A 72089-nucleotide genomic window follows, 5' to 3' on the forward strand; every position below is an offset into this window, starting at 1 on the left:
TGCAACGCCGTCGCGTCAAATTGTGTCGCACCTTTTTCATCTCAGGCATCCTGAGCCTGAGGTGTCCTGACACCAATCAAATCTGAATCTCGGTCAGATATGATAGTTGGAACATATTTCAAGAGTTATAACATTGGTCTTTATATGACCCGGTAAGGTGATGTCATGCCTAGCACACCTGGCTCGAGGCCCTATTGTTATAGAATCCTTTTCAGCAAGGCTATCCATTCTTCCATGAGGAAATTGTAAGACTTTCCTATAAGTTGTTTCCGATGGATCCTTTGTGTTTCCAAAGTTTGATCTTCACCTGATGACCATGTCAATGCTATCTCGAAGCATGTCTATGGTACTCCGATTTTCAACAAGAACATTTGAAGCCCAATGCTAAATGTTTCTTGCTCAATTATCCAAACACCGTTGCATGGGTAATGTCATAAAATTTCTCTCCCCTTACCTAAAGGGTTTTCTACATTATATCATCTCATGGATATCATGCTCTACTTGTCCTTGGGAAGGATATACCCCTGAAATATGTGTTTAAACACATTTTCCTTTCCATTAATTTGTTTAACCTTCCTTGTGATCCATATGATCTAAGAAGTAACGTTCTTCTGCTTTTGTAAACACCTTGGTGTACAACCATGTCAGTAAGACCCTGTTGCATTTGTCGATAGCATTCCGGTAACCACCGATGGATGAGAACTTTGCCTATTGGTCCGCCTCGTTCAACGAGCAGGAAAATAGTTCTCTTCGTCCCTCGCCCTTGGTACCAACGATGCAGTCAACATAACTGACCGGCTACCCTCTAACATGCCTTGCTATCATGACCGTGCAAGATGTCACCACCCTTCCTACTTTCAACCCACGTGGTGTGCCCATAACCCACAAGTGCCACATGATCGAAACCTGACTCTTCTTTACAACCCGGATTCTAATGTATCCTTTGCACCTGGCTTCGTATGTGATTCACGAGCTAAATGCCATACCAGTAATCATCCTGGAATGAAACACCATGTTATTCTTGTTGTTCAAACCCACATTCTAGCTTCTGTCTAGTCATCGAATGATTTCCTAACCGTTTGAAACTTTGGTACCATCGTATATTGCACTCAACGAATTCGTTGGAATACAACTCGTGGGGTACCTTGTGTGTTTCCCATTGAGTTCACCGTCAGATGCCTAGCTTTGTGGAGATGCGTTCTTCTAGAGTTTTTACCCTTGGTCGCGTTCATAGGACGATGGAGACCTCGAAGAAAGGATGACGAGTTGATCATGGTGACTTGAAGCAGAGAAATGAATACATCAATGTATTGGATCGGCCTCATCGAGAAGAGCAAGCCAGAATGAGAAGAACCGCTAGATTCGTTACCAAACCTCCCCCCTTACTCCACCGCTTAAATCTCGGGACGAGATTTCTTGTAGTGGAGGAGAATTGTGACACCCGGATAATTAAGCTATAGTAACTCTCTACTAATGATGCCACGTCACCATGATCACTATTGATAAGCTCGCGTTGATTCAAACCCCATTCAAATTCAAATTCAAATCAAGCAAACAATAAAACTTTTCAAATATTAAAACTAAAATGTTCGGAGTGAACCAAATAATTCATAGGAAATTATGGTGGAGAAACCACCCTTTTATAAAATGTTTAAATACTCAAATGTGACTAAAACAGCAGCATAACCAATTTAATAAATGACTTTTATTATCTATAAAATGTTAAACTATTTTATTTAGTTACCCAAATTAATGTGGCAGTAATAAATATAGTAATACTAATTTAGAAACCATTTGTGTATTTTATAGAACTGTAACCATTAAAGAAATAAAAGAAAAGAGGAAAGGATAAATAAATAAAAGGGAAAAGAAAATAAAAAGCCCCCCCCCCTCGCTGGGCCTCGGCCCAGCTGGTCAATGGACTAGCCAGGCCGGCCCAGCCGGCGCCCCACAGCCTCCTCCATATCCCCCCACTCGGGGGAAAACCCTAACCGACACCCCCACTCGCCTCCCACGATCCCCTTCTCCTCCCCCATCGATCTGGATCGGGATCGGCCCCGATCCCATCTCCCCCGACGCCCTGCGGCTGCCCGTCGCCGTCCATCGTCACCCGAGGTCTCCGCCGGTGTCACCTCCTCGCCTACTCCTCAGCGCCCACCTCGCCGGAGCTCCCTCGCCGGCCTGCTTCCTCCTCTCCACCGGCCTGCCTCCTCTTCGCCGCCGGCCTCCTCGAGCTCCTCCTCGACCCCCGCTGCCTAACCCCTACGGCCACTGTGAGCTTCCTTCCTTCCCTTCTCTATTGCCGGCGCCGGCCAACCCGCTCGTCGCACCGTTGCCGCGCTCCAGCACCACCGCTCGTTGCCGTAGCCGCCGGTGCCCCACTGGCGCCTTGTTTGCCTCGCCCCATCGTGCGCCTGGGTCTAGTCACCCAGCTCTCGTCCCAGCCCGCTTCCGGCCGACTGCGGCCTCCCCGCCGTGGGCATCGGCGCACGAAGCGCCCAATCGGGTGCGCCCCCGTGACCAGCGCTCGTTCGGGCTTCACCCGCCCGACGCTCCTCCCGAACCCCCCTCGCTGGCTATTGCTCCGGCGCGCCCTACCAGTGGCTTTGGCCGCCGGCGCCGGTATGCATCGTGCGTATCCAGCGCCCTCTCGGGCTCGTGCCCGTTCTGGTGCCCACACCACTGCCCGCTAGCGTCCGCCCCGCTAGGCCCCGATGGGCCACTGCCAGGGGGCCCCACGCCCCTTTTGATTAAAATGAAAATGAAAAACAAAATAATAAATAATAATAATAAAATTAGTGAATTAATTAACCTAATTAAAACTGTGATGTTAACACTAATAGTCTGTTGGTTAAACAGAGTAAATGACGAACGGGCCCCATATGTCAGGGTTGACCATGTCAACTTGTGGACCTGCTGACATCATGCTGATGTCACGCTGGCACAATAATTGTATTTTCTAATTTAATTAATTCTATTAAATCTAAAAATGAAGTAAAACTTTTAAAATTAATATAAAATAATCTGTAGCTCGGATGAAAATACTTTGTACATGAAAGTTGCTCAGAACAACGAGACGAATCCGGATACATAGCCCGTTCGTCCGCCACACATCCCTAACCTATCGAACTCGCAACTTTCCCCCTCCGGTTCATCTGTCCGAAAACGCGAAACACCGGGGATACTTTCTCGTATGTTTCCCCCCTTCACCGGTATCACCTACTAGCGCATTAGGGCACACCGAACACCGCGTATTGCCTTGTTACGCTTTGTGATACTTTGATTGCACTATTATTTATTGTGTTCCCTCTCTGTTACTTCTTTCTGATAGACCCCGAGACTGCCGGCGACCCCCAGTTCGACTACGGAGTTGACGACCTCTCCTTCTTGCCAAAGCAACCAGGCAAGCCCCCCCCCCTTGATCACCAGATATCGCCTATTCTCCTCTATACTGCTTGCATTAGTGTAGTGTAGCATGTTACTGCTTTCCGTTAATCCTATTCTGATGCATAGCCTAACATTGTTTCTACATCTGTTGATACCTTACCTGCAATCCTAAATACTTAGTATAGGATGCTAGTTTATCATTTGTGGCCCTACATTCTTGTCAGTCTGCCTTGCTATACTATCGGGCCAGGATCACTCGGGAGGTGATCACGGGTATATACTATACATACATACTATACATATGGTGACTAAAGTCGGGTCATCTCGTTGAGTACCCGCAAGTGATTCGGATAAGGGGGCTGAAAGGACAGGTGGCTCCATCCCGGTAGAGGTGGGCCTGGGTTCCCGACGGCCCCCGACTGTTACTATGTGGCGGAGCGACAGGGCAGGTTGAGACCACCTAGGCGAGAGGTGGGCTTGGCCTTGGTCGGCGTTCGCGGTTGCTTCATAATAACACGCTTAACGAGATCTTGGTATTTGATCTGAGTCTGGCCACTGGCCTATACGCACTAACCAACTACGCGGGAAAGATATGGCCATTCGACGTCGTGGTATCAGCCGAAGCCTTCTAGACATCAGCGACTGAGCGGCGCGCGCCTGATTGGACCGCGTAACGTGACTTCCTTTGTAATGGAGGTTGCTAGGTCTGCTTCCGGCCGCCCTCGCAACATGCAGGTGTGCAATGGGCGATGGGCCCAGACCCCTGCGCCATAGGAGTTAGACCGGCGTGCTGACCACTCTGTTAGGCCTAGGTGGGGCTGCGACGTGTTGATCTTCCGAGGCCGGGCATGACCCAAGAAAGTGTGTCCGGCCAAATTGGATCGAGCGTGTTGGGTTATGTGGTGCACCCCTGCAGGGAAGTTAATCTATTCGAATAGCCGTGATCTTCGGTAACAGGACGACTTGGAGTTGTACCTTGACCTTATGACAACTAGAACCGGATACTTAATAAAACACACCCAGACAAGTTCCACAAACAACCCGGTGATCGCTTTTCCACGGGGCGACGAGGGGAGGATCGCCGGGTAGGATTATGCTATGCGATGCTACTTGGAGGACTTCAGTCTACTCTCTTCTACATGCTGCAAGACGGAGGCTGCCAGAAGTGTAGTCTTCGACAGGATTAGTTATCCCCCTCTTATTCTGGCATTCTGCAGTTCGGTCCACTAATATGGCCCTTTACACATATACCCATCCATATGTAGTGTAGCTCCTTGCTTGCGAGTACTTTGGATGAGTACTCACGGTTGCTTTTCTCCCCCTTTTCCCCCTTTCCCTTCTACCTGGTTGCCGCAACCAGTCGATGGAGCCCAGGAGCCAGACGCCACCTTCGACGACGACTCCTACTACGCTGGAGGTGCCTATTACTACGTGCAGCCCGCTGACGACGACCAGGAGTAGTTTAGGAGGATCCCAGGCAGGAGGCATGCGCCTCTTTCGATCTGTATCCCAGTTTGTGCTAGCCATCTTATGGCAACTTGTTTAACTTATGTCTGTACTCAGATATTGTTGCTTCCGCTGACTCGTCTATGATCGAGCACTTGTATTCGAGCCCTCGAGGCCTCTGGTTTGTATTATGATGCTTGTATGACTTATTTTATTTTTAGAGTTGTGTTGTGATATCTTCCCGTGAGTCCCTGATCTTGATCGTACACGTTTGCGTGTATGATTAGTGTACGATTGAATCGGGGGCGTCACACCGATCATCTTCATCATCTCCACCATAGTCCGTCCATGCACGCGAGCGCAGCTTCTCCGGATGGCTCACCGAGATTCGCTCCCACATCCAAATGGAGAGGCCCCATACACATCCACACATACAGGACGTGACTTCCGCTCTCTGGGTCGCGTCGTCAAGCTACAAACCAAGTATAGATGATAAGATGTCAAAATCTAAAGCAGCACACGTCCATGATATTTGAAAGAAAGTGATATTCACTTACCGAACGGTATAGGTAGGCGAGTCCGGCGGCCCCCCAGCTGTACCCCGCATCCCAGTCCTTTAGGAAGTCGAGATACATCCATAGGGCAGTGTTCCCGGAGCAGTCCGGAAACACTACCTCCGTGGGAAGATACCACAGGTAGGCCCTTGCGTACTGCTCCACCACCCGGGGCTCGGCATCTTTCGGGCACTTGCTCCGGTCCTCGAGGAGCCATGGCAGCAGTATGCTAGAAGCCTGGTTGCTCTTAATGGGGGGGCAGTCACCGATGAGGGTGACAACCCTATCGTGCCAGTTCGCCCTCTCCACTCTTCCTGTGAGAGCACGACCCTCGAGCGGTAGGGCCGTAATCATCGCCCAATCCTCGAGGGTCACGGTCATCTCCCCACATGGAAGATGGAAGTTGTGCATCTCTGGCCGCCATCGGCCGATCAAAGCCGTGAGAGTTGAGTGGACGAGCGTCGGTGGCTTACGTTTGAACTACAGGATGAAACCCAATAGTCGGGCTCTCCTGAAGAACGGTGCGTACTGCTCGTCGTACTCCATCTTAACCGTCGTCTTGTGAGCCCTCATTCGCAGTGGTGGCAGCATCTGTGAAAATCAATAACCAAAGCATAATTAGCATGGACATAATAGTTAGCAACTTGTTTTCATCAATTTGAAAGATTTGGTTTAAAATGGTAATTACCACTCCATTCTCAATGAAACGGGCACGGTGACGCTTGTCGAACCTAGTGTCAAGCATGGTGTACTTCATGCCGATGTCGTCCGCAAGAGGTGGCCTCCTAAAAGAATTGCATAAGCATATCAAAAGATTTTTCAACATGAACTAGGGTTCATCATTAACTAGGAAACATATCGATGCATAACAAAGGTTCATCACATCCAAAAAAACCTATGAGTTCAATCTTTGAATAATCATATATCAATATGATCATGAACATGAACTAAATACAATACATATATCAAGAACTAAATAAAATACATATATGAAGATGCAATCACCATGGTTCAAATGCATTATATCATATCATATTTCTCCAACAACATCCAACATGCATGCATCATATCATATTGTTTTCAAAAACAAAAACACTAAAGTAGGGTTCATCTTGAGGGATTAACCATGTTTACTCCAACAAAATCCACTACTTGCATCATATAAAGATCCACATGCATCCTATATCAAAACAAATATCTCCAATATTCATAAATTTTTTTAACACAAAAAATTATGAACTAGGTTCATCTTGAGGGTTCAACATTTGTTCTCCAACTATATCCACTACTTGCATCATAGCATATCAACATGCATCATCATATCACAATAAATTCCTCCAACATGTATCATATCAAAAACAATCATCCAAAAATAATATGAACTAGGGTTCATCTTCACATAACCATACCAAATAGTGACTAGAGTTCATATCTAACACAATATAACATCTATAATCAACCTAAATCAATCCTAGGGTTCAAAATATTTAAATCTAGTTCAAGAAGGGGGGTGATTTGAATCAAATAATGCGACGAATCGGGAGCTATTTGACTAAAAATAATTGGAGGGATCGAAGGAGCTTACTTTTCTTTCTCCGGGGCCATCTCGATCCGCAAAAACGGTGAAGAAACGACGAAGATCAGAGGGGGGAGTGGAGGAGAAGAGAGAGGGGTGAGAGGAAGAACTCCTCTGTTCTTGGGGCGGGTGGTTGGGGGAGAAGGGGAGGGGTGGGGCGTCCCGCGGCTTATAACTGCCCGCACCCTACCGCCAGGGACCCTGGCGGTAGGATCGGACAAGCTACCGCCAAGACCGGCTGCGGTAGGGTGGGACGGAGGAGGGGGGGCGGAGGCCGTTAACACTGCTGACGTGGATAAGTTTTCTACCGCCGCAGCTTCTGGTAGTAGCCTAGATAATCCTACCGCCATACCTCGTGGCGGTAGGAAAAGGATCAAATGTCAAGAAAAAATTCAAACATAGGTCAAATCCCGATTTTGTACCACAAAAGGGTCAAAACACGAAATATTTCCTCCCCTCGCACTCGCAGCGAAGCGGAGGAGACAGGAAGACGTGCTCCGGGCGGCCTGCGTACGTGTGTGCGCAACGTGTGTCAATGTGGGGACTAGGGAGGAATAGTCGCGCTCGAGTTTTTAACTTAACCGAAGCTGCGGGCTTCTAGACTACCTTGGGGAGTCCGACTCGACCCGACTGGACGACCAGGCGCGGCCAAATTCGTTGTTCTGACTTTTTTGCAAAAGTTGAGCAAGATCTAGACCCGATTTTAAAAAATATCACGATCTAAGCTTTTCTTTTATCACCGTAGTCTTTGACGGTGAGGTTACACAATTTACCGCCAAGGTCAATGGCGATAGCATTTAACCGCGCCGTCACATACATTTAATGTTAAAAATATACTACCGTCAGGCCCTTCGGCGGTAGGCTATGTAAACCTACCGCCATGGTCCTGGCTGGTAGGTTCTTGAAGACTGGCCGGCTACGCATACATGCATGGCTAGTACTCCCTACGTCCGTGAATAAGTGTACATCTAACTTTTGTCCTAAATCAAAATTTATAACTTTGACTAACTATATAGGAACCGTAGTAGCATTTATGTCACTAAATTAGTATCGCTAGATTCTTTTGAAATGTAGTTTTATAATATACCAATTTGATGGCATATACTACTCTTTACTGTAAAATTGGTTAAAATTTTAAAATTTTAACTTAGAATAAAAAGTAGAAGTACACTTATTCAAAAACGGAGGAAGTAAACTCACGGCTGCTGCATGCCTACTTGGGAGTGAGTTTTTTTTTCGAGTGAGTTAATTAACTGTAGCTATACACTCCTTGCCCGCTGTCGCGTCTTGTCCCAGCTGCGCCAGCCTATCTACTACTAGGTCACACATCCATGGCCTAGCTTGTCCTCTTGTGCTTTTCTAGGCCACACACACGCATGGCTAGCTTTTAACTCTAGCTCATAAACACATGGTACTGCAGTGCAGTGTATAGCTGACTGCTGCTCTGCAGTACTCTCTGTCCAAAAATATTTGTCATTAAAATGAACAAACAAAGATGTATCAAGAATTAAAATACATCTAAATACATCTCTTTTATTTATTTTGATGACAAATATTTTCGGACGAATGGAATACTAAACTGTGAGCACGGTTAAGACCCTACCGTGAAATTTCATGACGGTAAGATATACTCCTTCATTTCAAAATATATTGCGTCTGCGTTTTTCGAGATTCAACTTTGATTATAAATTTAATAAACGAGACCGACTACAGTGGAAGAAAAAATATATAATTGAAAACTTCTTTTGAATACGAATTCATTGATATAACTTTTGCTCCCGCCGCAATCGGTCTTGTTGATCAAATTTATGGTCAAGTTGAAGTACGGGAATAGAGGAAGCACTATATTTGGGAACGGAGGGAGTAACAAACTATCATCAAAAGCACTGGCGGCAGGATATTTTTTATGTAAAACAGGCATGATTGTGCACTTAAGTCCTGCCGTCATTAACCTCGTCAAGGACTACGACTGTAGAAAAAGAGTCGGATAATGATATTTATCAAAGCAGGTCAGATCTTGCTCAACTTTCAAAAGGATCAAAACAGTGAATTTGGCCACCAGGCTCGGCCCATTTGACACAGCTAGCTCTGCGCTGCATATGCAGGACAAGGCAACTGCTGCATCCGCTGGTGCTGCATGCTCTCCGGCCATCACTGGTTTAAGACTGCGCGTACTACGCATGATTGATCAGGCGGTGCTTGATTATGCTGCCAGATGCCAAATACATAGTCGTTGGATGGATGATCATTGGTGTGGTCTCTCATGATGAAACCAAAAAGTATGAATTTTGATATATGATTTTTCAAAAAAAATCAGCCTCCATGGAGGCTGGTTTTTGAAAAATTCAAAATTCAACAAAAATCATAATTTTACATTTCAAAAATTCTAAAAAAAATAGACATGCATGGAGGCATAACACACATGTGTGTAAATTTTCAGGACGAAATAAGTTGAAACGAGGGCTGTGCAAAAAAGACAAATATGTGGCTTTCCAACACATGATACTATTCATCCCAAAAGTCCATGAATTTGTTATTTCTGCACAGATCACATCTCAAGGTATTTCATTCCGCTTCGGCCCCGCTCGCTCGTCGGAAGTTACCCTTTCTCTTTATACTTGAATTTGCTGCATAATATAACAGAGCTCTTTGAATTCACTCATCAAAAAAGCCTTCATCCATCTCCGTCGACTCCTCAAGCAAAGTTTCCTCCACAAGCTGTCAGATTATTAGCAACAAAGAATTGAGTAAGCATCCCATTAAGAAAACAGAGCAAAACTCTCATCTCCTTTTTTTCAACTCCCCCCCTCTCCAACACTTAAATCAAACCACATCCTCATTTATCAAAACCGGATAAATCACATCCCAGGAACTACCTCCACCAAGCAGGGTTTCTGAGGTGGCTTTGGAAATAAACTCCATGCCATCCAAAACTACTTTGGAATAGCCTCCAGTTTTGATAGTTGTGGGTCCAATTTGTCTGGTTTTACAGTTGAGGGGTAAACTATAACTCTGGCAGAAAAGCATGCCTAATTTTGAGACGAAACATCATGCCTAACTGTTCAGCATCACCCTAAAACTTTTGTATTGGTGCTAAAAGGGCGGGAAAACATAATGCTACCTGGGATTCCTGCATTTTTGTTACGACAGTCAGAATCCTCTGATCTTGGTCCCGGGCTTCGGGGTACCGAACCATGGACTTCACTCTGGCAAGAGCTCTCTGCAGTCTTTCTTCAGCTTGCTTCCGTCCGTCTTGCAAGAAGTTATAATCATCCTCTGCAGGTTTAACTGGGATTACATCGACACTGCTGCTACTAGTGCTGCTGTCTGTTGCACCTTCTGTAGACCGAAACCCGCGTAACCCAGCTCCTTGCTGCCTCCATCGCAATATAACATTCTCCATTATCCCGATAGACCAAATTATTTTGCGATAATGCTTGCTCACTTGGTGACCTCGCACATGAGCCTAGCCAGTACACAATATAGCACGGTTGAGAAGATTTGTTCATTATAATAATAGCATCAGAAGAAGAGATACTTGACAAAGCTTTATACTACTGTTAAAACATCATGGTATGATATCCTGTCCTAGATACTAGATTAGTCGAAAAAAAATATATAGCTCATGTTTCACTCTGTACCTTTACATAAATTTGTGAACGATATGGTGATAGTTGATTTTAGTATTGCAAAATTTAGTAGAAAAAATATTAAGTGTGTTCGTGTACTCATTCAGTATTAATCTGGAGCGTTCAGAATTGAAACAAAACCATTTGATTAATTGTCATATACTTGATATACATACCTGGATCTTGACAATTCGCTGTCTAATAAGCAGAAATTCTTTTCTTCCCTTCCATCCACGGAATTTATTTTGTATTCGTGCTGCAGCAGCATGCATGGGATCGAATTGTCCTGGTTTAGATGGTTTATAAGACAAGAGTGACATGGCACGTTCATATGATATCACACCATTGTCATCCTCATACTGAACTGCTTGCTTTCTCTGGAAGGACTGCACTCTGAAAACTTGAAATATCCGAGCAGCAGCTTGGGCAGCATTCCGCACAGCACCTAGTGAATCTCCCATCAATCCAGCCTGAAGACCTTGACCTGCCGATGGTGAGGCAATTCTTCCGGTAACATCTCCAATACCAGGTAGACCAGATATCTCTGATGCATTGCTCCCCATGGCTTCCTTCAGGTTGAGGGTTTGAAGATGGCTTGTTAAAGAAAACTCTGCCAGGAAACCAGAAATTCCCTTGTGCCCATTGAACGACGCAAGATCAGCTGGCGTGCGTCCTGAAGGGAAATCAGGCCTTGGATCAGTCAAAGCTCCAGGAGCCGCACCTAATGCTATAAGAGCAACAACTGTCCGCTCTCTGCAGAACAGGGCAAACAAGTTTAGTACTACATATATATGTATGTATGTATGTACAAACAAAAACTATCACCCACAGAAGAACTTACCTGCCACAAAATGCTGCCCAGTGAAGTGCAGTCCATCCATGAACATCTCTGAAATTTATGCTTACACCAGCAGTTATTGTCGGCCTTATCACCCAATCATATCCTAGAGCAGCTGCCAGATGAAGAACGCCCTGCCCTTCCTCATCTAACACACTGGGATCTTTGCCACCACCTCCTGCTTTATGGAGAAGCCAGATATGCAGCTTTTCTTTTATACTGCTTTCAACAAACTGATCCTGCCTATCATCAGGGGCTAGCTGATTATCATCAGCGAACTTTAGCAATTCAGACCACGGATCATTGTCTGTCATCAATGAGGTTATCTTCTTGTTCAAATCAATCAACTCCTTTTTGGGGCCAGATAGAGCTGCCTGGAACTTGTCTTGCTCATCTTGTCCCAAAGACAATAATTCATCAAGACGCGCCTGGAGATATATTTTGTTTGTAGCACCATGTGGACTTGGAGCATCCATGTATTGAGAATCACTTGGTCGATATTCAAACTCTCGTACTTCACTGCAGGCTAACTTGTTGGAGCAAGTCACATAAAAAGGGACCCTGCCAGGTTTGTGCGGGGGAGAATAACACCTGAGAGTCCCGCCTGCTAAAATATCTGCTGGAACTTCGACTTCTCCAAACATGCACGACCACTTGAGCTTTATAACTTTGTCAGAAGTTAGGAAACTACCAGTAACAAGAACCTGCAGGACACAAGAAATTTTGTAAGCAGTTAAAGAACACTAATTCACTCAGACACCAGGACAGTTCTATTTCGTATGGCACTCCTAAGACTTTCAAGCTTTAGAAGCATAAAGGATAAGTGTAAGAAGACATACCCTAGTCTTTGAACCTGCATATGTCCAGCTTGGAAAAAATTCAGTTATACTAAACAGCTGATCTTGTGCAACCATTGGGTCCAGAGTAAACCAATCCAACTGATCATGCCTCGATGCTCCAATGATATTGTCAGCATCTTCACTGTTCCGGTACAATCCAGAACTGGACTTAACTTGGGAATCATCTACTTCAGCAAGTTCTTTGCTCATCCATCTAGCAAAACTATCACTTCTCTTAAAGCTGTCCTTCAGCATATCAGAAAGATTAGATGATTGAGTTTTCAGGACGGGGAAATTAATGGCTTCCCCCAAAAGTTTATTGTTTTGTTCAAAACTGTCCACTGTAGCAAATGTACTATCAGTAGCACTTGGAAGCTGAAATTCAGTAGTTGTGCCATCAATAGCACTTGGAAGCTGAAGACATTCAGTACTCGTACCATCATTACCACTTGGAAGCTGAAATTCAGTAGTTTCACAAGTGAGTACTGTAACCAAATTGAAGTTGGACAATAATAGTATATATTTTAGGATGAAGACAATAATAGTATTAATATCAGTAGCATGGAAGTCAAGCAGATGCAATTAATCACAGTGTGCAAAATAACATACAAAATAAGTCTGCTGGGATGGCAAGAACCAACAATGTAATAGGAAACACTATTACTACGACTAATCAAAGAAAATAAATACACGCCATCCTGAAAAAATAACTATAAAAGTTGCAAATATTAATCTGTGCAAAGTGGATATATAATACTCCCTCCCACCCATAACAAGTGTCGCAGAACTGCGACACTTGTTATGGATCGGAGGGAGTACCACAGATTCATACTTTAACAACACTAGGTAACCAAAAGGCTGGAAAAACAAACATGTTAAGATTGGCTATGCTCTTTGAACTCTGACAATGTCATTGCAGAATTATGGGGTAGCATTTCCCCCCTAAAATTCCAATTTCCTATTATTTTTCCCTGCTAGAATTTGTATGCCCCTTGTAGCATGTTATCATGCCCCCTAGTACGAGAACTTGATTTGCCAGTGTTATGACCGGTTTAACATATAACCGGAGGAGGCCCACTAGGCAGTAGTTAGGGGCTTGGCCCACAAGTTATCTTAGGCTATTCGTTTTTTTTTTTGAGGTTATAAATATTAGTTGTAAGACACCTTTTCGAGATTAAGCAATAAAGATATTTCTATCCCTATTGCCCGGCCCCAGAGGAGCCGGAACCCTAGCCGCCTCCTGCCCTAATCGCCGCCGCCCTCCTCCTCCCTCGCGACGGCGCCGACACGCCGGAGCGCGCATCCTCGCCCCCGACCTCTGCTGTTCTGCCCTTATAACCTAAGGAGTAGAGCCGGTAGGAACCCTAGTCCTACCAATTTGGTATCAGGTACCCGGGTTTCGACCATGTCCTCGCCGCCACCAAACCCGTCGCCACCACCACCACCGCCGCTGCCCGCCAACTCCCCCACCGCCGCTGCCACCAACTCCACCACCGCCGCCGCTTCCTCGCCGGGCGCCACAGCCTCGCTGTCGGCGCCGATCTCCCCCGCACCCGGCACAACGCCAGGCCAGGGCCAGCCGCAACCCCCCGTCCAGAACTCGCCGCCGTCGCCACCCCCCGTGCCGCAGCAGTTTACGCCGGAGGCCATGGCCGGCGTGCTCAACGACCTGGTCGTCGCGGTCCAGGGCATCCGCCTCTACTTGGCTAGCCCATACGGGCCGCCCCCGCCGATCCATCCGGCCGTGCCCGCGCAGCCTGCACTGCCGTGGTACTCCGTTCCCGCGGCCATCACCGGGGGCTATCCGGCGCTCCCCTCACTGGCGGCTTCGACGCCGCCTTGGCCATAGTGGCCGACGCCGGCACTCGCGGCGCCACCCGCGCCGCCAGCCGCCGCCCAGGGCCCGCAATGGCCGTCCCCCGCCGCGCCGTCCCTTCCGGCTGCAACCGTGCAGGTGCCACCACCGCCCCCACCCAGCCCTAGCCTTACTCAGGCGGAGCAGCTTGAACGCCGGCGCTTGGGCCTGTGCTTCAACTGCGACGCGCCCTATGCACCGGGCCATGTCTGCCCGCGCCTCTTCTACTTGGAGACGACGGACGAGACCGAGGATGACACCCCGGAGGATGGTCTCGGCGCCCCAGCCCTCGTGGAGCCCGCACCGGCACCTGCGCCCGCCCCGGCCACCGCCATCGCTGTTTCGCTTCACGCGCTGGCCGGCATCCGTGATGAACGGACGATGCTCTTACCGGTCATGATCCATGGCGAGCGCCTGGTGGCCCTCCTGGACACAGGTTCCACGCATAATTTCCTGCCGGAGACCACCATGCGGCGCCTTGCATTACAGCCGACCGGCGGGGAGCGGTTGCGGGTCACTGTCGCTAATGGCGACCGTCTACGCTGCCACGGGCTCGCCCGCGACGTGCCCAACACTATCGGCGACGAGCACTTCACCATCACCTGCGCCAGCATCGACTTGGGCTGCTTCGACTTCATCCTCGGGTCGACTTCTTGCGCACTCTTGGTCCCATTCTCTGGGACTTCGACGCGCTGACGATGACCTTCTGGCGGTTGGGCCGCCGCATTCGGTGGGATGACATTGGGGGTGCCGCACCCGCACCACCACTTCAGCTGGCCGCGACCACCGCCGAGGCCGAGCACCCACTCTTGGAGAGCCTTCTACAGCAGCACGACGACCTCTTCACCGAGCCACAGGGGCTTCCGCCCGCCCGGGCATATGATCACCGTATACACCTTCTGCCGGGCTCGGCGCCGGTGGCGGTCCGTCCTTACTGCTATCCGCAGTTGCAGAAGGATGGGTTGGAGCGGCGGTGTGCGCTCATGCTTGCGACGGGCATCATCAGGCTCTCCACCTCGCCGTTTACCGCGCCAGTGCTTCTCATCCCCAAGTCGGACGGCACATGGCGTTTCTGCATCGACTACCGTGCCCTTAATGCTGTCACACTTAAGGACAAATTCCCTATTCCGGTGGTCGATGAGCTCCTCGATGAGCTACACGGGGCGCGCTTCTTCACCAAGCTCGACCTCCCGTCGGGGTACGACCAGGTGCGCATGCACCCGGATGACATCGCCAAGACGGCGTTTCCGACTCACCACGGCCACTTCGAGTTCTTGGTGATGCCCTTTGGCCTCACCAACGCCCCGGCGACCTTCCAGGCTCTGATGAACGACGTCCTCCGGCCCTACTTGCATCAGTTTGTGCTCGTTTTCTTTGATGATATTCTGATGTACAGTGCGTCTTGGGCAGAGCACCTCCAGCACGTCGCCATCGTCTTCAACGAGCTTCGGGTGCATCATCTTCATCTTAAGAGCTCGAAGTGCTCGTTCTGGACGCCTTCGATTGCCTACCTGGGCCACGTCATCTCGGCCGACTGGGTTGCTATGGACGCCGACAAGGTGGCCGCCGTCGCCGCCTGGCCGACGCCGCAGTCTCTGCTGGCTCTTCGCGGGTTTCTCGGCCTCGCCGGATACTACCGGAAGTTCATCCGGGAGTTCGGCCTCATCGCTTCGCCACTCACGCGATTGTTGCGCCGCGACGCCTTCGCTTGGGACGAGGAGGCGACGACAGCATTTGAGGCCCTCAAGGGGGCCCTCACGACGGGGCCCGTTCTTCAGATGCCAGACTTCGACCGCCCGTTCGTGGTGGACTGTGACGCCTCGGGTGCAGGGTTCGGCGCCGTGCTTCATCAGGGCGATGGCCCTCTCGCCTTCTTCAGCCGGCCCTTCGCCCCGCGCCATCTCAAGCTTGCGGCGTACGAGCGGGAGCTCATTGGCTTGGTGCAGGCGGTGCGCCATTGGCGGCCCTATCTGTGGGGCCGGTCTTTCCAAATTCGCACGGACCACTACAGCCTCAAGTTCTTGCTGGACCAGAGGCTCTCGACCGTGCCGCAGCACCAGTGGATTAGCAAGCTCTTCGGCTTCGACTTCTCCATCGAGTATCGCCCGGATCGTCTTAACACCGTGGCCGATGCCTTGTCCCGCCGCGACGCCGACCTCGACTCCGTCACCGGCGACTCCGAGGGGACGGCGTTGTGCATCCGCTTAGGGCCGACTTTCGGCCTCTTCGACGACATTCGCCGGGCCACGGCGACCGCTGCCGACGCGGTCCTCCTGCAGCAGCAGCTGGCTGCCGGCGACCTGGAGGAGCCTTGGCGCTTTGCCGATGGCCTGCTCGTCCATGGGCGCCGTGTCTTCATTTCGGCGCATGATGATCTCCGTCACCAAGTCTTGCTGCTAGCCCACTCGGCTGGCCATGAGGGTGTGCAGAAAACCCTCCATCGTCTCTGCGCCGACTTCTACATTCCTGGTAATCGCGCCCTGGTCCATGATTGGGTGCGTTCTTGCACGACGTGCCAGCACAACAAGACGGAGACGTTACGGCCGGCTGGTCTTCTTCAACCCTTGGACGTGCCATCTCAGGTCTGGGCGGATATCTCCATGGACTTCATCGAGGGCCTTCCCAAGGTGGGCGGCAAATCGGTCATTCTCACGGTGGTCGACCGCTTTTCTAAGTATGCTCACTTCATCGCGCTGGGGCATCCCTACACCGCCGCGTCCGTGGCCCGTGCCTTCTTCGACGGTATCGTCCGTCTGCACGGTTTCCCTTCTTCGATCGACGGTTATCGCGACACGGTGTTCACGGTCCATGTCTGGCGCGACCTCTTCAGGATGGCGGGAGTCAAGCTCCGCTTCAGCACGGCCTTTCACCCCCAGACGGACGGCCAATCTGAGGTGGTTAACAAGGTGATTGCCATGTATTTACGCTGTGTTACAGGTGATCGGCCTCGTGCTTGGGTGGATTGGCTCACATGGGCGGAGTACCGCTACAACACCTCCCATCACTCCGCCCTGCGCGCGACACCATTTGAGGTGGTCTTCGGTCGGCCGCCTCCGCCTATCTTGCCGGTGGACCCGGCTACGGGGAGGCCGCGGGCGACCTTATTCGCGCCCGTGACGAGATGCTTGCTGAGGTCCGTCAGCGTCTCCTTCAGGCCCAGCAGCTGGCGAAGCATTACTACGACGACCACCATCGCGAGGCGGAGTTCACGGTGAGTGATTGGGTGTGGCTGCGTCTTCTCCACCGCTCTACGCAGTCACTCGACCCGCGCGCGAAGCGCAAGCTCGGTCCTCGCTACGCTGGGCCCTTCACCGTCTTGGAGCGCATCGGGCAGATGGCCTATCGCCTGCAGCTACCGGCCGGCGCTCGCATCCACGACGTGTTTCATGTGGGGCTGCTCAAGCCTTTTCGTGGAGAGCCACCGGCGGCTCCACCCGCGCTTCCTCCGACCGCCAACGGACGTCTTCTTCTGGAGCCAGAGAAGGTGTTGAAAGCGCAACTCCGTCGTGGGGTGTGGTTCGTCTTGATCCAGTGGGCGGGCCTTCCGGTGGAGGAGGCTACTTGGGAGCCACGTGATGACTTCCGCCACCACTATCCAGACTTTCAGCTCGAGGATGAGCTGTTTGTGCAGGCGGGGAGAGATGTTATGACCGGTTTAACATATAACCGGAGGAGGCCCACTGGACAGTAGTTAGGGGCTTGGCCCACAAGTTATCTTAGGCTATTCGTTTTGAGGTTATAAATATTAGTTGTAAGACACCTTTTCGAGATTAAGCAATAAAGATATTTCTATCCCTATTGCCCGGCTCCAGAGGAGCCAGAACCCTAGCCGCCTCCTGCCCTAATCGCCGCCGCCCTCCTCCTCCCTCGCGACGGCGCCGACACGCCGGAGCGCGCGTCCTCGCCCCTGACCTCCGCTGTTCTGCCCTTATAACCTAAGGAGTAGAGCCGGTAGGAACCCTAGTCCTACCAGCCAGCCTGATGTTCATATCCACATACAAAGAAAATGGAACTTTAAGCGGCTTATTGCAGGAAAGCTTTTGTTCACAGCGAATGAGGCAACAACGACTAAAACTCAGACTTTAAACCCAGGATAGTAAAAGTAAGTAGGCAAAGTAAAAATTGTAAGCAAAGAAACAAGACAAATTTACTTCTAAGACCAACGTAAACAGAGAGTTTCCAAAATAGGCGACAAATCAGTTTAACATGTTCAGATTAGCCAGTTTATCATGAGATAGTTTTCACACAATGTGCTACTGGGACATATGCAAGTATAAACGCACAATATTCTAACAAACATGGAGTCCAATTTCTTAACCCTTTTAGTTAATTTCACTCGAAGTTCTGCACTTATTTTACATTTTTATCCTGTTATCAACAGCATTATTAACAATTTCTGACAAGGCTACCTAATCAAGGATCGATCACTTAACATATCACAGCACTGAAACAGTTTCTTATGTACAATTGCCTAATTCCTGGTTTTTCATAAGAATCAAACTCATCAACCACCAGGGCTAGTAACAATCAAATCAGTGCTCCTTATAGGCGGTATAGCAACTATGATCCCAAACTAAAACTACAAGTGTGATTACTAATTTAGTATCACAAAAGGAACAGTATATGAAGACCAATCATGCCATCGAAGCAATATAATTTACATGTAGCACCTAAAGTGTTGTCCAGACATAAGGATAAGGTAAACAAGTAGCTAACAACGTTGCAACCATAGAAGGATTAGGTGTAACCTTGACTTCGAGATAATGTACAAGGACAATGTGCATATAGTCCCTGCAAAAGCAAAGGTAGGATAGCTTAAATACAAATGTAGTGTGGTATTTCTAAGTTCACGTGCATTCATGTAGGCCCCATACAAACATATACGATAGACATGCCATGAGCTATTCAGCAACTGCGAACTTTGCAATATTACAAAAGCAGAATGGATCACCAAAAGTATTTCACTTACTCCTCCAGCATCCAATAGCTCCTCCTCTGGAAGTTTATATTATCTTCCCCATGAGCATAGTAGCAATGAAGCACATCGATGCTTCCAGACTAGATTTATAAGGAAATATCAGTTAATTTGACTCTGTAGACAAGCGATGCAGTATGACTAGGAACCCTCAGAAAAATACTGCAAGATGTCACAGAAATAAGTACGAGTAACATTCAACTTTACTTACTGTTAATCTTTCATGGGCTTCTTTGACAGTCGTTCCATTCTTTTTCTTCCTCCAATTATGACCATCCTTCCTAAACAATCTCAATACCTTCCGATCAAACAAGAAAAGTGAACCACCTACAATCAGAGATACAAATATTAGTGAGATACAATTAGACCTTAACATGACTGGGAGACACTTTGTCAGCTCATGTGCATGTTTACTTTAATAATATATAGGCTCCAAATAGTATGTGTCATTACAAGCATGGAGATATTAGTAAAATAGAATCTTCAAATCAATGGCATGGCTGGTCCAAAGGCAAAATGGCATCAATCTAAAGGCACTAATAAGGTATAACCAAAATCATAAAGAATACCATTGCGCAAGGGGACAAGACATGGCCCTTGGCATAAGAAGGTGCCTGATCACATAGCAACCGTTCAATCCTGATACCAGGAGAAAGATCATGGTGGATCCAGACGCTTAACCATGTGGTTCAAACTAGTTACAGTAAGGATTGCATCATAATTTTGTATTGCTATATGGCATTAAAAAGTATGCAGGGCTACAAGGATGTGCTAAGTTTACACCTGACATCAATATTTGACTAGATTAAAACTGAAAAACATCATAAAACCTTATTTTCTGTTCTCACAGTTTCAATGGAACTTATATTCTCAGTGTTGTGCAAGCTATCAAATCAATGCCAGTTCCCAAGTTACACAATATTGCTTTGGTATATATTCGCCCAAAACATAAGTTAATTTTGAAAACTAAAAACAAATAATCAAATAACAAGAGTTTTGAACAGCAAATAGGGGTCATACTTGCAGGCATATTTGGTGGCTCTGGAGCTATATGAAAATTCCTGTAATTCTTAAGTATTTCGCAAATCTCAGTAGGGCGTAACCATCGGGTTTGAGCCTCCTTCAGTATCTGCTCCATGTCTGTTTAGAAGTCAATGAAATATAGAGTTAGACAATTGAACAAAGTTGAGAATTAGTCATATAAAAGTGGAATTTAAAAACATTCAAAAGAAAATGTTATCATTGTTGCTTGCCAATCTACACAGAATAAAGCATGTGTCATCATCAAAATTCACTTGCAAAATTCAATTTCATGTTTCAGGTTCATGTGGAGACATCTCTAGAGCCCTGATTTCCCCCAGAAAACCTCGTAACTATTAGTGGTTCCAAACACCTAAGTGACTAGCACTCCAACTTTTAAAATTCAGATACTGATTTTGGTCCACACCCAAACACAGAAGGATCATGTATGGGGTATGTTCACACAGATAAAGGAAGCGCAGCTCAAAGAACCACAGGGTGACCGAGATTCATCTGCAGAACACTGAAACCCAAAGCAAGTTGCCGGTTACTTCAGCTCCGGCCACCGGGTGGTTCCACTCCCAGGACACTCACGCGCCCAGCCACCAAACTGAGGTCTCCACCTTTTCCGCAGCCCCCCAAACGACCAAAATCTCCGCCGTGGAAACACAGAATTATGGTGGCGAATCACTTCGCGCGAAACAAATCCATGACCTCCAAATTCCGCGACAGCCGAACGCCATCTTCGACGCCCACTAAACCCATCCCCGCACGCAAGGAAGGTGTTGGGCGGAAACAAATCGAAACAAAGACCAAGAGGCATTGACCAACGCCAAGTACCGGGCGGATCAAACCTAACCAACCAAAAAAAACGAAAAATCCGAAGGCGGCAACCTAACTGTGGCACGATCCAGTAGCGCCGGCCCTCGGCCATCTGCGGAGCCCCGCATCAGCCAGTCACTACCGCAAGTCCGCCAAGCTGCAAGCAGGCCTCCTAGGGCTCCGTTCTCCCGGCGATCCAGGCGAATTTCACGGTAGGGTTTTGGGGGATTCAATCCAGGGGAGAGACGGCAGGTGGTGGCGATGGGTATTTTAGCCGACAAATGAGGCGAGGTGGGGAAAGGGAAACAACTGGACAGACTCGCGATGGCTACAAAGGAAGGAAGGGAGGAAAGGGGGGCCATGGAGGGGGAAATGCCCGTTCTGCCCCTCGCGTTGGAGGGAGCTGCACTCCTGCACTCTCCATCTTCCAAGCAAGAGCAACAAGTCTTTGTTCAGAAACCTAATGAGAAAAATGAAGTTTGAGGATATCCCATAGCTCTAGGTTTCACCCAACACATTAACAAGACTCACCGGTCATGTGTACTTGTACATGACATTTAGCTATTTCGTAGCAATGGAAGAAAACCTTGACTAAAACTTGGCTCAGCCCCATATTGTCCTCCTAGGTGGCACGGGAGGTGAACCCCGCCACCCCCACTTGATCTCCACCCTCCACCCCTCCCATCGCCGCTGCCGGTCGGCAAAGCCCAGAGCAGCAGTAGGCTTCCCTTCTTCCTCTCCCTCTCCCCAGATCACTGGCAGTGGTTCCTCTCATTTGAGCGGAAGGGGGTGTTTGGTGCGGTGCCCTAGACGTCATGGGGAAGCTCCTCGCGGATCCGTCCTAGAAGAGAGCCTCGGCTTGGAGAACACGGCAATGAGGTTGCTTCTACGGGATGAGGCTGAGGTGCTCGCCCTCCTCCCCCTTGGTGATCTGAAGGCTAGGCCTGGTAAATCCGCCCCGGCGAGGAGTCGCCTACTCGATGATGGAAGGTGTCCAAATGCAAGCGTAGTGGTGCCGCTCCCAACGTTGTTGGTCGTGGTTAGGCTCCCGGTTGCAAGGCGGTGACCCCGACCGCTTCATGGTGGCATGGGGTAGTTTGAGCACCCGTGTGGTGTGGCATGGTGGACTGCGCAGTCATCTCTCCGGCGAGCGCCGCGGCGATGGTATTGGGTGCTCTCCTTGGCAGTTTGGGGAGCAGCGGCAGGGCAGCAAAACTGTCATCCTCGGCGACGGCCAAGCCTTGATCCTAATATAGAGTCCTCGGTTCATCGTGGTGGGTCCGCTAGCTGAGTACCTCGACGAGGTGTGCGGGAAGGGCCACACGTTAGCTTAGTGCCTCGGCAGCGGCGGCGATGTCTGCGAGTGTCGTGTCCCTCTAAAGGGAGCCGCCTTGTCTACCCCCACCCCCCACCCGGGGGGACGCACGGGGTAAAATCCCATGGACACTCCGCTGGACATGGTGGCAGCAACGCTTTGCGTTGTGACCCTCTTGGGGCGTCACTCATGAGTGTAGGTATCTTTCGGTCACGGTGGCGCGTTTGAGATGGTTTGGACCTCCAATTGGCACCACGCCTGTTCTGGCGTCTAGTGTCCTCGTTTGCACCTATCTTTTTCACGTGATGGCGTCTTCCCTTTGTCCTATCTCCTTGCCGGCAGGGTCTGCGCTCCTCGATCCGGAGCGAGAGGGCAGAGGGTCCTCTCCGATGGCCGTTTGGTAGGGATGGTACGATGAACCCCGATGGTTTAGGTGGCACGTGTTTGCTTGTCATCGACGGCCTTGGTGGCGTCTTGCGGTGGTTCGGCCTCTCATGCGCTTCTCCTCGGTGGCTTGCTGGAGGTGTCTGGTAGTGCACTCATGGTGCTTGTTACCATACTCGGCTTGTTTTGCCGTGTCTTTCTGCCGATGATAAGTCAATTTATCTACGGCCTGGCCCTCATCGCCACTCCGATGCCCCCCACCCCATTCCAAGGTCCAAGGACAGCACACCGACCTAAGGAGAAGTGCCATCGCCTATGGAGGAGACTTTCCGTCACATTACACCAGCAAGGAAAACACTCCAAGAAACATAGGAATGAATGATACATGTTATAAACAAGCACCAAGTCTGACTCCCATCCTTGTACGCACTCATGCACCGACATGGAGTTTTCCATAACCGAAGCTACATAAGAGGCATAGGGGCACCATAGAGGGGGATCCGCTCTTTCCGGTTAGTTTAGTCTACACCATGTAGACGATTTTCGGCGCTTCCCATCTAAATCAACTCAATCATCATTAGAATTCAGCAAGTAAGCTATATAAGGGGCACCAGCGGCACTGTAGAAGGGGGTCCGCTCCTTCCGCCTAGCTTAACCTACAACACGTAGACAATTTCCAGCACTTCCTGTCGAAATCACCTCCATCATCATTAGAACTCGCCGAGTTTCCTTGACTTGGCGAGTACCCTTCAATATTGCAATCCTCTATTTTTCCACATATATAAGAAGCAAGTCAAGAAGTAGTGGTTGTATCCATCTTGGAGGCCTGAAATTGGGTATATCGTGCACCTTTATGTTATGTGTCCAAGACCCATTGGACTCCTCACATGACGTCCCCTCGACTACAAATTGCACGTACTCCTAGTGGGCTGTTAAGATCAAGGTTAATCCCTCGACAGATGGCGCCGACCGTGGGGACATTAACAGATCAGGGTGAATCTATGGATCCGGAAAGTTCATTAGCTGGTGAAACGGGATATCTCATAGGTGGATCGGGGTCATATGGTTCGCCGACAAGCCAAGGGAAGGAAGCCCACGTATACGGTCCACGTGTGAGCCACCTATGGGGAGGATTCATGAGTTACAATTATTCCATGAGAGAAGCAAAAATTATTGCAAGGAATATGACAGCACAGGAGCGGTGCTGTAAGTGCATCTAGTGCCACCCCTAGTTGGTTTTGGAGTATTGACGACAAAGTTGGTTGAGGGACTAATGCGTTTGTGAGAATTGCAGGATAACGCAGGTAGTGTCCCTCATTGATTCGGTTTACCTACCGGAGATGACCCCTAAAAATGTATGAAGACATTGAAGACAATGGTGGTATGAGAAGATATTCATACTGAAGACTATGACATGAGAAGACATTACGTGAAGACAATGGAGCGCGAAGACTGTGTGGTTTCGTCGTTTCCTTTCCTTCTTTGTTGAGTCATAGGAACCACCGTACTGTTAAGTGGGGTTCAAGTGAACTAAGTCAGAGTGACTGAAGTGATGCTCAACCCAAATCCTGTCTTCGAGCGAAGACAATGAGAGCAAATCTTATCCAGAGCTGGATGAGTCAGCTTTGCTTGTAGCCCAAGTAAAGTTGCCGTGTGTGTTTGAAATCTGACCGTTGGAACACGTGTCAGTTCCTTAGTGACCCAGGGTCATTTTGGACAAATCAGGTCGGGTTGCCTAGTGGCTATAAATAGCCCACCCCCTACACCATATATTGGTGGCTGCTCAGAGTTAGTGCACGGCTTTTGTCGTTTGAGAGCAACCCACCTCGAAGCATTTGAGAGAGAGAAATCCTTGCGAGGATAAAGCCCAAAGACCCAGAGCCAAAGAGTGTTAGGCATCACTGAAGTCTTTCTGTCTGTGTGACCTGAAGACTTATTACACTTGAGGACTGTGAATCCTCCAGCCGGTTAGGCGTCGCGTTCTGAGCATCCAAGAGTCATTGTGGATTGCCGGTGAACGAAGTCTGTGAAGGTTTGGAAGTCTCCCTTGAAGACTTACCAGAGTGATTGGGCGAGGACTGGGTGTCCTTAGCTCAAGGGGAATAAGGTGAAGACGCGGTCTTCTGAGTTAAATCTCAGCCTCCCTAACCAGACGTACAGTTGTCACAGCAACTGGAACTGGTCCAACAAATCATGTGTCTTCAACAAGCAACTGGTTCTATCCCTTCCCAACCTTACTTTAGTTTGTCTTCGTGAAGTCATTGCCTATCTGTTTATCTGTTTGACTTCATTGCTTGACTACTATTGTTGATTGGCTTCATACCATCTTCCATATTGATCCTTACTACCTAACTGCTATTAGTCCTGTACTTTCATATCATTACATACTTGACTATGGCTTGTTTAGGCTAGTTTATCTTCCGCTGCATATCAACTAGGTTGTTTCTGTTGTTTGTCTTTGAAACTTCCAAGTTTTGAAGACTTTCACAAAAATCGCCTATTCACCCCCCCCCCTCTAGTCGATACTAGCACTTTCAATTGGTATCAGAGCAAGGTACTCCCTTGTTCTGTGTGATTCGGTTTAACCACCTGGAGTTTCAGCTATGTCGACTGCAGGGATAATCAAGGTTTCCGCTGCTTGCCCCGTGTTCGATGGAACTGAATATCCCTACTGGAAGAATAAGATGCGCATGCATCTTGAAGCCATTGATGTCGACCTCTGGTATGTCGTCAAGAATGGCGTTCCCAAAACTGGTGAAGGTGTCACCCCCACTGATGTCAAGAAGTTCATTCAACTGGACTCTACTGCAAAGAACATCATCTGTGGTCATCTGACCAAAGGACAGTATGGCCGTGTGAGTGCTCTGGAAACGTCGAAGCTAGTCTGGGACTGGCTATCCAAGGTCAACGAAGGCGTCTCAACCCAGAGAGATCAAAGAATCAGTGTTCTTCGCAACCTCTTCAACCGCTTCAAGAGAAACGACAATGAGAATGTCCAGCTCACGTTTGATCGCCTCACTGATATCACAAATGAACTTCAAGCTCTTGGCGCAACTGAGATCACCAAGCATGAAATCGTCAAGACACTGCTGAGATCACTTGACAGCTCCTTTGACACCCTTGCTCTCATGATACAAGAACGTCCTGACTTCAAGACACTCGATCCATCTGATATACTTGAGAGGCTTAACACACATGAGTTCCAGCTATCTGAGAAAAGAGATATCTATGGTCCAAGCTATGGCCGAACTCGTGCTTTGAAGGCAAAAGTTGTTTCCTCATCTGAAGAAGAATCTGAATGCAGTTCTGAAGATCCTGAAGATATTGGAAGGGAACTTGCTATGCTTGTGAAGAAGTTCCAGAAATTCACAAAGAAGAAGGGCTTCAGAAAGTCTTCACGATCTAGCTCAAGGAATGATGAAGCTTCCACACATGATCACAAGAAGAGAACCTGCCACAAGTGCAAGAAACCTGGTCACTACATATCTGAGTGTCCACAGTGGGACAATGAGAAGAAGAAGAAGAAAAGCAAGGAATATGATTCCGATGACAAGAAGAAGAAGAAATCCTCAAAGTCTTCTAAGTCTTCTTCCAAGTCTTCATCATACAAGAAGAGCTCATCTGGCAAGGCTCGTGCTTTTGTTGGCAAGGAAATGGATTCAGAGGAGGAGTCTGCTTCAGAGGAAGCGGAGGTGGAGTCTGGAGAGGAGTCTGACCCTGGCGTTGCAAGTCTGGCTCTAGCCACAGCCTATGTTGCCAAGTCCATCTTCAACACTGAAGACAATGACTTCCACACCAACGCTGAAGCTAATGACGAAGACGATCCTACTCCCACCTACTGCTTCATGGCACGTGGTGCCAAGGTAAAATCACGCGATGCTTACTTTCAAACTTCAAGTGAAGATGACTCTGATTGTGAATCCAAACCCAGCTACAAAACACTTGCTAAAATTGCAACTGAACAACAAAAGGCTATGGAACATACTCAAAAACTGTTAGACAAAAGCGATGACATGTTGGACGCTGAAATGACACGTTCACAGTCCTTAGTTGATGACATAAAAAATCTTCATGCTAAGTACCAAGAACTTGAAGGTCGTCATGAATCACTCTCAACTACTTATGAAAGGCTCTCCTATGATTATCTTCAAAGGAAACAAGAGCTTGAGAAATTGAGAGCGGCTCATGAAGATCTTCAAAAGGTGAATGAATCACTTCGCGCCCAACAGATCAGTTCCGCTCAGGAAGGATTCGAACCACCATGTCTAAAATGCATTGAGCGTGATAATGCTACATCTGTTGCTGAATGTTCCACTGCTGCTACTGTTTCATTGTCTTCACCTACTGATGTGGTTACTAACCCCTCTGCGGAGGATACCACTGCTGTTGCTGATGAAAATGCTATGTTGAAGACATTGCTTGAAACAGGGATGTACAAAAGTTTGAAGGGACATCAGACTCTCTGCGATGTCCTCAAAAAGCAGATTCTGAACCGAAACCCTAGGAAGGAGGGTGTTGGGTTCGAAAGGAAAATGAATGTTGATGGCTCGTACTGGAAGCCTGAGCAGTACCCCAAAACCACATGGGTTGCTGCAAAGGAACCTTCAGTAGATCCATCTACCTTATCTGGCTTTACCTGTGCTAATCCTATTATCATTGATGAATCCTTTGATGCAAACTATAAGCTGTTCAAAAATCAGAATGGTGAAGTGTTTGCCAGGTACATTGGTACTAACTGCAGGAATGGACCACCTATGAAGAAGATCTGGGTACCTAAGCGGTACATTGAGAATCTTCCTGTGAATGTCGTCATGACACCACCAAGGAAGAAGACAAACCCCAGACCAATAGCTTCATGTGGCCCAAAGGCTTCATACAGATACAGGACTCACATGAGTCACCCTAACGCCAATGTTTTGCAGGGAAATCATACTCAGACTTATGAATATGAGCGTGTATCTTCGAACCGCTATGTTCATAGGACTAAGAACTTTTCTGCTTATTCATATGAGTATCATTCATCTCCTGCAAGGCTATTTGCTAGGGCTCCAAAGCCAAAATTCTCAGATGCTGCACTTAGACTCATTGCTTCTAAGCCCCCACTGAAGATGTGGGTGGCAAAGAAGAACTAACTCTCTTTTGCAGAAAACGGTCTCCAGCCAGCAATCAATGGCGTCCGATACTATTGCTGGGGACCTAAAACTCACTGAGGACGCACGTTAAAATATCACTCTATATGCTTCACATCTGAATTTCTTATCAGTCAAACTATGTCCTAACCTTGTTATAAGCTGTGACTGTCCCTATATGTATCAAATGCATATGCTTCACAACACTTGTGTGAAGCCTATCCTCCTAACTGCACTGTAGGGTACATCACCAAAAGCTTCAGAATGGATTATGGACAGTGGATGCACAAATCATATGACTGGTGATCGAAGTCTTCTCATGGACTCAACCTTACGTCCATCCGACAAGAGTCACATCACATTTGCTGACACTGGTAAAAGCAAAGTATTGGGTCTAGGTAGAGTTGCAATCTCAAAGGATCAACACATGGATAAAGTGATGCTTGTTGAATCCCTTGGTTTCAACTTAATGTCTGTCTCAATGCTTTGTGACTTGAACATGATTGTGATATTTGGCAAATATCGTTGCCTTGTACTAATGGAATCTGACAAATCTCTAGTCTTTGAAGGGTATCGAAAAGATGATCTATACATGGTAGATTTCTCAGCAGGTCCACAGCTTGCCGTATGTCTTCTCACAAAAGCTTCAGAATGCTGGCTCTGGCATCGAAGGCTGGGACATGCTGGCATGAGGAACTTACACTCACTCGTCAAGAAGAAGCATGTCATAGGCATCGAAGATGTCAAGTTCAAGAAGGATCATCTGTGTGGTGCCTGTGAAGCTGGAAAGATGACAAGGGCAAAGCACAACTCAAAGACAATCATGACAACATCTCAACCCTTCGAGCTGTTACACATGGACTTATTCGGACCTACTCACTACTCCACCCTCACAACAACTGCCTGTCTCTATGGCTTCGTCATTGTTGATGACTACTCAAGATACACATGGGTTCATATAATTCTTTACAAGACTGAAGTGCAAGATGTCTTCAGGCGCTTTGCAAATCGAGCAATGAACAATTATGGTGTGAATATCAAGCACATCAGAAGTGACAATGGCACTGAATTCAAGAACACTGGACTTGATCTGTATCTGGATACAATGGGAATCACTCATGAGTTCTCTGCTCCATACACACCTCAGCAAAATGGCATCGTTGAGCGCAAGAACAGAACCCTCATTGAGATGGCTCGAACAATGCTAGATGAGTACAAGACACCAAGAAAGTTCTGGCCTGAAGCTATTGATACAGCATGTCACATCATCAATCGTGTGTACATTCATAAGCTTCTGAACAAAACATCATATGAGCTACTTACTGGCAAGAAGCCAAACGTCAGTTACTTCAGAGTATTTGGAGCAAGATGCTGGATCAAGGATCCCCATCACAAGTCAAAATTTGCACCTAAGGCTCACGAAGGCTTCATGCTTGGCTATGGAAAGGATTCACACTCCTACAGAGTCTTCAACCTTTATCTCTACAAAATCGTTGAAACTGTGGATGTGAAATTTGATGAAACCAATGGTTCACAAAGAGAGATACTGCCAAGCACACTTGATGAAGCTCCTTCAAACGAGGCAATCAAGCTGATGGGAACTGGTGAAATCATGCCCTCTGAAGCACAACCTGAAGAGGAACTTATCATCTCTGCACCAAATCAACCTGAAGACAATGCTCAGTCCGAAGACAATCCTCCCAATGATGACAATGACCAGCCAGAGCAAAATCTTCGTCCTGTTCATCCACGTGTTGCAAATGAAGTTCAAATAGAGAAGATAATTGACAGCATCAATGCACCTGGTCCGCTCACTCGATCAAGAGCAACACAGCTAGCAAACTTCTGTGGGCACTTTTCATTTGTGTCAATATCAGAACCCAAGAAAGTTGCTGAAGCTTTTATGGAACCTGAATGGATTCAAGCCATGCAAGAAGAACTTCAACAGTTCAAACTGAATAATGTCTGGGAACTTGTCAAGCGACCTGATCCACGCAAGCATAACATTATTGGAACAAAATGGATATATCGAAACAAGCAAGATGAGCATGGTCAAGTCGTCAGAAACAAAGCTCGTCTTGTGGCTCAAGGTTACACTCAAGTTGAAGGAATTGACTTCGACGAAACATTTGCTCCTGTGGCTAGGCTTGAAGCTATTCGCATACTGCTAGCCTATGCTAATCATCACAATATCTTGCTATATCAAATGGATGTAAAGAGTGCATTTCTCAATGGCAAGATTGAAGAAGAAGTATATGTCGCTCAACCACCTGGCTTTGAAGATCCAAAACATCCTGATATGGTGTACAAGCTAAACAAGGCACTGTATGGCCTCAAACAAGCCCCTCGTGCCTGGTATGATACAATCAAAGACTTCCTGAAGAGCAAAGGCTTCAAACCTGGATCCCTCGATCCCACTCTCTTCACGAAGACATATGATGGTGAACTGTTTGTGTGCCAAATATATGTGGATGACATAATCTTCGGCTGCACCAACCAGAAGTATAGTGATGAGTTTGGGTACATGATGCAAGAGCAATATCAAATGTCCATGATGGGTGAGCTGAAGTTCTTCCTTGGTCTTCAAATTCGTCAGCAGAGGAATGGCATCTTCATATCTCAAGAGAAATACCTCAAAGATTGTCTGAAGAAGTTTGGAATGGAAGACTGCAAAGGCTACACGACGCCAATGCCAGCCAAACACCATCTTGGTCCCGACGACAATGGTAAAGAGTTCGATCAAAAGGTATATCGCTCCATGATTGGTTCTTTGCTTTATTTATGTGCATCTAGGCCAGATATTATGCTTAGTGTTTGCATGTGTGCCCGATACCAAGCGGCACCAAAGGAATCGCATCACTTAGCTGTGAAGCGAATTCTTCGATATTTGGCTTACACCCCAACACTCGGATTATGGTATCCCAAGGGCTCAAGATTCGATTTGGTTGGATTCTCGGATGCTGATTATGCTGGTGACAAGGTGGATCGCAAGTCTACGTCTGGCACATGTCATTTTCTTGGTCGATTACTTGTCTGTTGGTCTTCGAAGAAGCAGAACTATGTATCACTCTCAACTGCTGAATCTGAATACATTGCTGCTGGATCCTGTTGTGCTCAGCTTCTATGGATGAAGCAAACTCTCAAGGATTATGGCATCAACCTGACACAAGTACCTCTCTTCTGCGACAACGAGAGTGCCATCAAAATAGCCAACAATCCAGTCCAACATTCGAAGACAAAGCACATTGAAATTCGTCATCACTTTCTCAGAGATCATGTTATGAAGAAAGATATCGATATCATTCACGTCAACACTGAAGAGCAACTGGCAGATATCTTCACAAAGCCCTTGGATGAGAAAAGGTTTTGCAAGTTACGGTGTGAGCTAAATATCTTAGAATCCTCTAATGTCCTGTGATCAGGCACACATCCTAACACTTATGCATGTTGATGACTTAGATGTGCAACACACAAAGTAAGGTATATCTTCAATCAATGAAGATTTACACTCTGAGTGTGAATACATTAACATGGAATTTGACTTCGGAGCGCCACGATAATTGTGCGCCGTGTCTGGGTCTAATACTTCCTATACGGTGGGTAACGCCACCACCAACTTTTCTTGTTTGAAGTGTTTCACTCAAGGCGTTATACTGCAATGACTTCGCATTTGGTTTGTCTTCAGTTTTCAATTTGTCTTCATGACTTTCTGCACTATGATGATTTGATTGGTTTCTGATATAAATACTAGTGTTCTGTCCTCTACAGCATTCACTTATAGCTATGTCTTCAAGATTGAATCTTTTGAACTAAGTGAATGTGATCGGACCCTAACCTCTCTATGCTTCCTATCTCAACTCTATCTATCCAAATCATATGCATTCTATTGAAACAGTCGAATGTCTTCTCTGCGTCCTAGTCAGCAGAAGGCAAAGAGACAAACATTAAATCTGTTTTAAATGGCTTATCTTTACTGTTGAAATCCGGAGAAGCCGGAACAACTCTCCGACATGCCTGGCGGGCGTGGGAACGTGGGACAACCCTGAGTGTGTTGCATGCTTGCCACGTGCCCCTCAGATGTGAACCGCCAGGGGCACCAGCGTAATTGCGCTGTGTCTCTCACCTACTTATAAATACTTGTCCCCCCGCGGTAAAGAAATACTTCTTCCACCTCTCCACCTCCGTCAAAACCCTAGCGCCACCGCTAGCTCGCGACGACGCCGGCGACGAAGCGCTTAGCTGCCGCGACTTCTCCGACGCCGTCCTCACGCCGGCCGCGGACATCGTCCTCTCCGCCGTCGCCGTAGGTGTCCTCCGTCGCCAAGTTAGGGCACGGTGGGCTGAACTGCTCGGTCTCCTATTCCTCCATCTAGCAGTTCTTCGTGCGGTAATTAAAACTCTATTTTTACCACCTTTTTGATCTTCAAGATTCATCCTGTTTACCGAAAGTAGTTTCTGTCTATTCAAAGCTAGATCTATTCCATCTGCATCTCATACTGCTTAGTCGATTCACTTAGATCTCTTCTAGTTTGATTCCTCACTTGTACTTATTCACGGATTGGTACAAATCTGGAACCAACTCACCTATATAAGTGAATGTCTTCGCAACATGAGGTCAATGTCTTCAAACTGATTTATCTTCAAAATCTTCTGAGAATGCATATGACCTCTTCCCCTTCCCTCGCATCTCTAATGCTGTCACAGGTACATGTCCGTGGGAGAATCCCTTGGTTCTCATAGTCTGCATTCGTTTGCAGAATACTTACAGCATCATATAAATTCTCCTGAAGCCAGTTCCTGCTTGACCAGCAAGCGCAAATCTCTGAAGCCTTTGAACGTATTGAAGCCTTTCAGCTTGAAGTTCATGGCAACAGAAAAATCAGCAAGGAAGGGTGGCAGACAGCGCAGAGAAGGGACATCTAAAGATCTGCCTGATGATTTAGCTGAACTGTACAAGACTGACCCTGAAGAGAACTATCATCAGAGAAAGACGCGAATCCAATGGATTCGACGCTATTGGGCTGAGGAGTGGTTCAGGTACAGGTTTGTCACAAAGGAATATGCAGAGAAGAATGCCATCAAGAGACCTTGGGGTGATATCCTCTATCGAGGGCTTCAACCCAAGAGCCAAGCTGAAGCCATTGAACAAGGCTTCTATCCATGTATGGTCCGTGGGACACAGCCAGCGAACGCAGATCCCACTTCACTACTATGGTGTCGTGATGATTCGCTCTTCAAGCGCAACTATCAGTTTGTTGTGGCTTCGGCCAAGAAGAACAAGAAGTCCTTGGGTTTGGATTTCAACCCAGGTCCCTCTGCTCCCCGTGCTGATGGCTCCCGTGAAGCCAATCCCAATGTCATCGGCCCCTACGCCAACCTTGACGGCCTCATCACCTACATCATGGTCCAAGGCGCCAGAGTAGATCATTCTGACAATGGTGCTGACTCTGATGAAGCCCCTGCTCCTCCTCCGAAACCGCAGAAGCAAAAGAAGTCAAAGGCTTCAACCTCAGCTGCACCTCCGAAGACTTTGCGTGCGAAGCCACTGGCCACTGCACCTCCTGAAGCCAGTGTGCAATCTGAAGATCTGTCCCGTGTCTCCAAGAGAACGGACAAGAAAAAGCAGCTTGTTAGACCATCTGATCAAAGAGTCTTGACTCCTGCCGCAATTCTGCGTGAAGAACCCATTGATCTATCAAGTGATGAAGATCTTGCTGATGATGCCCTTGAGCAGCTGATCAAGAGCAAGGAAGAAGCTGAAATCTTCAGCAACTTGCCTCTATTTGATGTGGCCATCATTCACAACTTCATTGATGAGTGGTTCGACACCCCCAACGTCAGCTTTGAAGACTTACAGCTTCCAATTGGCCTCAGCGTCGCCTTCAATGGCGCCATTGCTTCTGAGCTAGCTCTCGCTCAGCGCATCGTTGAGCTCAAAAACAAGATTGATTTTGAGAAGGCTCAATTCAAGAAGCATGTGGCCAAGCTAAGTGTTCAAGACGTCCGCAACTTCAAGGTCATGCTGAATGAGCTTAAAGAAGCTTTTCTGAAGAAACGCCAAGAAGCTCAGGGCTCTCGAGAACGCATGAAGCTTTTGGCTGATAAGTGTGTGCTTGCCTACAATGAGGCTGAGAAGCGCAAGTCCCTTGGCCGTCCTGGCATTGATCCCAGGATGGCTGCAAAGAAGAAGAACAAGCGCCCTGCTGATCAGCCTGCACCCTCAAGCCAAGAAGCCCCTCGCATTATCTTCCCAAGCAGCATGACTGGCTCGAAGCCAAAGGTCACCACAACAGCTTCTGAACAGAAGAAGACGAGGGCTGCCGAGGCTGAAGCCAGAAAGAGAAAGCATGCTGAAGCTTCTGATGCCGCTCCCTCCAAGAAGAAGCGCAAGACCAAGAAGACTAGGGCTGCTTCCATAGAGCCCTTAGTCGTTGAACCCATTTCCGTGGTTCGCCCTGTGTCTGTTCATCAAGAACGAAGAATGGTTGTCCATGAGCCTGCTACCACAGAGGCTCCTGAAGCTGAAGATATTCCAGCAGCTGAACACACCGCTGCTGAAGACATTGGTCAAGATGACAATGTAAATGATGATGAAGTTCTTCCTCAGATTGAACATCAAGTGGTATCATCGCCTGTTCGAACAAACAGAAAACTCATCAGCATTGGTCGTCCATTGACGCCAATTGCTCAGGATGCTTCGTGGGTTGATCACCCACAACAACAACAAGACTCCCCAGTACTCCCCAACAACAACAACAAGCTACACCCCCAGTGCAAGAAGAGGATGAAGACTTTCAGGCCCGGCCAACTCCATCTCCTAACTTGAAGCCAGCACTTCGCAGGCTTCGTAGAGGACAAAGGCCTGAAGTCCCTCTGTCGAGCGTTCCCGAAGGAGAAGTGCAACGTTCACCTGTTGCATGCCAAGTGTTCTCTGAACCAGCTCCAACAGTGAACGTCTCCGAGTCCGAAGCACATGTTGCTGAAGACATTCCGGCTGCATCAGCCAAAGAAAATGAAGAAGAAGTACGTGTACCAACTCCCCCGGCGATTGAAGAAGAAGCAGTTCATGATCTGAATGTGCTTGTGCCCGACCCTCCTGCTCATCAAGAGGAGGTTGAAAATGTTGAGGCTGCCACCACCAACGCCAATGAAGACAATGACGAGGTCATGGCTGACGCTAATGTGGAGCCTGCACCAACTCCTGTGCCTGAAGCAAGTGTGGGCACAGAACCTGAAACCAATGAGGCCACTGTGCCTGAAGCAAATGTGGCCCCTGAACCTGAAACCCATGAGGATCTTGCTCCTGAAGATAATGAGGATGTTGCACCTGAAGCTCATGAGAATGCTGCACATGACGCCAATGAGGAGGCTGCACCTGAAGCAAATATGACAACTGCTCCCGAAGCACCTGTCGTGCAGTCTGATGCCTCTGATGTTGCCCCTGCTCCTGTTCCGCCACCAAGGCCTCACACTATTGAGCAAGCATACGATCACGGTCAGCTTGTCACTTTCTGATGGCCCATTCTGGTGCCTCCGCCTTCTGCTTCAGGACCCCAATTTGAATATCATGTTGAGCATCGGCCTCAGGTCCAGAAGCCAAAGCCCAGGTTGCCACGGTTTCCAGGTACTGCCAACTCCCCCGGGTCCTTCAATGTAAATGGCTTCAAGAGCCACAATACCTTCTTTGACAGCGCCAAGAACCCCTACTCCAAGCCAAGAATATCATCAGATAGGTTCTGGAGCTATCAGTAGAGAAGCTATTACTCATGTGTGCTATATGATCAAGGGCGCATTTTCCCTCATATGCGCCTTGACACTGAAGCTATTGCTGGATTGCCGTGCTTAGAAGAAGCACTTGACTGCTTTCGCGATGCTGGTCTGCTCCACTTTGTGACAGACAAGGAACATTGGAATGAAGAGCTTTTGCTTCAATTCTATGCCACTCTGCACATTCGCGGTTACTACAGAGACATCAAGACTTGGGTTCTCGAGTGGATGACTGGAAACGTTCATCATGAAGCCAAAGCTATGGATATCATCGAGCTTACTGGGCTAGCCACTCCTGGAGAACTGTATGAGCCTAACTGTCAGCTACACTGAAATGCTGTGGAAAGCATCTTTCACAAGCCAGAACCAAACATGAGCCATATGCTGAGCATGATGAAGCCTTTGCCATCTGACGCTGAGTATCCCACACATTTCTTTGTTGAAGACCTTGAGTATCTGCCTCGCACCATATATCATATCATCAGGCGTACTCTATGGCCAGTCAAGGGACACTCATCAGCGGCCAAGCTTGAAGGAGCTATGAAGACTTTGGTCTTCTACATTCTAAATGGCATCAGCTTCAACACTCAGGAATTCTTCATCAGGCAACTTGCTGCTTCCGGCTCTGACCTATTTGGTCTGAAGTTTTATGCTCCATGGGTCATGCGCCTCATCAAGCGACACTCATCTGTCAATTATCAGCCGTCTGCTCGCAATCACATAATATTTCTGCCAGAGGTTGATATGTCAGTTGATGCTGTATACTCTGACCCTGCCAAGACGCCACTTTGTCTTCAGAACATTGAGCATCAAAGCTTCACTCAGCCTATTGAAGGTGTTCAAGCAGCAACAAGATTCTATCCACTGGCTGGTAACACTCGTCTGCCACACAGAGCGCCCACTGAAGCCACTGAAAGCACCATTGCGCAAAGGCCTCGGAAGCGTTCTCGTGTTCTCAATGACCGAGAGCTTCTTGTGGCTCTTCATCAGAAGCAAGATAAGCATCATTTCTGGCTCAAGCGCCAAATGCAAAGCCTCTTGGTGGATGTCAATCGCATTCGCAACCTTGCCACCAAGAATGCCTTTGTTGCTCATGAAACTTGCCGAAGATCATGGAAGAGTTTGACCCTGCTCAGTGCTGAAGCTGATCTTCAAGATGATGGCTTCAATGAAAGATTCCAGTTTGACTCCACTCCTCCACGGACTGCTACCCTGTGTCGAACTCCATCTCTTGAAGACTCTGAATATTCCTCTTCCGCGGCAACAGTTAATGCCAGAGTGATCGATGATGAAGATGACGCTACTTCACCACCTCCAACTACAACTGCGCGCATCGACACTGCACCAAGTACATCTGCACCGCCAACCAACGACAACGACCCAGCTGCTTCACCTACTCATGACGAGTAGATGCTCTATGTCTTCAAACCTTTTTGGTCATTACTGACAAAAGGGGGAGAAGCGTATGAGTTGATAGTCTTCAAGCGGGTTCATATGGGCGGTTGCACTATATTTTGCTGCGTGCTTACAACTCTTGTGTTTTGAAACATTTGGTTCTTTGAGTTGTAACACCTAAAACACGATGGTCGTCTGCTACTTCTGCTACTTATTTGCCTTACTATGATGCGATGATAAATTCCGCATGTGCGATGATAACTTCCGCACTTAGATCATTCTGCAGACGTCCATTTTTCATTATGCATGTCATTCTACTTGTTATATCATTTCATGCATGATGAATTATCTTCATAAGTTGAAGTGGATCTCCACAAGTACAACCTGCCATGTGCATTTGCATTCCAAAAGCAAATTACTTATATGCACATCTTCAGGGGGAGCCCTTGCAACTTATGAAGACAATTCCCTATCCTTACAATTTCACATACTTTATCCCCGTTTAAAACTTCAACCAGTTTGTCATCAATCACCAAAAAGGGGGAGATTGAAGTGCATCTAGTGCCACCCCCAGTTGGTTTTGGAGTATTGACGACAAAGTTGGTTGAGGGACTAATGCGTTTGTGAGAATTGCAGGATAACGCAGGTAGTGTCCCTCATTGATTCGGTTTACCTACTGGAGATGACCCCTAAAAATGTATGAAGACATTGAAGACAATGGTGGTATGAGAAGATATTCATACTGAAGACTATGACATGAGAAGACATTACGTGAAGACAATGGAGCGCGAAGACTGTGTGGTTTCGTCGTTTCCTTTCCTCTTTGTTGAGTCATAGGAACCACCGTACTGTTAAGTGGGGTCCAAGTGAACTAAGTCAGAGTGACTTCAGTGCTGCTCAACCCAAATCCTATGTCTTCGAGCGAAGACAATGAGAGCAAATCTTATCCAGAGCTGGATGAGTCAGCTTTGCTTGTAGCCCAAGTAAAGTTGCCGTGTGTGTTTGAAATCTGACCGTTGGAACACGTGTCAGTTCCTTAGTGACCCAGGGTCATTTTGGACAAATCAGGTCGGGTTGCCTAGTGGCTATAAATAGCCCACCCCCTACACCATAAATTGGTGGCTGCTCAGAGTTAGTGCACGGCTTTTGTCGTTTGAGAGCAACCCACCTCGAAGCATTTGAGAGAGAGAAATCCTTGCGAGGATAAAGCCCAAACACCCAGAGCCAAAGAGTGTTAGGCATCACTGAAGTCTTTCTGTCTGTGTGACCTGAAGACTTATTACACTTGAGGACTGTGAATCCTCCAGCCGGTTAGGCGTCGCGTTCTGAGCATCCAAGAGTCATTGTGGATTGCCAGTGAACGAAGTCTGTGAAGGTTTGGAAGTCTCCCTTGAAGACTTACCAGAGTGATTGGGCGAGGACTGGGTGTCCTTAGCTCAAGGGGAATAAGGTGAAGACGCGGTCTTCTGAGTTAAATCTCAGCCTCCCTAACCAGACGTACAGTTGTCACAGCAACTGGAACTGGTCCAACAAATCCTGTGTCTTCAACAAGCAACTGGTTCTATCCCTTCCCAACCTTACTTTAGTTTGTCTTCGTGAAGTCATTGCCTATCTGTTTATCTGTTTGACTTCATTGCTTGACTACTATTGTTGATTGGCTTCATACCATCTTCCATACTGATCCTTACTACCTAACTGCCATTAGTCCTGTACTTTCATATCATTACATACTTGACTATGACTTGTTTAGGCTAGTTTATCTTTCACTGCATATCAACTAGGTTGTTTCTGTTGTTTGTCTTCGAAACTTCCAAGTTTTGAAGACTTTCATAAAAATCACCTATTCACCCCCCCCCCCCTCTAGTCGATACTAGCACTTTCAGGTGCCCCCTCCCCTCTCCCTTGGGGAGTCTAGATCTGCACATCTTAAGGGACAAATCTAACTCTTTTCCACTAAAAAGCGACTCTTATTCAAACACCATGCAAATCTAATATGAATGTTGGGGTAGGGCTATGCCCATTGTACACACAACTCCATGATGAGAATCAAATTAGTAAAGAGTGGATAAACACCCTATACATTTTGTCTTCGTCAGTACTTTTACTTTATGCGTTGTATGTTTGGCCCTTGTCCACATTGAGACACCCAAAGTCTCTAAAGATGAAGATTTATAAGGGCGACTACCACTATTGGTAGCTTCACTTCTATGACTTCTTTTATGATGGTGTGATTGCCATCAAAACAAGATTCAAGCAATCGAGGGCAATGTTAATTTATTTATTGCATTTACCGATGTGATTCTCATTTCAATGTGCTATTGACAAAATTTCAGTCATTTGAGTAGGTTCAATATATTTGCCTTTTTTGTGAATTCAAATAATATTCATGTTTTTAATAAAATTCCTCAAACCTTGGTTGGATCTGAATCCAGCCCAAGTGAAAATTTGATCATTTGACTACATTGAAAACTTTAGTAATCAAAATATCAGAGCCGGATTTGAAAACTAACTCGCCTCAAAATTCCCCATATCTAGTATATGGCTTAAATGTCCAGTCTTCAATAATTATGGTTCTTATTTTTAAGGAAAATTCTAAGTGGGGTCTGTACCCCACACTGTCTTGTAGGTTTTTTTTTAACCTGTAGTTTTTATCTTGTAGCTTTGTGCCTCCCAACAGGAACTCCCCCCTTTAGGGAGAGCAATTGTATGCATGCATGAACCTTCGTCGCCATCAATTGCCGGATTAAGTACGTGGTTGACTTTTTTTCCTTGACGGGTACATGGTTGACATATTAGCAACAAACAATTGTCACAATAAATAGTGTATGGTTACCAGATAATTATTTACATGTTTAAGCATTCCGATGATATGTAGAGCTAAAAAGTGATTTCCCAAGTGCTAGAAACAAGTACATAAAGATGATAGCATATCATAAAAGTACTATAACGCAACTTTTACATAGGTGTAGAATGACATTCTGGTAACCAAGGTTATAATAATCTAATAACCTAAGTGACTAATGTAGCAAGTAAGTAATATTAATCTGGCAATTACTGACAAAAGGTAGTTGTCAACATGGATCTGGTTTCAGAAATCTCATCGCAACGTATGAAGCCAAAGGTAAAAATGGATCGTCAATCAGATTATCCGTTCAAGAGATAAAGGTTAGTTTTAAGAATCGAGAGAATCCTGATGATGCCATGCTTACGTACCACATGAACCTCTTTCATTCAATTCGCTCCATGCATCTGCTAGTTGGGCACCGCAGTGTAAGACACCATGGGGCAGGCCACCACATAGTCCAGTCTTTTTATATATATTTGCTAATTGCTATGATTATTAAACTTCTTTTACAAATGAATATGCTTTTCTAGGAGAAAATAGCTTTCAGACCGGAACGGGAAATGTATAGGAATACCTGACTTCATTTGATCGAAGATAATTGATTCAGTGGCGGGAAAGTAAGAACTCCTGACAGCAAGAAGTAAGTTTCAATTAAAACAGTACAAGAGAAAAGGAAAGTAAAAATAATATGCCATGTGCGCCGCTACGTCGGCCAAATTAATTGTGATACATTTTAATGTGTGCCAAAATGGCTATGAAGAAGCCCATCCTTGTTTATTCTGAAATAAAATGGTACAATAGTTCTTGCAAATGAGTGAATAGCCGACTAGGTGAAAAGAGTAGTTTACGTACCAGCTATTGGTGCATTGCTTTGTTTCTTCCCCGGTTTCTTTCAGTAAAATTCTAGTCTGTTCATGTAACGAGTCTCCCTCTTTTCTTCCATGCTGTTTTTCCAGTGTTTCATATTTTTCTCTTGATGAGTCTTTCGCTTGGGTTCTAAGCTGGTATTCTTCATGAACCCAGTCTACTCTTTTTACGTGGTTGTAACTAGGAAACCTTGGATGCTTGCGAATGGCGTCTGTGAAAGCAGACTCTGCAACCCTCCTGTCAGATTCCTCAGCATCTTTGGCTGCCCCAATCGTTCCAGCAATTTCCTTGAGATTTAACAGGTAACCAATGCCCGAAAGAAAATCATAATACTGTTCTCCTCTGTGAGCATTGAAACTTAGCTCGAGCCTCTGAAGATTGGGAAATGCTTCTTCCTGAAAGGTGAGGGACAGTACACCACATGTGTATTTGAAACACTTGAGCCCTAGGAATGCCCTTTTTTTGAAGATGATACTTTCTAACGTTGGTTGCCGGACATAGAGTGAGAAAACAGTGAGGGCGGGCAATCCTGTCAGTATATCCATATCTTCCATCAGCAGCTCACTAACAACAACTGTCAGAATACAGAGTTTGCGGAGTTGCCCAAGGCACTGCGGAAGCCTGGAGAAGATGCAAATGGGGGGCAACAACTCAAGTCTCTGAAGAAAGAAAGGAAGAGAGGACACGCTGCTCCACACATCATGGTAGATTGCTGTTCCTGAGGCACCAGGAGCCAGAGTGATAGATTTGAGATTCACAAGTTTCCCAAGAGAAGAGGCTAGAGCTGCCAGGTTTCTCTTCAGATGGTCATCTGACTCTTCTGTACAGTAAGTGAGGTTAAGATCTTGCAGGTTCAACAGATCACCAAGGCTCAGTACATTGTCTTCAGAGTTACTGCTAAGGTTAAAACAATGTAGCACACGCAAAGATCTGATGCGACCAACCTCATCAGGTAGATCTGTCTTATCTCCAAGAGAGAGATGCAACAAGCCTGGGAGATGAATAATATCTGATGGAACTGCAGACACTGCTGCATCAATTATTAGTGTTTCCAAGTACCGCAGCATTCGCATTTGGGTTGGTAGTTCTACCTCTACACTGGCATCACATGAAATCTTCAAATATCTCAGCTGAAAAAATCTACAAATTCTTGTGAGGTCAAAACTCATGATCCCCCATTGATCACCCCAAAACTCCAGGATTAGAACTCGGAGATGCTTAAATCCCACAATTGTAGGCGCACACTTGAGGATTCCAAAAAAGCCAATTGATCGAACTTTTGACAGTGTTAGACCAGTTGGTTTCTTTGCATATCTGGGATTGCTGAAGTGGAGCGATAGCCGACGAACCTTGCTATAATGTCCTCTGATGGTCTGTGAGTAATCTAATGCAGTGATAAATCTCTCTTCGGTGGACTCAAGTGTAATAAGATCAAGCACAACGTGGTGCAGTGTACAGGACAATACCTCACCACTGTAGTTGATATCCACAGGTTGGATCATTCCCCTGTTGACAAGCTCTTCAAAATAGCTATCTGCAACTTCCGCTGTGTCTGTTCCTTCTATCGCACAGATGAAATCTTCTGCTATCCACTGCTTAATCAAATCAAACTTCCATATTGTGCAGCCTTCCGGATACAAACAAAGGTACATCAAACATGTCTTCAAATAGTGAGGAAGACTATTGTAACTAAGCTTTAGTGTTTCATGCAGTGTCTCTTCCAAAGTAGAATTTGTACTCAAATTAGAACACAAAAATTCCTGCACATGCAGCCATAGCTTAGGGTTGTCTGGTTGGGTTGCTAAAAGACCGGATACACAAATGGTTGCTAGTGGCAAACCAGCACATTTTGCTATGATTATGTCCGAAGCCCCCTTTAATTGTTCAGGGCACAGACGTTCAGGACCAAAAACCAGGTTGAGTAACAGTTTCCCAGAGTCTTCCCCGCCAAGAGGTTTCATCTTCAGAATATTATCAGATTGATAATCACAGCATTCCAAAGCTACTCCCTCAATTTCTGTGGTTGTTATTATTCTACTGCAGTTATTACCTTCCGGGAAAGCACTGGCAACAATATCCCATGATGTTGTTTCCCACAAATCATCAATTACAATAACATATCTGCAAAAGAGGCTATCCATAGTTATAATTATATCGTGTCTATTGAAACAATAATTATAGAAGCACTACGGTAATTACAAATGAATTATATAAGCAATAAAGTAAAATGCAGACCTCTTATTCTGGAGATGTTCGGTGAGTTTGTCAATGAGGTTTTGCACTGTGTATGAATTAGTGGGGCATTGATGCTGCTGAACTTGAGAGAGGATGCCCCCAAGCAGCCTTCTCATGTCAGGCTTCCGGGATGCTCGCACGAAAGCCCGGCAGTCAAATTGCTCCTCAACTTCACGGTACAGCTGTTTTGCAAGTGCGGTCTTACCAACCCCTGAATGTCCAGTTATGGCCACCATTTTCAGCTGCTGCTCCTTTTCATTGGTGAGCCACTTGACAAGCTTTGTGTTAGCGTCATTGACACCAACAAGGTAGTTTGCAGCCTCTGCGTACATCAATGGAATATGGCCGTACACAGTGAACAGAGATCTAGAACTCGAGGTGAAACCATCAAGATACCTTCCATGTCGCTCAATCGCCTCCCGCACCGGGGCCCTGAGTTCTGCGAATTTGGCGGCCCTCGTGCACGGCCTCACCTTCTTGGGAAGCCAAGGGATCTTGACACGGCCAACCTTGAAGCTCTGCACCGACCTCATCTTGGCATCGGCGTGCGTCAACATCATGTCGTCAATGAAATCCTCGATGTCATAGCAAAGTTCACGCACCTCATTCATCCAGTATTTTGCCATTTCATTGGGGGAATCTACCATTGACTGCTCCACAAGGGCGACACTGATTTCTTCCAGATCTTCCCTGAGGAGCACGACTCTGTCCTTGAGTGGCCCTCGCAGCCGGCAACCGAGAAGCAGCAGCGAATCTAGCTTCCTGAGAAGGGGGCCCATGACACCAAGGGAAGAACTCACTGGGGCATTCATGGCGCCTATGTCGGCCAGCGAAGAATTCACCAGAGCATCATCCATGGCGCTCATGACCGCCAGCGAAGAACCCATCTCCGCCTGGAGAGAAATCAAATCATAGAGAAAGTGTATTATGCTTTCATCTTTTTTTTATTGGAAAAAATCTATTCTGTTTTTTTTTTTGAGAAAATCTTCATTCAAATCACGAAACAGTACAAAGTAGGTGACCCTTACAAGCACACTGAAACGCAAACATAAAGGACCATGAACACCTAGAGTACCCTAAGACAACCATAACACAAGAAGATCTCCGGAGCCCTGTGTCATCATTCCTGAATCTTGAGAGAAGACCCCTGCAGTAGAAGGATCTCCATCGTTTTTCTATTCTGTTTTTGATATATTATGCTTCCATCTCTTCTATTCTATTATAGTATCATCTATTCTATTATATACTAAAAACACACTATACGCGGTTCTTTTCAAGACACTGCATTAATACACATCATCAAAATTATTTTCTTCGCCGGATCTTTAATTTCTGGCAAGGATTGAGCGACAGGTCAGAAATCTTTATAGCTGGAGTCTATGTTAGATACGTCCGTTCAAGAAAATCCTATAGTTGGTTCAACTCTGACGTACATACCAAATCGGATATACATACCTACATATCTTTTTAAAATTAAGGACAGAATAAACATACAAATATAGTGCATAACTGCATATTCAGCTTAACATCGATTTAAAATAACACAACTAAAAAACCTGAATCCTTCTATGATACCCAGATTTTGTATACCAGGGAAGCTAGCGAGACATCCGTGAACACACAAATCAATCAAAAGGCCATTGATGCCAGCATGACTCATTATAAACAATGCTAACAGAAGCTCAACGAACAGACTAACTACACATACATCTGGCACTCAAAGGAATCGAGGAAACAAGAAATACGCACCCAAGAAGGGTTCTAAACAATGCCCATGTAGGCGCCCTTCAATCAATCCAGCTAGTGGCAAAGAAAAAAAAAACGCATACATCAAACTGATAGACACAACTCAAATAAGGAATCCAGTTGTATGATATGGATTAGGGATTGAGACTATTTGGAAAAGATTAGATCTTATTCTAAATGGGAAGATGTGAGGTGTGGCCACGTGGGTGCATTACGATTTAGGGAGGAAGGAATACAACATGGGAGAGAAAGAAATTCAGAGAGAGTTTTCTTTTTTTGTGAAGAAAGACTTCAGAGAGAGTTAAGTACTAAGTGACATTGCTCTATAGGCCATGATTAAATTCTAGGGCGCAATCATTATGGATTTTCATAAAACATAACAGAAAAAACTAGAGAAAATTGCACACGAACAAAAGAACAGATGAAACAATAAGAAAAACTACACGGCCTAAAACATACTAAGCTTATTCCGGAAAAAAATGTTTGACCAACTAATAATATAGAAATTCTCAAACGTCTGAGCAATACAAATTAATACACAATAAATTTAAAGAGTTACTCAGTGACAGAAGACTAGAACGAACAAGAGTGACACATACATTGGTACAGAAAATACTTAGAAAGAAACATAGTCAAAGTTGTACGAAAAATATATCTCGTAACGGATCTAGTATTATTAATTTTTGTTACACTTTTTTGCTACAGGCGTATTTTCTATATGGATGGTCAAACATAAAAGATGGGCCCATTCGCAAATAAATAAATAAAAGATGGGTCTAATGGCCCTGTTCCTCGAGCACCAAAGCCCATATTCTACCAGCTCAAGCGGTTCTATAGCAAAGTAGAAATTTATTATCTCTCAAAATTTGAACATACCTGGATGCCCTCCATTTCACGAACCCTGTCAACTATATCACGTCCACTAGCTGGTCTCTTCTTTGGACTGAAGTCTCTGCACTCTAAAGCTATCTCATAGCATACTCGTATTTGTTCCAATAGTGTGTCTCGTTGTGATCTCTCCATCCTATCACTCCAACTTTCAAGTACCTAAAACGCATTCAAGCATCAAACTGAGAACAAAAACTCTCCAAAAAGTAGACCGTGTCCCAGTAAATTCGAGTCAGATTTATCACAATGTAAATTGCACTTTCATAAATGAAGCATGAAACTGAGAAGAAAATTTCTCTAAAGGGAAATCTGTTGTGTTGATTCTTTTGCGGACAAAACTGTGCTTTCCACTACTAGATGTGCTTGAAATGGATCAACAACATCTTTCTATATAGGAATCATATGTATAGTATATAGCAACCACACATTCAAGCATCAAACTGAGAACAAAAACACTCTAAAAAGTAGACCATGTCCCAATAAATTCGAGTCAGATCTATCACAATGTAAATTGCACTTTCATAAATGAAGCATCAAACTGAGAAGAAAATTTCTCTAAAGGGAAATCTGCTGTGTTGATTCTTTTGCGGTCAAAACTGTGCTTTCCACTACTAGATGTGCTTGAAATGGATCAACAACATCTTTCTATATAGGAATCATATGTATAGTACATAGCAACCACACATTCAAGCATCAAACTGAGAACAAAAACTCTCTAAAAAGTAGAGCGTGTCCTAATAAATTCGAGTCAGATCTATCACAATGGAAATTGCACTTTCATACATCAAGCATCAAACTGAGAAGAAAATTCCTCTAAAGGGAAATCTGTTGTGTTGATTCTTTTGCAGCCAAAATTGTACTTTCCACTACTAGATGTGCATCCACAAATGATATTCTGCTACATCTCAAACTAAATCTAATAACAATATGCAAAGTAAAAGAGTGATCTATTTAAGACCATCCTTCTTAGCCAAAAAGGAAATTGAGTTTTTAGCATTGTCAAAATGGCATATATTGTTCTTACTTCCTCAGTAGCTTGATACCCCTTCTGCCCGGTCAGTATTTCTGTGATAATGGCACCAAGACTATACAAGTCAGCACTACATGTGATTGCATCCCCTTCCAAAAGTTCTGGTGCCAAATATCCCCTGTATGAAAATAGAAAAGACCTGACGGATTAATGGACAAAGAGAGTGCAATTCATAGAAAAAACAACTTAGCTTTCAAGAGGAGTTAGCTAGCTTACATTGTTCCTAATGTAGTTTTGGTAATATCCTGTCTTTGATTTTCGTGAAAGCATCTAGACAGGCGAAAATCAGTGATTTTCGGTACCATGCTATCGTCGAGCAGTATATTGGCAGGTTTCAGATCCAAGCGAATGATATGATTCTCATGAAGGAACTGCAGGCCCTCAGAAATCCCTTTAATTATTTTGTAGCATGTTCGCCACTCACGATATGCATCTGTAAAGGGTATAGGAGAAACCGGGCTTATAAATTGGGACACATTACACAATTTTTAGTATATGGAATAATAGTAACAAAATTTAGAGGCCGCATGGTCGTACCGGTGATATATTTATCAAGACTCCCATTAGGTATATACTCGAAGCAAAGCAAACTTTGATGAACTTCTTCCATGACAAGTTTTCCGTTGTAACTTGCCATAGTTCCTTGTGTATCAGCACAATATCCCAGAAATCTTACTATATTCTTGTGTTTTACCCGCATCAGGCATTCAACCTCTTGGTGAAACTCCCTTTCATGCATATAAGCGTTGGACAACTTCTTCACTGCAACCGACTTGTCGCCAAGTATTCCCTATCACTCACAAGTGTTAGCATGGGTTTGAGTTCTCAAAAGTCAAAACAAGTGTGATTAGGATTAGGACACTCGTGCATGTATACTACCTTATAAACCACAGAAAATCGACCGCTTCCAATCTTCAGGTCATCGGAGAAATCGTTAGTGATGTCCTTCAGGAGTGATAATGGCAGGTCCCTGGGCTCCGCTGTTTCATCAACTAACATCTTCTCGAGGTCACTTCGTGTACAAACTTTGTATTCCATTTGCAGTCAGTATGTAATTTAACCTGGAAACAAGAGCAAACTCGTTATGTATGTATGACCTAGATACTAGGCCCAAATCCCCACTCACTCCGAAGCTAACTAATGAAGTAATATAGATCGATTATTGTACCTAACAAACAAATTAAGATCACTCTCCCATTATGCAGAAAATTGAAAGCACTAATTTCGATGTTGACCCTCCCTTTTTCTTTTCTGCTTTGAGAACAGGACTAGCCACCGTAAGCATTACATGACATAGACGATATTGGTGCTACATGCGATTGTTTTCGCTCTCCAAAACAGGACTATGATAAGATTATCAGCTGCGACCAAGTAAACATGAAAAATAAAACAGTTTTTTTCCAACGACCTCATGGCCGGATTCCACTATCATTACGATGACGGAACAAAACATAGATGAAGCATCCTGGTAGACCGAAAATAAGAGCTACAGCTAAGGCTAGAAGTTCAGGCCGAGGCCGCACTAAGCCAGCCCCCAGATCGACTACAAGGTAGTATAACGAACGAGCAGATCAACTTTTTACAACCAATGCAGAGACCCACGAGCATCAGCAGCAAACCATCATATATCAAGCAAAAACTAGCAGCACCAACCTTTTTCCCGAAGATTTAAGCAATCGGATTGGCAGTCGTTTTTAGTAGTACAGTAACCCAGAAAAACAGAAAAATTCTTATATACTTGCACGCCTACGGTTAATCGCCTCTACAGGGTGGGGGGTGGGGGGGGGGATTGGAGAGAATTTTAGGGGATTTTGACTTGCAGGGGATTTAATCCCTGTCAATCCCCTTCAAATCCGAAGCAACCGAATGAACCACAGCCACTTCAAAATGGTGGTAAATATGCGCAGAGAGCAGCGATAAATGATGAATCAGCAGACGGCAGATCCCCAAAATCGAGTACATATACATCCCAGCAAAGATCTACTATTTTACTTGGACAGATTTACCTGCTTGCTTCCCAGTGAAGGCGATGGAGCTTCAGATTTACTTGCCTAGCAAAGGAGAAGAAGGGGATGAGGCTATCAGGTCAACGGTCACTCTGGGAGAAGGGATGCAATAATTGAGCTAGCTGTCTGCAGATGAGCATGTGGGTGGGGGGTGCCCACATCCATCTGCAAGGAATGAAACCATTGTGAGGCCCCGCGGCCAAACTGGCCAACGGGCCGGAACGGCCCGCCCCTCGCACCGCATGACACGCAGACGCGGGAGCTCTTATGTGACGCTTTTTGCGTCAAAGAGTCGACGTGCCGCACAGGCCGGCCCATTTGGCGTCCGCAAGGTGAAAAACAGCAAAAAAGAAATGCGCTAGTGCTAGAATTCAAACCTCCACCTCGGTAGTAATGAGCGTGTTGTGAAAGCCACTGCGCTAGACCAGGTATTGTGTTAGATTAGCAGCGCAAATCAAAAAAGAAACTGTCAACAGCGGAAAAAGTGTAAAAGATTTGCAAAAGTTAAAGTCCGAATAAGGGATCGAACCGAAGATCCCCTTATTGTGCTTTTTTCAAAAGGGAATTTTTTTGAACACCCAAAAATTTTCTAAATAACATGAACAAAATGGAGAATATTTTGAAAAGTGCAAACATTTTTAAAATTGTGAACAAAATTTGAAAAATGGAACATTTACAAATTTCTGGACAATTTTAAAAAACTTCAACCCTGAACAAAATTTGAAAATGGGAACATTTTTGAATTTCTGAACAATTTTTGAAAATTCGAACAAAAAACATTTTTTCCCAAAAACAAAACGTGAATGTTTTATCAAACGTGAACATTATTAACTTTTTTATAAATTTTGAGAAAACTCAAACATTTTTCAACACACAAAAAAATTTTGGGGACGCAAACATATTTGTTAGAACGGAAACATTTAAACTACCTAAAAAACTGAACAAGAACATTTTTTCAAATTTCAAAACAAAATATGGAAACACAAACAACTTTTGCATGAGAACATTTTTTTGAAACTCCAAAACAAAATTTGAAAAAACGAATATTTTTTTAAATTTGCAAACAATTTTGGAAATGGAACTTTTTTCGAACAAAGCTTGTAAATATGAACATTTTTCTAAATTTGCGAAAAAAAATTGGAACAGGGACATTTTTTCAAACTCCCAAACAAAATTTATGGAATTTACAAAAGTTTTTTAAATTTGTGAACAAACTTTGAAAACATAAACATTTTATAAATTTGTGAACAAAGTTTGAAAACATGAACATTTCATAAATTTGTGAACAAATTTGGAAAGCTGGAACACTTTTTGAAATTCCTAAACATTTTTCGAATGCAAACAAAATTTGAAAACATGGACAATTTTAAAATAGGAACATTTATTGAAACTCACGAACAAAAATTTTAAAAACGAACATTTTCCTAAATTTGCAAATAAATTTTACAAAGTTCTAAAATTTTGAAAAAAAACATAAAGAAATAGAAACAGAAACTAAAAAAGAAAAGAAACAAAAAATAGAAGTAGAATATTCAGCCTGTTGATACGTCTCCGTCGTATCTACTTTTCCAAATACTTTTGCCCTTGTTTCGAACTCTAATTTGCATGATTTAAATGGAACTAACCCGGACTGACGTTGTTTTCAGCAGAATTGTCATGGTGTTATTTTTGTGCAGAAACAAAAGTTCTCGGAATGACCTGAAACTCCTCGGAGATTATTTTTGGAATTAATAAAAAATACTGGCGAAAGAATCAAGGCTAGGGGGCCCACACCCTGTCCACGAGGGTGGGCGGCGCGCCTACCCCCTGGGCGCGTCCCCCTGCCTCGTGGGCCCCCTAGACATCCACCGACCTCAACTCCAACTCCATATATTTGCTCTCACGGAGAGAAAAATCAGAGAGAAAGATTTATCGCGTTTTACGATACGGAGCCGCGGCCAAGCCCTAATCTCTCTCCGGAGGGCTGATCTAGAGTCTGTTCAGGGCTCCGGAGAGAGGGATTCGTCGCTATCGTCATCATCAACCATCCTCCATCACCAATTCCATGATGCTCACCACCGTGCGTGAGTAATTCCATCATAGGCTGGCTAGACGGTGATGGGTTGGATGAAATTTACCATGTAATCAAGTTAATTTTGTTAGGGTTTGATCCCTAGTGTCCACTATGTTCTGAGATTGATGTTGCTATGACTTTGCTATGCTTAATGCTTGTCACGAGGGCCCGAGTGCCATGATTTCAGATCTGAACCTATTATGTTTTCATGAATATATGTGAGTTCTTGATCCTATCTTGCAAGTCTATAGTCACCTATTATGTGTTATGATCCGACAACCCCGAAGTGACAATAATCGGGTTACTTCTCGGTGATGACCGTAGTTTGAGGAGTTCATGTATTCACTATGTGTTAATGCTTTGGTCCGGTACTCTATTAAAAGGAGGCCTTAATATCCCTTAGTTTCCATTAGGACCCCGCTGCCACGGGAGGGTAGGACAAAAGATGTCATGCAGGTTCTTTTCCATAAGCACGTATGACTATATTCGGAATACATGCCTACATTGCATTGACGAATTGGAGCTAGTTCTGTGTCACCCTATGTTATAACTATTACATGAGGAATCGCATCCGACATAATTATCCATCACTGATCCAATGCCTACGAGCTTTTCACACATTGTGCTTTGCTTATTTACTTTACGGTTGCTACTGTTACAATTACTACAAAACTACTACTGTTACTTTTGCTACTGTTACCGTTACTTCCATACTACTTTGCTACTAAATACTTTGCTGCAGATACTAAGTTATCCAGGCGTGGTTGAATTGACAACTCAACTGCTAATACTTGAGAATATTCTCTGGCTCCCCTTGTGTCGAATCAATAAATTTGGGTTGAATACTCTACCCTCAAAAAATGTTGCGATCCCCTGTACTCTTGGGTTATCAAGACTATTTTCTGGCCTATTGAAGAAACACATGGTCTTAATATACTACCTATTGAAGAAACACATGGTCTTGATAACCCGACCCAGGTAGTAAAGGTAAATTCTCTCTATAGACATGATAAGGTTGAAATCCCGTCTACTAAGTTTCCTAGCCAATGTTTAGATGAATTTGATGACTTTATGGCTAGATAAGAAAATTTCAACGCTTATATTGGTAGAGAATTAAAGAGTAATTCTTACATGATTGGACGCTTGAGTTATTATATGGCTAGAGTTAAATGTGAACTTAAACTCATTAGTAAATATGCTTCTATGGTTACCACTCAAGCAGAACAAGTACTTAAGGTTCAAAGTGATTTGCTCGATGAATTGAATAGTAAACATGATTTTGCTGTTAGAGTGGATACTAGAACTGGTAAAATGACTCAGGAACCTTTGTATCCTGAAGGCCACCCTAAGAGAATTGAGCAAGATTCCCAGAGAAATAATTTAGATGCACCTGGTCCTTCTAAAAGGAAGAAAAAGAAAAATGATAGGACTTTGCATGCTTCTAGTGAATCTATTGTAGAAACACCTGAGAATCCCAATGATATTTCTATTTCTAATGTTGAAACACAATCTGGTGATGAACATGAACCTGGTGATAATATTAATAATAATGTTCACGTTGATGCTCAATGTTCACATTAATGCTCAACCTAGCAATATTAATGATGTAGAGATTGAACCTGCTGTTGATCTTGATAACCCACCATCAAAGAATCAATGTTATGATAAGAGAGACTTTGTTGCTAGGAAGCATGGTAAAGAAAGAGAACCATGGGTTCAGTAACCCATGTCTTTTTCTCCTAAGCCATCCAAGAAAAAGGATGATGAGGATTTTGAGCGCTTTGCTGAAATGATTAGACCTATCTTCTTACGTATGCGTTTAACTGATATGCTTAAAGTAAATCCGTATGCTAAGTACATGAAGGATATTATTACAAATAAAAGAAAGATACCGGAGGCTGAAATTTCCATCATGATTGCTAATTATACTTTTAAGGGTGGAATACCTAAGAAACTAGGAGATCCAGGAGTACCAACTATACCATGCTCTATTAAAAGAAACTATGTTAAAACTGCTTTATGTGATCTTGGAGCCGGTGTTGGTGTTATGCCTCTCTCTTTATATCGTAGACTTGATTTGAATAAGTTGACACCTACTAAAATATCTTTGCAAATGGCTGATAAATCAACCATTATACCTGTCGGCAATTATGAGGATGTGCATGTTGTGGTTGCAAATGTTACTATTTTAACGGACTTTGTTATTCTTGATATTCCTGAGGACGATAGTATGTCAATTATCCTTGGTAGACCCTTTTTGAATACTGCAGGGGCTGTTATTGATTGCAACAAAGGCAATGTCACTTTTCATGTTAATGGTAATGAGCATACGGTACACTTTCCGAGGAAACAACCTCAAGTTCATAGCATCAATTCTATTGGGAAAATTCCATCGATTATTATCGGAGGTTTTGAATTTCCTCTTCCTACTGTCAAGAAGAAATATGATATTCTTATTATTGGGGATGTTCATATCCCCGTTGAGGTAACCTAGTGTTATTCGAAATTTCTCCGGTTCCATGTTATTCGGAATGAGTTTGTTAACAAGACTTGATCAACCTTGTTAGTGGATTCCTTTTGATGATCATGAGATGGATGAAGTTAGAAGGCACAACCTTTTGTACCCTCTTTTTACTTTATGTTATTTAGAATAAATAAAGCAAAAATGATATTTTCTGCCTGTTTTCTGAATTATCCATGCAATAAAGAATACCCCGAAAATAAATGTTCTCCAAATGCCCTGCCAATTTAATATGATTTTTTCTAGAATATTTGAGAATATCTGGCACTGAGAACACAGCAGGGGAGCAAGCACCTGGCCACAAGGGTCCAAGGCGCGCCCACCCCTACAGGGCGCACCCCCTGCCTCGTGGGCCCACAGGGTCTCCCCTCCACTTATTCCTGCACCCATGCACTTCTTCTTCCTCCCAAAAAAATCACTATCCAGCCCAAGCACGAGTTCTAGCTCACTTTGCTGCCATTTTCGATCTCCTTGCTCAAAGCTCCATTCACAAAACTGCTTTGGGGGATTGTTCCTTGGTATGAGACTCCTCCAATGGTCCAATTAGTTTTTGTTCTAGTGCTTTATTCATTGCAAATTTTTGCTGCCTAGGTGACCCTATTCTTGAGCTTGCATGTCAAATTTATATGGTCCCAAGTAGTTCTAATGCATGATATAGTCTCTAGGCACTTGTGAGAGTAGTTGCTATGAATTTTGTGGAGTTTGGTGCACTTTTATTTTGAGTTACTAAAAATTTCAGAAATTTTTCAGAGGAAGAATATGTCTAGGAAAATGTACCAAGGTGGTTCTTCAAGGAAGCAAGGACCCAGGCTCGCAATACGTGAGCAGGACGATGAACCACCGAAGGTAGCTTTATGTGCGGCCTTGTGAATGGCCGTTAGAGGAGTTTATGGTCAAAGCGGGCATCAAGGATGAATTTGATGCATATGTGTGTAACGCTGACCTTGAGGACTTCATGCAAGATAAGTGTCCTCAATACCACTATTTGACTGACTCCTTTGTGAGAAGGTTTAAATTTACATCTTCGCGCAATTCTCAAAATGTCCTGTTTGATATTTATGATAAATCTTATACCATGGACCTAGAAGATTTTACTACTGCTTGTAAACTCCCGCAGGGGGGCAGTGTTAATGAACCTCGTAAATCTGAATATAAAGTCTTTCTTACTAGTATCACTGTGGGAGAATCTAGAGAAATAGCACAAGCTACTATAGGGAGCATTCATTTTCCTGCTATACATTATTTTGCTCTCTTCATTGGTAGATGCATTAACGGTAAAGATGAAGCATGTCACATGTGCGTTCCTGATCTTTTTGTTCTCAACAGTGCTGTATTAGGTGATAAACAATACAACTTGGGAGCAATTGTTGCACGTAGGTTGCATAATAATGGTTTAGTTGGAGATTTGTTTGGAGCAATTTATGGGACCCGTGTGGCTAATTATCTTGGTATACCTGTACATGAAGATGATAGGGAGTTGCCTCCCGCTTATTTAGATTATAATGCCATGGTTAATCATCATTTTCTTGAGAGGAACGAACAGTTCCTCCAGTATCAACTAATCTTTGACAGACATCGCGCTGTCCATATTACTCTCCCTGCTCCTGCCCTCTTTGATTATCAGGCAAAAGGAAGATATGTTATCACCACGGAGGAGGCAAATGAGTACGAGAGGAGGACGGAGGCAGCTCGCCGCCATGCTGCAGCTCAGGAGGCAATGGCTGCTGCATCTCAGTACGACCCCAGTTACAACTTCGGATATCAGCCAGGCTACCCATGGCCATAGTCCAACTTAGGCCAAAAGCCTATGCTTGGGGGAGTACGTATTTCTCACCAACATTACATTCATGTTCACACACTCATTCTAGTTGTTGGTGCTCATACTTTTTCATTGTACTATCCATGCTAGTTTAATTTCCTTTTTCTAGTTTTCTTCTTGTGTGTTTAATAAACCTTAAGAAAAAACAAAAAAATTAGTTAGTTTAATTTCCATGCTTATAGTAGTAATATTAAAAGAGAACCTAAAAATATTTCTCGTTCTTCTTTTGCTTGTTGGGAGCTTTCCCGTGTAAATAGTTTTATTTCTTTTCTTTCCTTTGGGGGTCGAGAGGAGAAGACCATAATGAAAATGTTTAGTGGCTCTAATATGTATGATTGTTGATTTAACCAAGAACCCATATTACCTTGTCTTCTCCCTTGAATTGAATGCTTGCAAATTCCAGCTTAGTCCAATGCACATGCACTATTATTATTATCCACACCGTTCGGTCGTGCAAGTGAAAGGCAATAATGACGATATATAATGGACTGATTGAGATGAGAGAAGCTGGTATGAACTCGACCTCTCTTGTTTTTGTAAATATGATTAGTTCATCGTTTCTGATTCAACCTATTATGAATAAACATGTTTGCAATGACAATTAGAGATTATAGTTGCTTATGCCATGCTTAATTAGCTAGGAGCTTATAATGGTTTACCTTGCGTGCCAACATGCTATTAAAATGGTTGTGACGTGGTATGATAGGGTGGTATCCTCCTTTGAATGAATTGAGTGACTTGACTTGGCACATGTTCACGCATGTAGTTGAAACAAAATCAACATAGCCTTCACAATATTTATGTTCATGGTGGATTATATCCTACTCATGCTTGCCCTCGGTGTTGATTAATTTTAATGCATGTTCATGACTGTTGTCGCTCTCTCAGTTGGTCGCTTCCCAGTCTCTTTCTAGCCTTCACCTGTACTATGCGGGAATACTGCTTGTGCATCCAAACTCCATGAACCCCAAAGTTATTCCATATGAGTCCACCATACCTTCCTATATGCGGTATCTACCTGCCGTTCCAAGTAAATTTGTATGTGCCAAACTCCAAACCTTCAAATGAAATTCTGTTCTGTATGCTCGAACAGATCCACTACAAGAAACTTGTTAATACATGACGATCCTTGTTCGTCACGGATCAACCAAAAACTGTCATGTGTGTCCCTCCATGACGGATCTAAAATCCATCATGTATATCGCGTCATAATTTAGCATCGTACCTTCCATGACGGTTCTTGGCTATCATGGATCTGCCACAGGCCTGCCAAGCCCAAACTAGGGTGTGACGGAAAAAACCGTCACCGATTTACATATCTAAAAGCAACAAGTAGCATACGTGGATCTGACGTGGAGGCAAACATGGCCATGTATTAACTAGCCCAATTCCATTCCATTCGAATACATTAGCCTCTTTTTTAGTCCAGCCTGCTTTCTCAATTCATCACAATTTACAAAAGACCACCAAATTATATTCATTCAGAAAATTAACATTTGTTCACAAGACAATACAGATTTCCAACTATCAGCCTGGCTTCAAATACAAACCTTAATATGAAATATCATAAGCATATCTAGAAAAAGCTATAAGCATCTTTTTTTTTTGTAAAAAATCGAGTAACATGACTTCATTGAAAATGCACTGCTAGCTAATTTTAATCTCCAACACTAACCCACCAGAACACTACACCACCACCAGTTCCAGACAGCTATTCTGACCCAAGTAATTCCTGCTAAAAAACCTTCAATCTCTAGTAACACGAACTAACTTCCAAACCTGCATAGAATCAAAAACAGATACAAAATTACAATAAGTTATAATAGCCAGCTCCCATACAATATAATGTAGTTCATAGTTAACAAAACATGAAAATAGTAATACTGGAGGCATACTTTCCATCCATTAAAGGTAATTCTGTCAATAAACTTGCGTTCTACATGTCATATAAAATAAAACAACTCGAAGAAAAGACCATTTTAGTCAATTAAATGATCCACTTGGTGATCTTATTATGCTAAGAGTAGACTTCTTTACAAAGACCAAATATTCGCGTGCATCAGAATACTTCAGTTAAGCAAGATGAACCTAATGGTTAAAATTTATTCTGATGCTTTCATACCACAACCTTCACATCTAGATTAACTACACTGGGAATTGTGAAGAACAATAACATATGTTGGAAAAAAGCATGCATTCTCACATTTACTGATTGCCTTTCTTTTTTTGGGGGGGGGGGGGGGGGGTGTGATTAGCCTTCATTGCATACAAGGTACATAATTATCTCTGCCTACAATTCAATATGAAATGAGATAAAGAATTGAGATAGAGCCGATTTTCAAATTTTATACATGCCACTTCCTGATTATTGTCTTTACAATAAAATGAGTACAAGGGTAAGTATTTTAAAAAAGGGTAAACGACAATGAGCCAACCCTATGTAACCATTAGTTAATGATATGTAATAAATATTAACATGATTTTCTAAATGAATCTCAGTTTCTTTCTGTAAAGAGCCCTCACATGAAAATGCATTAAATAAATAATTCAAGGGAATATAACTAGATCTTTTTTTCTGTAGTTCTGGTTGTATACATAATATTTAGTTTAACTTGGCACAACCTTGATTAATTATTCTTTCCAGTAGGCTTTCACCAATGACATGGTGTGAATAATACCAAGAAATAGAGAAAATGCTAGTAGTAACACTGAAATTTTGAGACTGAACAAATGCACTATATAGCAGATCAAACACTCTTAAATATGAAGCGAAAATGTTCCATCTATTAGTGACTTGGTACAATACTGTGTACGCGCATTTCCATCACTCCTTCAGATTGCAATACTGTGTACGCGCATTTCCGAAAATACAATAGTACAAAATCCATCACCTCTGTTGTAATAAGCGAAAAAACTAAGCATCAGTTAAACAGAAGGATTATTTGTACACCTATATTAAGAAGTCAGGTAATAAGTGAATAAGAAATCCCAAGTAGATGCTTCATAATTCACATCACATTTGCATACTGCAAATCGAGAGATTCAGACGTTTATGATAAAAAAAATCATAGAAAGTAACAAGCAGCTAATTACGTTTTCTAACTACAGGCCAAGCCATCGATATTCACAACATCTGGGTACTTACTATAAATTCGTAGGAGGCATGGAGCTGCCTTCTTTCTGAATACAGGCCGGCAGCTACCTGAAATATGATGGGATGTTTCATTAGTCCAATCGCTAAAATCAGATGACAGGAAAAGATGTGTGAAATACTGTCCACTTACAAGAAGTTCTGGGCACATCAATTACCAATGCATGTTACCATGGAAACGGGGGAACGTTTTGTGTTAAGCTAGCAGTAACCATGGATGCAAAAATCAGATGCAGCATGATCTAATTTCAGATCTAGTGTCCGTAAACAACATCAGCCATACTCACCCTGCTTATCTGCCGCCGTGCACATGCAGCACAACCGCCCTAGTCCTTGAGCTTGGTAATCACACCGATCTGCCTCAAGCACCGTGGTCGCCACAGTCCAGCCAACGGGAGGGAGCGCACCAAGCCACCATCCACGAGGCGGAGAGGGCGCGAAGCGGCGCCGTGTGCATCAGAGAGGAGCTGCTGGAGACGCGCCGACGATGGATGCGAAGCCGCAGCCAAAACCCTAGCCACGAGATTGGGTTAGCGGGCAAGCACCGGAGACCAGGAGCGGTGGATCCAGCCGGACTGGAGGTTGGAGGGGTCATAGTCTCATAGACCAGCTCGTGAGCGCGCTGCACGGTGGCGGACGTCAACGGGATCTTCAGGCACTGGCCATGGCGTGAGGTGTCGCATGAGAGAGAGAGAGAGATATGGATTTCCAGAGGGATTGATGGGTGGGAGTGCGACGGATCTGGTAGCTGCCAGCGCTGCGAGGTGAGAGGAGGTGAGGGGAGGGCCAGCGGCGATCTGTGGGAGGAGGTAGGAAAAGATGTGGTGGGTGGTGGGTGGCGGCTAGGAGATGATGGGGGAATCGAGAGGGGATGTGGAGGAGGGGCAGAGAGCAGTGGGCTGAGGAGGAGGGTTCTAGGGTTAGGCTTTTATACGGGCAATAGTTACCCGGGCTTTAGCGGGCTTGCGTGGGCTTGTGGGGCTCTAGTAGGTCGTCCATGACAGTTTTTGGAAACATCAACAGAAATCCGTCATGGATTAACAGATTTCTTGTAGTGTCTGTATCTTCCATGCTAGATGGGTTATTCTCAAGAGGAGCGAACTCCGCTCCTCATTCATGAGAAAATGGCTGGTCACCGGATGCCCAGTCCCATGCTCAAATCAAATCAAAATAATTGCAAACAAAACTCCCCCGGGATTGTTGTTAGTTGGAGGCACCCTGTGTTTCGGGCAAGCCATGGATTGATGCTTGTTGGTGGTGGGGGAGTATAAACTTTACCATTCTGTTTGGGAACCGCCTAAATGTGTGTAGCATGGAAGATATCGAGATCTCTTGGTTGTTATGTTGACAGTGAAAGTATGCCACCCAAAATATTATTTATCTCTATTTCAAAAATCGAGATCTGGCACCCCTACAAATCCCTGCTTCCCTCTGCGAAGGGCCTCTCTATTTACTTTTATGTTGAGTCATCGCCCTCTTATTAAAAAGCACCCGCTGGAGAGCACAACTGTCATTTGCATGCATTACTATTAGTTTATATTGGGTATGACTATGACTGGATCTCTTTTACCATGAATTACAATGTTTAGTCAGTCCTTGATCTTTAAAGATGCTTTGCATTTATGTTTTGCGGTCTCAGAAAGGGCTAGCGAGATACCATCTTGTTATATCATATTATGGTTGTTTTGAGAAAGTGTTGTCATCCGAGATTTATTATTATTGCTTGCTAGTTGATTATGCCATTGATATGAGTAAACATGAGACCTAAATGTTATTGTGAATATGGTTAGTTCATAATCTTTGCTGAAAACTTGAATGCTGGCTTTACATATTTACAACAACAAGAGCAAATAGAGTTTGTAAAAGTTTTTCTTTATCACTTTCAGTTTATCAACTGAATTGCTTGAGGACTAGCAAAGGTTTAAGCTTGGGCGAGTTGATACGTCTCCATCGTATCTACTTTTCCAAACACTTTTGCCCTTGTTTTGGACTCTAACTTGTATGATTTGAATGGAACTAACCCGGACTGACGCTGTTTTCAGCAGAATTGCCATGGTGTTATTTTTGTGCAGAAACAAAAGTTCTCGGAATGACCTGAAACTCCTCAGAGATTATTTTTGGAATTAATAAAAAATACTGGCGAAAGAATCAAGGCCAGGGGGCCTACACCCTGTCCACGAGGGTGGGGCGCGCCCCCTGCCTCGTGGGCCCCCTGGACGTCCACCGACCTCAACTCCAACTCCATATATTTGCTCTCGCGGAGAAAAAAATTAGAGAGAAAGATTCATCGTGTTTTACGATACGGAGCTGCCGCCAAGCCCTAATCTCTCTTGGGAGGGCTGATCTTGAGTCCGTTCGGGGCTCCGGAGAGGGGGATTTGTCGCCATCGTCATCATCAACCATCCTCCATCACCAATTTCATGATGCTCACCGCCGTGCGTGAGTAATTCCATCGTAGGCTTGCTGGACGATGATGGGTTGGATGAAATTTACCATGTAGTCAAGTTAGTTTTGTTAGGGTTTGATCCCTAGTGTCCACTGTGTTCTTAGATTGATGTTGCTATGACTTTGCTATGCTTAATGCTTGTCACTAGGGCCCGAGTGCCATGATTTCAGATCTGAACCTATTATGTTTTTATGAATATATGTGAGTTCTTGATCCTATCTTGCAAGTCTATAGTCACCTATTATGTGTTATGATCCGGCAACCCCGAAGTGACAATAATCGGGATACTTCTCCGTGATGACCGTAGTTTGAGGAGTTCATGTATTCACTATGTGCTAATGCATTGTTCCGGTTCTCTATTAAAAGGAGGCCTTAATATCCCTTAGTTTCTGCTAGGACCCCGCTTCCACGGGATGGTAGGACAAAAGATGTCATGCAAGTTCTTTTCCATAAGCACGTATGACTATATTCGGAATACATGCCTACATTGCATTGACGAATTGGAGCTAGTTCTGTGTCACCCTATATTTATAACTGTTACATGAGGAATCGCATCCGACATAATTATCCATCACTGATCCAATGCCTACGAGCTTTTCACATATTGTGCTTTGCTTATTTACTTTACCGTTGCTACTGTTACAATTACTACAAAACTGCTACTGTTACTTTTGCTACGGTTACCATTACTTCCATACTACTTTGCTACTAAATACTTTGTTGTAGATACTAAGTTATCCAGGTGTGGTTGAATTGACAACTCAACTACTAATACTTGAGAATATTCTTTGGCTCCCCTTGTGTCGAATCAATAAATTTGGGTTAAATACTCTACCCTCGAAAACTGTTGCGATCCCCTATACTTGTGGGTTATCACCTGTTATTGGCCCAAAGCTACATGGGCCTAACTAAGCGCTGGGTCCACTAAAGGCCCGACTAAACTTTGGGCCGAATATAGCCCCGTGTAAGTTGTGGGCCTGGCGTAAAGTGTGAAGCCCTAATGGCCTTTCAGGCCCAAGAAAGTTGCAGGCCGGTCCAATTGTGGCTCGCTAAAAATCAGGCCAGTTAGAGGCGAATGTTTCGCGGTCGACTACATCAGATTTTCTCCATTTTTTTCAGATTGCGAATGATGGCAATAACTAGTAGGAATTAAGAATAAACCTACTGTATACAATAAAGAAATTATGGCATAGTAACTTAGAATAAACCTACACTATACAATAAAGGATTTATGGTATATTACATCCACTGGGCATCGAAGTGCGCCACCACTGATCATAAAGCGCAATGAAGAAGCAGATTACAAAAACTGGGCGCCATTTCAGCGTAACAAAATAATACTGAACCAAGACCACTTCCAAGACAGTTCAAGAAAGGTTAGCCTTGCGTGGGAACTACTGCACAAGCTGCTGAGCAAGGCTGTGAGACCGTCCTAGCATGTCGGTCATAGCTTCCAGGTGTAACTGTTTAGCAATGAGGTTCTCATTGGTGTTCTCCGCAATCTTTCTTAGAGATAGGACTTCAAGTCGAAGTTGAGTTGCAGAATGCCTTTCTGCTAGAACTTGGGACTGAAGAAGTTGAACTGATTCAGACAACAAATTCTGTGAGCTTGTCTGACTGCTAGTCTCAAGTAACTTGAACACTGCATCAAGACAAGACTTTGGGGTTGTCTTGCTATCTTCAAGATGTTTTGCCTTCTTTGTTGCAATATATGTTGGGTTTGTCTCATAGCCTTCAGCAGAGTTGTGCATGCCATCAGGAATATCACCCTAAAACAAGCAGAGAGATGACAGGTTTTGCATGTTTATAAACAAAGATGATAACTATGTTGTTAATTCCATCCAATTTCAAATTAGAAAATAAAGAGTAAGTTCAAAATATCAATAGCATAATTTGGCATTGTTCATAATGCAGGGAGCTTCACCACACTATGAGATTACCATTTCAACATAACAAGCATAGATGAAGGGCAAATACAATCATTGTATCTATTTTGGTTAATGTGCATGGCATGTTGTTCATAGCATCAACCACATCAGTAAGATAAAACAGGAGATGACAAGGTGCAAGCGTGGGCTACTTCATGATAATCCCCAAGTGCAAGGAATCATCGTAGCAATTTCCAAAGGTGGAAGTGATAAGTATGGAGTGTCGAACCCACAAGGAGCTAAAGGTAAGATCAATATTCTCTCAAGCCCTATCTGCCACTGATACGACTCTACGTACACCGAACGTTTGCTTCCAACTAGAAACGAGAAATAAAACTATGTTGTGGGTATGAAGAGGATAACTTTGCATGATATCGGAGAGCTAAAACATAAAAGTAGGTGCTATTATAATAAAGTTAGAATATATTACTAAATATTATAAATAGCGAGTGTGGAATAATTATGGGTCGGTGTGCAGAATTATCCTAGGCAATTGTTAACAAGACCGGTAATCACTATTGCAATTTCATATGAGGGAGAGGCATAAGCTAACATACTTTCTCTACTTGGATCATATGCACTTATGATTGGAACTCTAGGAAGCATCCGCAACTACTAAAGATCATTAAGGTAAAACCCAACCACAACATTAAAGCATCAAGTCCTCTTTATTCCCATAAGCAACAACCCCCTTACTCGGGTTTGTCTTTCAGTCACTCACCAACCCACTATAAGCGAATCATGAACGTATTGCAACACCCTACAACGGGAATCCCTCACACTTGCGTGACACGGAGGGCACCATAGTACAGCACCAAAGTAAAACATACAACTCATACCAATCTAGATCATCAATCAACCCAAAGACAAAAGATATCTACTCAAAACATCATAGGATGGCAACACATCATTGGATCATAATATGTGGCATAAAGCACCATGTTCAAGTAGGGATTACAGCGGGGTGCGGGAGAGTGGACCGCGTAAAAGATATGAGGATGGTGATGATGGTGGTGATGTTGATGAAGACGATCATTGCGGCGATGATTCCCCTCCCGATGGCACTCTGGCGCCACCAAGAGAGAGGAGAAGAGGTCCTCCCCCTTGTGCTTCCTCCTCCATGGCCTTCCCCCTCTGGTCCTTGGCTTTCATGACGATGATGGCCCCTCCGGGATCCTCCTCCATGGCCTCCGGTGATGATGGCCCCCTCCGGCAGGGTGCTAGAGAGGGCCTAGATTGATTTCTCGTGGCTACAGAGGCTTGCGGCGGCGGAACTTCCAATCTAGGTTTATTTCTGGAAGTTTCTGTATTTATAGGAATTTTTGGCGTAGGTTTCACGTCAGGGGGGTCTCTGGGCTGTCCACGAGGCAGGGGGCGCGCCCACCCCCCCTGGGGCGCGCCCCCACCCTCGTGGGCAGCCCAGAACTCTTCTGGCCCAACTCTTGCACTCCTGAGGCTTCTTTTGGTCCATAAAAATTCATCAAAAATTGGCACGTCAATTGGACTCCGTTTGGTATTCTTTTCTGTAAAACTCAAAAACAAGGAGAAAACAGAAACTAGCACTGGGCTCTAGGTTAATACGTTAGTCCCAAAAATCATATAAATTAGCATATAAATACATATAAAACATCCTAGATGGATAATATAATGGCATGAATACTTCATAAATTATAGATACGTTGGAGATGTATCAGCATCCCCAAGCCTAATTCCTGCTGTAAGGGCATATTTATTACCAAGTGGTTTTCGTGATTGATGACAATGCTTTTGCGGACTAATCGTGTGCGTTAAGTTCTTTCAGAGAATCATCCATTGGCACGAGACGATTTCCTCCCCTCGGTGTTTTATTCAAGATGGTGTAACTCCTGCGTTTCGTTGTTGGTGGAATAGTCTCGTAGGAGTCACCGTACTATTAAGAGGGGATCCGCTTTGGTAAGACTAGGGTGGAATCAACACGTACACATCCCTATCACACCCGTCGTCTTCCCTTCGCATCTTTGGAGCTGCACTTCTCTTCCGTTACCTGCTTCGCCCTGTGCCAGCGGTAGTACCGCGATCTACAGCGGTAGTACCGCCGAAGCCCCCCAGCGGTAGTACCGCTCCACCGAGCGGTAGTACCGCTCACAGCGGTAGTACCGCTCGAGGGTTCGGCCGTAGTACCGCAGTAGTACCGGGCCTACTACCGCCTCGATTCGAGATGGTGTTTTCCCGTGTCGGGTTTTGCGGCACTACCAGCGGTAGTAGAAGCGGTAGTACCACTCCGAGCGGTAGTACCGCTCCTACTCCCGCGGTAGTACCGCTCTGGGGCCAGTGGCCTGGCTTCCCCTTCCGCGCGGTAGTACCGCGGAGCAGGGAGCGGTAGTACCGCTCTCAGCGGTGGTACCGCCCTGCCCCAGCGGTAGTACCGCTCTGTGCGGGGCTGCTCAGTGGGCTAACGGTTGGATGTGTTCCCCCACTATATAAAGGGGTCTTCTTCCTCCTAGTTGACCTACCTCTTTCCCCCAAAGCCCCATTGTTGCTCAAAGCTCCATTTTCGCCCGATCTCTCTCCCTAGCCAATCAAACTTGTTGATTTGCTCGGGATTGGTTGAGAAGGCCCAGATCTACACTTCCACCAAGAGAAATTTGATTCCACCCACTTATCCCTTGCGGATCTTGTTACTCTTGGGTGTTGAGCACCCTAGACGGTTGAGGTCACCTCGAAGCCATACTCCATTGTGGTGAAGCTTCGTGGTGTTGTTGTTGTTGTTGGGAGCCTCCGATTGTTGTGGAGATAGCCCCAACCTTGCTTGTAAAGGTTCGGTCGCCGCCTTCAAGGGCACCAATAGTGGAATCACGGCATCTCACATTGTGTGAGGGCGCGAGGAGAATACGGTGGCCCTAGTGGCTTCTTGGGGAGCATTGTGCCTCCACACCGCTCTAACGGAGACGTACTTCCCCTTAAAAGGAAGGAACTCCGGTAACACATCCTCGTCTCCACCGGCTCCACTCTTGGTTATTTTGTGCCTTTACTCTTGCAAGCTTACTTGTTGTTACATCCCTTGTTTGCTTGTATACTAGTTGTTATTGCATCATATAGGTTGTTCATGTAGTTGCACATCTAGACAACCTATTTTGTTGCAAAGTTTAATTTGGTAAAGAAAAGGTTAAAAATTGTTAGTTGCCTATTCACCCCCCCTCTAGTCAACCATATCGATCCTTTCAATTGGTATCAGAGCCTCGTCTCTTTATTAAGGACTTTGCTGTCCGAAGAGTATGGTTGACACCAATGATGGTGCGGAGGAACACTCCGGTGTGAATCCCATCTCGTCTTCGGCCGAAGGGGGAACCTCGATCTCTCGTGAGGAATTCAATGTGGCTTTAGACACATTGAAAACCTCCATGACGGCCGAGGTTAAAAGCATGTTTAATGAATTTCTAGAGGGACTTAAACTATCTACCGCGCCAATGAAAGTGGGTGATCCTACTAACAAGGTGACGGATGCTATCTCCGATAAGGGGGAAGCTAACAATGAAAAAAGTCCTTCTACTAGTGGTAGAAATGGCACCGGCATCTTTGCCCATGTGGAACCCCCGGTTTATGGAGGGCCAATCCCCTCCACTCATTTGAATCATGCCGGTCCACCTCCTAAATATGAGAAACATGAAGATTTTGATAATTGGGTCTATCGCTTTAAGCGTCATTTGAAACATGTGAACACTAACCTTTGGAGAATCATTGAAGAAGGTTTTTATCCTCATGACCCAAGCAACTTCACCCCTCGAGAAGCCGTGGACAATCAATTCAATGAGAGTGCTCTCTTCATCATCCAAGATGCGATCCTTCCCGAAGATCTCCCTCACCTTCGACCCCATGTCGTGGCTAAAGAAGCATGGAAATGTGTCGAGGGTCTCTATCGTGGAAGTGCTAGCATTAAACGCTCCAACTATGAAGTGGTGCAAGATGAAGCCGATGAGTTTGCAATGAAAGAAGATGAAGAACCTCGTGAGCTCTTTCGAAGAGTGACTAAACTCGCGGTGGCACTTCGAGATCATGGAAGCAAGGACACGGATGACAATTGGATCAAGCGGAAGTTCCTCAAGGCCATGATGCCCTACAACAAGGCCATGTCCTCCATCATTCGTCAATGTCCGGACTTCCACACCATGACCTCAAGTGAAGTGTTGGATGAGTTCGTTGCAATGAGCATCTTGGACAAGACCGCCGACAATGCGGTGCTCCGTTCTCAAAGAGCAAAGAAGCCTAACCTTGCTTTGAAGGCCAAGGTTACTATTAAAGAAGAGGAAGAAGTGGAAGATGAGGAAAGCAACCCCGAAGACACCAAGTTTGACTACCATGAGCACATGGCTCTTGCTTCAAGACAATTTTGGAGCAAGAAGAGCTCAAGACCCAACTTCAACAAGAACAACTCAAGTGGCGTCAAGGGCAAGCAATGAGTTAGAACTTGCTTCAACTGTGGCAATGTGAGCCATTTCGTTGCGGATTGTCCTTACGAGAAGCGGGAAGACAATGGTGGCAAGTTCATTCGGAAAGACAAAGCCAAGTCCTTCCCCAACAAGAACAACTTCCCCAAGAAGACTCCTACTCGTGGGTTGGTGGTTCAAGAAGAATACCAAGAGGATGACGATGATGATGAAAGTGAAGAAGCAACGGCCATGGCGTCCATTGCCATTGCTACTCCCTGGGTGTCTCTCTTCGAATCACCCAACGAAAACATCACCGCTAGATGCCTCATGGCTAAAGCTTCAAACAAGGTAACCCCAACATCACAACCACCATCATTACTAATCCCTCCTTGGAGGATTGCATTGATGGACATGTTGAGTCTAATGAGGAAGTGAATGAATTTGAGTCTTTTATGAGTAAGCTCAAGGGAAAGTCCAAGAAGCACTTTGTTGCTCTCTTGGAACAACTTGGTGAGGCCAATGACATGATCGAGGCTCACGAAGAAACCATTTCCAAGATGGAAGGTCATAGTCATGACTATGCCAATGAGATATCGGATCTCTCTAATGCTCTTGAGGAAGAGCGTGTGCATCATTTGACTCTTGAGGAGTCACACAATGATGACCATGCTAAGTTAAAGAAAGATCTTGATCATGCTCTTGTCATGTCTCGTGTGCTAACCTCCGAGAAGGCTAAACTTGGGGTTGATCATGCTAGACTCAAAGAGGAGTTTGAGATACTTGACAAGGCCCACAAGGTCTTGAAGGGTACTCATGCTAGCCTCAAAGAGTCTCATGCTCAACTCCAAGTTAAGCTAATCAAGGAAAAGGCCACCTTTCCTCATATGGTATTAATTGATAATGCATGTGCTACTAACCCTTGTTGTGAGCATGTGCATCTTGTGGAGGAAAATGCCAAGTTGAAGGATCAACTTGAGAAAGGCCTTGTGTCTTGCATTCAAGGTGAGAAAAACCTCAACGACCTTTTGAGCAATCAAAAGGAAGTTGTGGCCAAAGAAGGAATTGGGTTTGCACCCAAGTCCAAGAGCAAGAAGAAGAAGAACAACAAGACCAATCGTCCTCCTCCTCTCAAACAAACGTTCGTGAAAGAGGGAGAGGGTGCTTCTGAGAAGAAGAAGGAGAAAGTGAAGGAAGTTGATGTCCAAAAGGGCAAAAGCATTTCCTCAAACAAAGTCGGCGACTTTAACCCTTCATATGTGTTGTGCCGTGCTAGCGATGGACATGTTTATGCTAGATTTGTTGGTTCTTCTTATGAGTACATTGAATGGTCTATTTGGGTTCCCAAGACCCTCGTTACTAACATCAAAGGACCCATTACTAAATGGGTACCTAAAACCAAGCATTGATCTCGTGTAGGTGTTTGCTTCCGGTGGGGGATCATGGTTGCTCGATAGTGGAGCAACAAATCATATGTCCGGGAGCAAGGACTTGGTGGTGGACGTGCAAGAGATTCCATCTATGCCCACCAATGTCGAGTGGGGTGATGCATCACATTCTAAGGTATTGGGCCTCGGCAAGGTTGTCATTTCTCATGATCTAACGATCGAGAAAGTCATGCTTGTTGAGTCCCTTGCATTCAATTTACTTTCCGTTTGTCAACTTGCACTCATGGGCTTTGCTACATTCTTTGATATTGATACCGTGGCCCTCTTGTGGAGCAAGACTCTTAAAGTAGCCTTTGTTGGGCATGTCGAGAACGGTCTCTATGTGGTTAACTTTTCAGAGCGACCCACTAAGACCGCGACATGCCTAATGGCTAAAGTTGACGTGGGATGGCTTTGGCATCGCCGTTTATCCCACGTCAATATGAGATCTTTGCAAAGTCTTCTCAAAGGGGACCATGTTCGTGGACTAACAAATGTTAGTTTTGCCAAAGATCGTGCTTGCAGTGCTTGTATCGAAGGAAAGCTTCATGAAAAGGCTCACCCTCCTTCAACCATCATCTACTCGAAGAGACCCTTGGAGCTCCTTCACATGGATCTCTTCGGGCCTCCATCTTTTGATAGTCTTGGAGGAAGAAAGTATTGCTTGGTGATTGTGGATGATTATTCAAGGTACACTTGGGTATACTTCTTCAAGAGGAAGAGTGAGACTCAACAAACCATCATCAACTTTGCAAATGAAGCTCAACGCCAACATGATGCAAAGATCTTGACAATAAGAAGTGACAACGGCACCGAGTTCAAGAAGTACACCTTGGATGAGTTTCTTAGTGATGAGGGGATCAAGCATCAATATGCGGCACCTTATACCCCTCAGCAAAATGGTGTTGCGGAGAGGAAGAACCGGACGTTGATGGATGCGGCAAGGACCATGATGGCGGAGTTCAAGTCTCCATACAACTTTTGGGCCGAAGCCATCAACACCGCATGTCATGCATCCAATCGGCTCTATCTTCACAAAGGCTTGAACAAGACTCCTTATGAGATACTCACCGGCAACAAGCCCAACCTCAAGTACTTCCGGGTGTTCGGTTGTAAGTGTTTCATTCTCAAGAAAGGTGTTCGTTTGTCTAAATTTGAGGCTAGAGCTCATGAGGGCATATTTGTTGGTTATGCTACAAATTCTCATGCTTACCGTGTCCTCAACAAGTCCACCGGACTCATTGAGGAGACGTGTAACGTGGAGTTTGATGAAAATAACGGCTCCCAAGTGGAGCAAAGTGGTACTTGTGATGTAGGTGATGAAATTCCTCCCCAAGCCATAAGAAGAATGGGTATTGGTCAAATCCTACCCATTGAGGAACCCCTTGTGGCCGAAGGAGAAGGACAATGCTCTACTCAAGTAGAGCCATCACCTCATCGAGACCCACATGCTTCCGAAGAACAAAGTGAAGGCCCTACCCTTGTGAACAAGACCAAGGGCAAGATCAACCTCAAGATGGTGGAGAACCTCTAAATGATGCCCAAGGTCAAGTTCTCCCCCTCGAGCAAGTTCGAGATCAAGAGCAAACTCAAGCTCAAGAACAAGCTCAAGATCAAGAACAAGCTCAAGACGGCGCTCAAGATGATCAAGTCAACCCTCCTCCCTCCACATCCGAGGAGGAATTAGAGCGTCGCGCCGCGAAGATTGCTTCCAAGCTCACCACTCAAGGCCATCTCATGGAAAATGTAGTTGGAAGCCTAAGAAAGGGGGTAAGCACTTGTAGACAATTAGCAAACTATTATGAACATCACGCGTGTCTCTTGTGTTGAACCCCAAAAGGTCTATGAGGCGCTCGAAGACTCGGATTGGCTCAATGCCATACATGAAGAACTCAACAACTTCGAGTACAACAAAGTTTGGAGATTGGTGCCAAGGCCATCCGGGAACCACAATGTCATTGGAACCAAGTGGATCTTTAAGAACAAGCAAGATGCTCATGGGAACATCATTCCCAACAAGGCAAGATTGGTAGCACAAGGCTACTCCCAAGTCGAGGGTATCGACTACGGTGAAACCTTTGCTCCCGTTGCTCGTCTTGAATCCATACGTTTGTTGATTGCCTATGCTTCTCATCACAACTTTAAGTTGCAACAAATGGATGTGAAAAGTGCTTTTCTTAATGGTCCTATTAATGAGTTGGTTTATGTCAAGCAACCCCCCGGGTTCGAGGACCCCTACTTCCCGGATCATGTGTATCAACTCGATAAGGCACTCTATGGCCTTAAACAAGCCCCACGTGCGTGGTATGACCACCTTACCGAGTTGCTACAAGATCGTGGATTTGAAGTAGGACTAATCGATCCCACTCTTTTTACTAAGAAGGTCAACGGGGAGTTGTTTGTATGCCAACTATATGTTGATGATATTATCTTTGGTTCTCCTAACAAAGCTTTCAATGAGGAATTTGCCGCTCTCATGACCTCCAAGTTTAAGATGTCTTCGATGGGAGAGTTGAAGTTCTTCCTTGGTTTTGACATCAAACAAAGAAGAGAAGGAACCTTCATCAACCAAGCCAAATACACTCAAGACATGCTTAAAAGATTCAAGCTAAGTGATGTCAAGCCGGCGTCTACACCAATGCCTACCAAGTGCCAACTTGACATCGATCCCAATGGTAAAGCGGTGGATCAAAAGGTATATCGCTCCATGATTGGCTCCTTGCTTTACCTTTGTGCATCTAGACCGGATATCATGTTGAGTGTGGGGATGTGTGCACGTTTTCAAGCCGCACCAAAGGAAAGTCACTTTGTGGCGGTCAAGCGAATCTTTCGATATTTGGCTCATACCCCAAACTTTGGCTTATGGTACCCAAGAGGAGCAAACTTCAAGCTTGAAGGTTTCACGGATTCCGATTGGGCGGGAGACAAAGTGGATAGGAAGTCCACTTCCGGAGGGTGCCAATTTCTTGGTTGCTCTTTGGTAAGTTGGTCTTCCAAGAAGCAAAGTTGTGTGTCTCTCTCGTCCACCGAAGCAGAGTATGTGGCGGCCGGTAGTTGTTGTGCTCAACTCCTATGGATGAGGCAAACTTTAAAGGAGTACGGTGTCATTTGTGACAAAGTGCCTCTTTGGTGTGATAATGAAAGTGCCATCAAGATTTCTCTCAACCCGGTGAAACACTTCAAGACGAAGCACATTGAGATTCGGTATCACTTCATCCGGGATCACATTAGGCGAGGGGAGATCGAGCTCAAGTATGTCAACACTCATGATAACCTTGCAGATATTTTCACGAAGCCCTTGGATGAAGCAAGATTTCGCGAGTTAAGGCATGAGCTAAATATCATTGATTTGAGCAATGTGACTTGAACCCGTGCACCCCCCACCACACTCAACTTGTTGTCTAGTTTAGATGTAGGCATGGACATAGGGGGAGTGTTGTTCTCTCAATGAACTCTCCCTCCCCCCATTATGCATAAAATGATCAACTCTTTCACATTAGCCATTTTTGATGGTACTTGTGCTTCAAAGACGAGTTTTGGTCATGGGCCCAAGGATAATTCTTCGCGGTGCCATACCAATTGACTCAAACATAGGTGGCTCCGGCCACCGCCCTCTCTTGAGAGAGGCCAGAGCCCGCTTCTCTTTTGTTTGGTTGCCTTGAAGGAGTGGGTTCCGGTTCGCTACTCGTGTTTTTGGTGTCTTGTTGATCCTTGTTTTTAGTATCTTTTCTTTCCGGTCTTTTTCGTGTGTTTTTTTAGTCTAGAAGCAGCTTTTGGTTGCTGGCGGTACTAC

At 45.0% G+C, this 72089-nt stretch overlaps 1 pseudogene; it reads right to left on the bottom strand.

Moving 5' to 3' along the window:
• Nucleotides 1-9371: 9371 nt before the first annotated feature.
• LOC123114206 (uncharacterized) lies at nt 9372-48686 on the bottom strand (annotated as a pseudogene).
• Between the last annotated feature and the right edge of the window lie 23403 nt (nt 48687-72089).

The sequence above is a fragment of the Triticum aestivum genome, chromosome 5B (assembly GCF_018294505.1).
Source record: "Triticum aestivum cultivar Chinese Spring chromosome 5B, IWGSC CS RefSeq v2.1, whole genome shotgun sequence".
NCBI lineage: Eukaryota > Viridiplantae > Streptophyta > Magnoliopsida > Poales > Poaceae > Triticum > Triticum aestivum.